At 44.6% G+C, this 63,413-nt stretch overlaps 2 protein-coding genes across 2 annotated transcripts; one reads left to right on the top strand and one right to left on the bottom strand.

The window, feature by feature from the left end:
- The first annotated feature begins 22,805 nt into the window (after positions 1 to 22,805).
- Positions 22,806 to 57,742, top strand: MAPK8IP3 (mitogen-activated protein kinase 8 interacting protein 3). Its single transcript, XM_009872949.1, has 25 exons — positions 22,806 to 23,037; positions 25,611 to 25,713; positions 28,309 to 28,427; positions 35,884 to 35,941; positions 36,928 to 37,080; positions 38,544 to 38,625; positions 40,382 to 40,533; positions 41,130 to 41,186; positions 41,655 to 41,825; positions 43,448 to 43,574; positions 44,422 to 44,517; positions 45,772 to 45,933; positions 46,899 to 47,064; positions 47,528 to 47,713; positions 48,243 to 48,429; positions 49,208 to 49,330; positions 49,589 to 49,669; positions 50,174 to 50,241; positions 51,655 to 51,803; positions 52,666 to 52,837; positions 52,948 to 53,061; positions 54,233 to 54,271; positions 56,113 to 56,292; positions 56,558 to 56,701; positions 57,261 to 57,742. The coding sequence occupies exons 1-25, from the start codon at positions 22,806 to 22,808 to the stop codon at positions 57,383 to 57,385; spliced, it is 3,246 nt and encodes a 1,081-aa protein (XP_009871251.1). The 3' UTR covers positions 57,386 to 57,742.
- A 4,655-nt stretch (positions 57,743 to 62,397) lies between these two features.
- Positions 62,398 to 63,406, bottom strand: MRPS34 (mitochondrial ribosomal protein S34; the record flags this gene model as incomplete). The annotated part of the gene is made up of 2 exons (XM_009872950.1): positions 62,398 to 62,675; positions 63,310 to 63,406. Coding segments are annotated over 2 exons (375 nt in total), but the record flags the coding sequence as incomplete, so codon positions are not given.
- Positions 63,407 to 63,413: the final 7 nt, after the last annotated feature.

Below are 63,413 nucleotides of genomic sequence, written 5' to 3'. Positions count from 1 at the left end.
CAACTAGATCAGGCAACACATGGGGACTATCCATCGTTATCCGTGCTCTGTTTCTGTTCAGCATTTAGAAACAGTGCATCAGTGTCTTCTGTCTCCCTGAATGGAGGCTCATGCTAAGCTGTGCAGGAAGCAAAACCATAACTTCAGTAGTGCAATGTCACACATGAGAAAAATTAGAAAGAAAAGACAGGGAGGCAGGAGTTTGGATAGTGGTTGTTGGGTGCTCTCCACTGCTGCACTGGTAGGATGATGATCTCTGTGATTTGGGAGATTAACATCTACACTCCTGAAATAAGGAGAGTTATCTTAAACTTGTATTTACCATGTAATTTTACTGAGAATGCCTCTGTCGAAGTGTCCTTCTTTCAGAGCACAGTGTGTTGTGGAAGCAGCTTGTGAAGCAGGAGGTCTGTGTGTGTCACAATGTGATGGGTGTCCAGCAACCACTCAGCCGGTTGTTTTAATCCTTGTGTGGTCTATTATTATATGTTTATGCACACACATAAAAAGTAATATTAGTATTAAATACGTGTGTAACTATAGTGTGTAGAGTTAGAGTGCTCGGGACTGTCTTGGTTTAAGTTGAGTTAATCTAGGCTTGATCCTTACGGATTTCGTACTGCATGGTAATTCTTGCACCAACTCTGTAACTGTTTTGCCTCTAGCATTCTTAGAAAGACACCCACTCTTAATTAAAACCTTGGGACAGTGGCAGTAGAAGGGACTTCCTGAGTCAGCATGTCCAGTCCCTTGGTATTGCAGGCGATTGAGTTATATAATCAATTTCATAAATTTATCAAGTTTTGTCTTAAAAGTGTTAGTTAAATCTTCTGTCTCTGCTCTTACCTTCTTCTAAATTGCAGTGGAGTTGGGGGTTTTATTCATGGCCTGGTTTTACCACTTTGTTCTTGTGCTGGCATTGTTTTTTACTATTATAAGTTTTTGCTCTCTCAAATATTTATATCTTTGCTGTATTAGTGGAAACTGGTCCAGTCCTATCTTGGTCTCTCTTTGGTAGGTGTTGGAGCCAAGCTCTCTGTTCCTTCACCAAAGAAGGCGAATGAGCTGGCCCGTGCCACACGTCCTGCTGGCGTGGAGGTGCCCCTGTGTCACCTGGCCAGCCCAGTCTTGTTTTACAGATTCCCTCAGTCCCCTCTTCCGTGAGGAACACTTGGCCACATCTGGTCCTCTCCATCCTTCTCACCCCAGCAGAAATAGCTGTCCCTGTGCGTGCGCCCTTGCACTGACGTGCTGTTCAGTGCTGATATCGCTCTGGTCTTCAGCATCATTCAGTTCTTCCCCTGTTGATTCTCTTGAGCACTGACGGCACCTCCCGCTCTTGCATCTTCTGCAGGACTTCACAGTTGCGCCTGCTTTCTCATTGGCCACGCTTGCCGACGGCCGTACGGGAGAAGGCTGTTCTCAGGGCAGTTTTGAGGAGAACTGCACCAGCAGCCCATCCCCTCTTTGTGTCCCCCTTTGCTCCAGTCTGTCTTCCGTCCCAAGTAAGGGTGTCGTTAGTTCTGCTGGGAGGGGCAGGCGGCAAGACGGGCGAAAGCTGCACCTCGGGCTGAGCTGGAGCAAGATCGAGGGTGAAGGAGAGTCCCCTCTGCCTCTCCTGGCTGTGCTGTGGGACCAGGCCCAGTTCACAGAGTGTCTTGAGAGGAGAGGGTTCTTCCTTTGAAAAAAGACTCAAGTCCTTTGGAATAAGAATATGGGAGATAGTAATCTTTGCATAAATCAACAAAAATGACATTTATGTCATGGAAGGCATTCAAAGACCAATCTGTGACTATGGAGTATCTAGCAGATAAAAGGTTTCTTTCTGACTTCTTGAAGATAGCAACAGGAATGAAAATCTATATCTTCAAGCTCTGCAAATGTAAAGGAAATGTTGTTTTACTATTTCAGGAGTGCATTTGTCTTTGAAGAGGATAACAAAGATTCAGACACAGGGCATAGCTCAGAGCATCTTTCTGTCACGAAACTACACTATGTGTCCTTTGGGATTAATAAATTCTAAAAATGAAGTTAAAAGTACAGTTAAAATGGCTTATAATGTGTCAGAAAAAACGGGAAGGAGGAGGAAATAGTTGTTTGCTTTTACGATGTTTTGGCCACTCTACTAATAAATGGCTTTGTTCGCTGTCAGCTTTATTTGAGATCAGAGACCTCAGCCAAGGAAGGCTGATACTTATTTTTCCATATTGGATGCTTATTTATCTGTAAGCATCTTCCTGTGCATCAGTGTTAACGTTTCTTAAGTATTCAGTACTGAACTATTAATATAATCATGCATTTGTAGACCTCCCTAGTCCCAAGGCTGATGCATAACAAACGTACTGTGAATATGATTTGAACTTCAGGCCAGGTTTGGCAGCGAGTATGTGTGAGTTTTTATATCACAGCTGTCGCAGCTGTGATTGCGTAATTGCCAAACACACCAGCAACGGGGACCCCACACAGAGCAGGACAAGAGACAGGGGAGAACACGGCTGAGATTTGCTGAGTTTGTGGTAAGTGAAGGATAAGGTTTTGAAGAAGCATGTAATTAGAGACGGTAAATGAATTGTCTGTGAGTTCTAAAAAATGTGGTGTAGTGTGGTTTTACAACGTTGATTCCTTCATTTTGCAGTTGCAGCTGAACTTCATTCCAGCTTGCACACTGCTGTTCCAGTCTTACAAAACTAATACTTTGAGAGAGCGCCTTCTTGTTTGTGGTAACTAAGATCCTTCTAAAATGGAGAAGATATGGGCAATTACTAGAATTCACACTTACTGATTGTGTGTTTTCTTGTGGCACAGTTGTCTCTTTTATGTGGATTAGGGATGTGCTGCGGTTTCGCTGCATGCTGGTGCTGCTGGGAAGCATCCAGGTTGCAGGGGAATCCAGGGTTCGCTCGTCAGGTGCTGCAGCTCGGATTGTCCGGGCTCACCCGGGGAAGGGTCTTCTGAAGGCAAGCACCTTCCGTGAGAAAAGGTGAACGTTGCTCAGAGCACCCTCAAATCCATGGGTCTGACATGTTGGGGCGTTGCAGAGCAAGATGAGTGATTATCAGGTGAAATGCAAGGAGCAGTGGTTGGACTCAATGATCTTAAAGGTATTTTCCCACCCAAATGATCCTGTGTCCCCTTTTATGTGTTAGTGGAACTCTGCTGCCAGGGAGCCAGAACGTTTCTGAAATCTGTGTTGTGTTAGATACAGCACGTTGGAAGTTCAAGTGTGGTTTATTGCTGTGTCTGGGCTGATGGCCATATTTTTCTGTTTGCGTGAGGGTGTGTTTCAGCTGTTGAGACCAGTGAGGGAGAGCGGCTTTAAATATTTTCGAAACCTGTCACCAAATATGTCTCTACTGCCTCTCTCCTTGACTCCCCAATGGAGTCAAGTTAATACTGATGTAAGGTAGGTAAGACTCAATTCCTCAATCTTCTGCTTCAACTTTGCTAAATAAATGACTTTACATAAAACACCTGTACGGATGAAAATCTGAACATCTATTCATAGTTAGAGATTTTTAACTAGTCGTTGACTTTTACACAGCTTTCTAATGCTCTTCTAAAAGGAGCTGCATCATCGTAGGCTGGCTCATGAAGTGGGAAGCAGAATTCCCTTGGTACCCACTATTGAGACGGAACTTGCTTTCCAAGCAAGCGTTTTGATGATGACCACTGTAATTCTGAGAAGTGGCTTAATTTGAGGATCTTTTTCAGCTTGTCAGAATGGAAAGATTTAACACCTTGTTCCTAAAGTACTGGTGCTGTTGGTATCTGCCATTGCCTGTGCAGGAGCTAGAGTGAGGAAGTGTGACTTGTTGATCTGTCCGATGCTTTGTGGTGGACGTCTGCTTCATCAGGAAGTCATCTCTGTTCCTGAAGCTGCTGTTGAGTGAAAAGGCTCCTGCTAAGAGAGCAGAACAAAGTCTTCTCCTTGACTGATGTGTAAAACTCAGCAGCAGTGGGCCTGGTAATGGGGCTGGGGACTTGAACAGGTCAGATTTAAATAACCAGGAGTTGGCCTTTTGCTTTGCCATGGCTTTCTAAGACAAAATACTATCAAGACAACTCCCTAAATTGCCAGCCTGATGAGGTGCTGCCCAGAAGCTGTGAGGCAGGTGCCCTGCTGGCACTGCCTCCCTCCTCGTGGAGCGAGATGACCTCCCCGGGGGGCACAAGCCCTCGCCCGCTTTGCCTGCAGACCTCCTTTTCCCAGCAAACGTTCTCTGCCAGGTGAGTGTCCCTCGTTTCTCCCTGCGACACCGTCTCCTGCTGCCAAAGGGACGCAGGGACAGTCTGAGGCCGAACCCCTGGTGCTCCCTTCGGTGTAGGATCGCCTCGCACGCACCGCCAGCCACCACAGATTAGGGGCCACGTAATGAGATTTCTGTGTATACGTGCATCTCTGGCGCTCTGCTTGATTTATCACTGATGTGATGTGATTATTCCTGATTATATGCTGCTATTTTTAGTCATTTTCTTCCTTTGCAAAAGGCAGTAAGGCAGGAAGCCGAGCCATCTGCATTGTACTGCTTCTTTTCATAGGAATGCTGATATTTTTGCCTTAAGATGATTTTATGGTAGATATTTTTCCTGCAAAGACTAGTGTATGAGCCATTGTTGTTTGTCATAATCCTGTGTTATTACAGACCCGTTATCCTGCTTGAAATCTGGGGATAGAGACAAGCAGAAAAAAAAAGTCCATGTGACTAATTTTTATGTATAGCAGTTTCATACCCAGTTTTCTTAGATCACTAAGGTGATTAACTAACTGTGACTATTCATATTTGGAAATTATTCTTTGAAAGCAAGCATAGAGGATCTGGGAAAAAATGATAAAAATGATAAAAGTCAGTAGAAATATTAACGCTGTGATGAGCCCTGCTATTGAGAACTGTTGGGAGTGTTTCTTCTTCTAGTGCACCCATCTACTTTGTCATAGTGGCATCCAAAAAAAATGTGAGTGCTTTTTCTTAACCATCAGTGTAATTACCTGGTCCTTTTCATTCGTGATTTCCAAATGTCTGTAGTGAACCTCCGTAAAGACGGAGTTGGGAGCTGTGAAATCGCTGAGGTGTGGGGCTGAACTGAGGTTTGTGCAGTGAAACCATCAGAAAAAATCTGTTGCAGCACCTGGCTCTGCAGATGAGAAACCCCTGGACATCAAGGGCAGCTCATAGCAGCAAGTTAAGCTGTGGTTCTTCACCAGCACTATAATTTTTTTTTTCTTGCCTCTTGGCAGCACTAAAGTGAAAGAAGGCAGTCAGCAAATTTGCATTTCAGTTTTTGAACTTAGTGCCCTGGGCATTTTTATTCATGGCAGAGTTTTTTGTAGTTAGTGTATCCCAGTTATTTCAAGATGTCGTCTGAAAAAGACTATGAGGCTATGCTGTTTGGTTTTGGTTTTTTGTTTTGGGGTTTTTTTTTGATAGGATTGGCTGTGCACAAACTTAGATGAAAACCACAGGAAACAGGAGTAAACCAGATGGATTCTTTTCCTATTGTAACTGCTTTTGGTACTCTTTGTAAATATTTCAGACAGAAAATGTTCAGAAGGGAAGATGAACTTCAAGTTATTGACCTCCCTGCCTTATAAATTTTTATTATTACAAATATTAAATTGATTATTAGCTATTAAATAGTTTATTATTAAAGTTGTTTTTAAAAAATTTAGGAGGTTTAAAAGGTCAATGCGTAATCTTTGTCATCTTCAAGTTAGTGAACATTCCCACAGCTTCGGCAGGGCCCGCGTACCGCGGTCGACGAGGCGCAGCGTGAGGAGCTCGCAGGGCACAGTGCCGCGGGCAGGGCTGCCACTGCTGCCTCCGTCTCTGGTGGCTGTCCTGCACAGGAGTGGGACAGTCGTACCTGAAGCGCTATTTTCCCTAAACTCCTGGCACAACTCAGTTGTGTTTGTGGATGTGCTCATCCTTCTGAGCAAGGTCACGTCAGTCTCTGCTGCTTTTAGCAGCTTTAGTAAGACTCTTCCTTGGATTCTCTATGAAATGTCTACTGCTGGCTTATTGAAAAAAAAAAATAAAGCCTGCCTGATGAGAGCTCACTTGTACCATGAAGGATGAGCGGTGGTGACAGCGCGTGCTAAGCCGTCTCCTCAATCAGGAGCGAGCTTTCCTCGGGGCTGGTACTTGCAGCTTGACCTCTCGTCCTCATCCTGCTGGCGCGGCTGCTTGCTCCTCTCTGGATCTGGGACTTTTCCTGCTCTCAGCCCTTCAGCCCTTCTGATGCACAGGGAGAAGCTCAGGTGAGGTGGCTTCTGATGCGGAAGCAGCTAAAATGTGCTTCAGACAGGGAGAGCACAGAGCCCTCGGGTCCCAGCCCACAAATGTCATTGTTCGATCTCTTCAGCAGACGGGCAGGATGTACTGCAATACATTTATCTGAAATGCTGTTCTTCCCTGAGAATACTTAAGGTAATATTAATTTTTAATACTGTTGTCTCCACGTCTCTTTCTTCTCTGAACGGTTAATTGATTTCTAGTTTTCTGTTCCTTTGATTGCTTTTCAGTTGCAAAATAGATAGGACTGAGAAAGGAGACTGAGCCATATTTGTAGAAGACTTAATCTTTCAATCAGTTTCCTCTGAGTTAAACCAAAACAGCAGTAGCAAATCCAGGAATCCTATTAAAGATGGCCTACATAGTGAGAATAAAATTCTTTTGCTTCCTAATTTACTCTCCAGAAATCTGTGAACGTTTTTTTTAAAGTCAATTAATTTTTACGGCTGTTAAAAACCTCATTGCTGCCTGGCCTGGGTGGCTTTTGGAGGGAGATGTGGGAGCAAGAGAACATCTTGAGCCAAGAGGGTGGTGGAGGCTGAGCCAGCACGATGGGGATTTAGCCCCTGGCTGTAATTAAAAGGGTTCGTCAATAGAGCTTTAGCCCAGAGTGGTTCCAGCAAAACCCTGTAAGGAAATGGAGATTATACCAAGAAAATAGCTCTTTTGTTGGTATAGCTTCGATCGGTCCTCCAAATGGAGCAAGTGAAACTGCTGCTTCTCTACGCCTGTTGCTCAGCGTAACTGTGCCAGTTTAGGATTTTTTTTTTTCCTGCTTGTTCTGAAATTACGTTGTTATTCTGGGTAACGTTTCAAGGATAAGTCTGAAAATTTACAAAGCAGGTTGCTTTGTAAATTACCCCAAATCTGTAAAACAGATTGCTAGGTGTTGGTGAGTGATTAAGGAATTTCAATGTTTGATTGATGTCTCTGAGAAAAAAATGCTTACTTAAAAATCTAAAAATTTTACATTCTTAAAATGTAATTAAAAAATAGATGTTTAGCCTCTGAGATGGCTCCTTTAGAGTGGAAGAAAGATACTGTTATTTCTCATATTTCTAGAAAATACTGCTGGAAAACAACCATAAGAGGGGAAATACCAACCCTCCCTCCATTGCAATAAATTTGGTCAGGAAGGAAAATAAAGTTAAAAGCCTGGTTAAAGATTAAAGGCACTGTAGAACGCTGAGTGCGGGAAAATGAGATGTGGCTAAAATGCATTTGATTGTTTCTATAAATATAGGTATGTAGGAATGAAAACTGACTCATTGTTCAGAGGAGCAGTTTTAAAAGTCTGCAGGAGTAGTAAATGATGATGGAGCCTTTGAGTTGTTTGCAGAGAGAAGATCCAGTTCAGGAACATGGTGGCTCCAGTGTCACTGTTGCCCGAAAAGTGGATTCATTGTCCAGTGTGCAGTAAGTCAATTCTCACACGCTCGGGAGAGATGGCGCTTATTTATTCAGGTTTGCACAATCCTGGGTGCTTGGTGGATTTCCACAAATCAAGCACTCCGGACACAAGTTTCTGCACTGTTTTTACACACAGAAAATTACAAGATGGTACACTCCCCGTTGCAGTGATTGGCTAGTAATTTACGTAAAATTGCAATATTCACTGACATCACTGTTCTGCCCATGCGCGTGCTCAGGCTCTTCACCTGGGCAAGGGTGTATTTTGTAGTGTTACAGTGAAGGCAATTCACTTGAGGATACCTAAAATTCCAGTTTTGCTGCCAAGTTGGCCTGTTCTTTGGAAACTTAATTGGCCTGTTCTTTTCACAGTCCATACGGTCCTTGGTAAAGTTATCTTGATTACTCTTAGTAAGTCTAATTTTCTAAATACAAAAACTCTTAACCTAGAAAATCTACTGGTGGGTTACATCACTGCTAATGTAAAAATAGTAGGAAACACGCGCAGGACTTAGGCTGAGAATGCGGTCAAATACTGTGCGTGTGGTTTCATGTGCGAAATGCCACAAAATAATCCTGCTGTGCATTTAAATGCGTTCTCTGCCGTGGGAATCTTACCCTGAAATGGTGTGCAGCAGGATCTGTCTCTTTTGGCGTACAATGAGGCTTTACTGAGTTAAATTAAAATCGCCATGCCCTCCTGAGTGGCACTGTTTGCAGAGAGCCGAGTACAGTGCAGGGTGAGAGAAGGCTTTTCTTCCCTGGCATTCACACTTGCACAAAGAGGAGATTGCAGCCAGCTGACGTGTTTCTGCTGGAGAACTTGTGAGAGAGCTCAACCTAAGAAGCATTTTGCAAACAAATGAGAGGAAGAAAGGCAGGGCTGGGAGCAGAGCACCTTTGTGAGCTCTTCATAGCCCCCAGTTACCTCCTGTGGGCTCCTCACGTTCTATAAACTCCTTAAAGGTAGATTAAATCCGTCTCAGCTTTATTTGCTGCTCGCTGTCTTCCTCTGCAGCTTCAGCGCTGCTCCAGTCCCCGGTCACATTCTTGCCTCTCAGCTCGTGGGTTTGGGTTTGGACTGGCTGGTGCAGATGTCTCTGTTTTAGCTTCCTTGGGTGTAACTGTTAAGGAGTAATGTCAGCAGGCTTGAATTTCTGGGCTCGTAAGGCCAGGATAGGACTTGTTCTGAAGCTAGTGAGATAACTTTAGTATCGTCTTTTTTTCCCCATCATTGTAAGCGTGGTGGTGCTGTGCTTTAGGCTTGGGTTGCTGTGGAGACGATATATGTGGTTAACAGATTTTTCCACAAGTTTGTGTCAGTGATGTCGCTAGAACCAGCTGAGTTTCACAAGTAGGGATTCTGGGTCGTTATTGCCTGTAGGTACGTGTTAGTGTTTTGTGCAGAAAACTCTTGTGATCAGGTATAGAACAACCCAGGCTTGTTTAAGTATACTTGGCGATTTGAAGGTGCTATTTGCTTTCCAGGGACCCTGTTTAGTTTAAATATTTCATGAAAGCAACTGTGACAACAGGTCTTATGGAGAGTAATGTGTAACATCAGTTCATTACCGTGGAGCTCAGCTGAATGTTTCACATTTTACTTTTCTTTGCTGTGCGTGCTAGCATCCAATACAGAGAATGACTAAAGCTCCAAGGTAAAAAGTGACATTTTACAGGAATAATAACCTGAAAGTAGGTATTTTTCTGTTGTGTTTGCACCGTGAAATGAGTATATCTGTAAAAAGCTTTCCTTCAGACCAGCGTTGTGTGCAGGAGCACGCGCTGCTGTGTGCACAGCTGCTGCTGTTGTTGCAGAGGAGAGTTAGCAAAAACGATCCCTTCTTTCCTTTCTTTGCCAAGAGCGGCTAGCCAAGCTTTTTCTTGCTAGGTATAAATCTGCTGTGAGAGTCTCCGCCACCGCCCCTTTTTCTCCTCCTTCCCTCAGCTCCCGTGTCCTACAGAGCGCTTCTGGGCTTTGCTGCTGGGGCAAGTCTCTGTCTTTGGGTGCAGGGGTTGCTCTTGGCTGCCCGGAGTTGTGGCTAAGTTCACAAACAGGCCTGTACATTTCTGCAAAGCTTACTCACCACCTGAATTATGGTGAAGCTTTCTGAAACTGTATAAATAGAATAAATGGTCTGAAGGTTTCTGACATATGTGTTTGTAAATATATGACCGTAGAGATAGAATTTGCCTTCTCTGGCATCAGATTAACAGGAAGCAAAGTTGATCCTGGCATGAGGAAGAGCAATGCTGCTGAAGATCATAAAGTTGCACTAGTTTACGTCATTCATGTTGAGCCATAGTTTATATATTAATTATACATTAAAGATGCTAATACTTCCTCATATAAAATAGCCTCTTCAGCTTGATTAAATGCTATTGTAGTAATTGCAGTACTTAAAAATTCTCATTTTCTGTTTTGTAAATTACATTATTTCAGTTTTTCTTTATTTAAAAGGAGAGGAAAAGTCATATAGGGCAAAAGCATTTTACATTTGTTCCTCATCTGTGGCTCCTTCTCTGCTTCTTCCCTATTCAGAAGTTTATAGAGTTTGAAGATGCACTGGAGCAGGAGAAGAAAGAACTACAAATCCAAGTGGAACACCTTGAATTTCAGACTCGACAGCTGGAGCTGAAGACCAAAAACTATGCAGATCAGAGTAAGCAAAATTGTACACCAGACACAGTTATTCACTTGGCTTTCCACACACATATACTGCTACTTTGAAAATATTTTTCATGCTTTGTGTTTATTTTAATGTAATTTACCCAGAGCCTGAAGTGTTTGGTTATCCCTTACTTTGGTATAAAATTCTGAGCCTCCTAAAGGATGGGATGTATCCACACTAACTTAGTAGAGGCTTCATTGCTTCATTTGAGTGGGATGTGCGCAGTCTCTCCAGATGTGACATTTAGCCATTGGTCAAGCTTTGGAACCTGGTTTCCAGTTTCTCCTTGTCCCTGAATAGAACCTCTAATTTTTTTTCCTACAAGCTAATGCATTTGTTTGTTTGATTGTTTATTTATTTTTACAAATAATACAGCATGTGCAGCTGTGTTTTGTTGGCAGAGGTTCCCCTCAAGTTTCATTGGTGTTTTGTCCAGTACCCCTGCTCCTCAGATAGCCAGAGGCACCCATCCCTATTGTGGAGGTTACTTCAAATTGTTGCCAGACTAGGACACTTACAGGGCACCAGGCTCCTCTGCTTCTGTGGTCCTGTTGCACTATTTGGTCTGTTTTGGGAGGATGTGGATTTGTAACGATGACTGGATCCCACAACATGCATCATTCTGTTTCTGTTTGTTTTCAGTAGGCATAAGTTAATTTTTAACAAAATAGGCTTTGAGATGTCTGGTTTCTTAGGCGAGCATGATGTGTGTTAACTGATGGTTGGAATCTTCTCTTGGTAGTTTCACGACTAGAGGAACGTGAATCAGAAATGAAGAAGGAGTATAATGCTCTACATCAACGTCACACAGAGGTAGGATGTCATCTCATTATTTCTAAATAAATAAACTCTTAGCCTGTTTGTAAAGGCGTACCAGAGAGTTCAGCTTTTCAATTCTCCAGGAGACATCTTACATTATTTTTGGATGTGCTCTTTCATGGCTCTTCTGTTATGGGATGAACTATAAGTCATTTTCAACACAATCTGCTGTCAGATTTTCTGTCAGATTAGTCCATTCACTTACATCTTCAGCTTAGAAAATGAGCAAAGACAAGGAGATGTACAAAAAGAAGAAAGGGAATTGGAAATGGATGCTGGAGAACTTCAAACAAAGGCAGAAAAGGAGTCTTTTCTTCTCCTCTGTTTGGCTCATGGATTTTTCTCTCCTCACAGATGATTCAGACCTATGTGGAACACATTGAGCGATCCAAGATACAGCAAGTTGGGGGAAATAATCAAACTGAGGGCAGTCTACCTGGGAGAAGGTAGGGCCAGAACATCTCCATTGAATGTGTGCCACCTGGGAGCTTACAAACTGAGGGCGCGCATTTGGGAGAGCGAAACGAGAAGCAGGATCTTTCCCTGTGGGCGTGGGTTGTAGCTGAAGCGTTGCCGTAATGGGTTGTGGGTGAGTTGTGGGGACATTTTTTAAGGCTTGATGAGGAGGAGCTTTTTGTGGTCCATTACAAAGCTTAGGCTTTGTCATGCTGCTGTTGATAAGGGGCCTCTGTTAAAACACATTTCCGTTCTCAGGTAGCATGTAGAAGGTTTATCTATAAAATGGACGGTGTCATCAAATGAAGTGTGTGCGTATGTGTGTGTGTCTTTGTTTGTGAGATAGCCAGCAAAACTGTACCAATTAAATTTATTAGCCATTATAGGTTTGGGGTTTTTTCCCCCTGTTCCTTCATGGGAAGCTTTCTGTAAGTCAGTCACCCGACAGCCTTACTTATGCCCAAGAAATTGATTTTCCTCCCTCCCCACTCCCCTGATATTCAGAGCACCAAACCAGTAAGAACTAGCCATTACTAGAAGGCAGCGGTAGGGAAGAAATTCAGTATATAAAAGAACTATTTGTCTTAGAAAAATTTAAAGCACCAAAGTTGCCGTTAAATCGATTTTGGTACAGATACGTCTGGTTTGAATTCATATGTGGGGAAACCAAATGCTTTCTCTCTGGTGATACTGTGTACCAGTAACATTGTCCATGAGGCGAGAAGTAGAAGTGGTGTTCCATAAATACTGGTTAGAGAGGTGATAGATCACATAACACATAATCTACTCAGATCAAGCATAATCTGTTAAAGCATTCACCCATCCAAAAGATTATTTCTGTGGCAAATTTTATGCGTGACTATTTGTGTTAATTGTCACATGATAATGAGATGATTAACACCATAGTGACCCTATCTAACCTGGGAAGTTTTAAACTAAGCCAGTGTTTTCCAGGGGAAGAATATTGATGGAGTAATATCCTGCAGGAGATTAAATATTTTTGTTCTCCTTGCCCGTCTTTTTTTTTTAAATCTTTTTAATTTCTTCTGGGCTTGAGGAATATTAACGTTTTACACACATACTGACCACAAGCCATGGGACCTGTTGGTCTGAAAAATAGACAGATAGTACCAGCTGCACAGGAATACTCGGAAAAGAGTGCCTGTTTGGTGTGTCTTCCCTTGTCTCTTACAAATACATCTGACTGATCTTGATTAGTATCTGTGAGCTTCACTGGTCAGTATCAACAAGCTTCACTCAAAACCCAAATATTTAGAAAGCATTAGGCTAAGAGAAGGAGCAGGGATGACATGTCAGGCTGTACACAAAGGGCAGCATGCGCAAAAACATGGAGATGAGAATAGCGGGAAGACAAATAAATGGAAAGCCATGACGGTTTCAGCAGTATCACCTGGCCTCTTTCTTTTAAAGGGTGGTTCTATATGCACCTGCCAAATCTGGATTGGACTGCATGGTAGAAATTGATTTTAACGAGATTTTCCTTCCCTAACTTTCAAATAAGCTTGTGGCTTTATGTTACCATTTCATGGAACATGCACAGTGGAAAGTGTCACTGGTTGTATCTGCAAGACTGCCATTCTCTGGGAAGAAGGGCAAAGTTATCATCAAGAATTGCTTCTTCATATTAGAGAAATTAGTCTTTTACCCTTTTAAGTGTGGCATATTGCTAGTCTTCTTGGAGAGAGAAAGCCCCTGACGGAGCTGTGATCTGAGTTTGTAGGAACCACCAGTGAGAAACGGGACTTCTTCCTTCATTTGAAGCTTTGGGCTGTTGGTGTGTGTGCGTAGCTGTGTTTGTACATGCTTGTGCACAAGCACTTGGGTTGGGTGTGAGGGTCCGTGTCCCTGCCTAGCTGGGTGGTCGTGAGCACTGGTGTTTGCGTATCTTGGTGCGCTGGTGTGCACCGTGCAGGGGGCGACACAGGTAGAATTCCTCATGGCCTGTTGCACAAATTTGAACGTGTTCATTAATTTTCATCTGTGGATGTGCTTGGGTGTGTTAGACTGCATAGGGGTGCATATTTGCATCAGACCGTAAGTACACCGAGAGTGTTTGCCTGTCACTTGGGAGACGTTTGTGCAAGAACTGTTTGGGGGGGAGGTTGTGTCTCCTGCCATCCAAGAGGGGCAGCGGGTACGGCGCACATTCCACGCGGTGTGGATTACAGTGCATGTCTGTGGTAGGGCTGCATGTTGTTTGCATGACCTTTGCTCTCTAATGGTTGTTTTTTTTGTCTCGCTTTTTGTGCGATTGCTGCTCTGTTTTGGCTGTTATGTTTGTCACTGCAGTCATCGCCAGTCATGGAGGAAAAGGTAAATCCTATTGCTGCATCTTAACTTTGTTAATCCTGGTTTTGGAGGTTGCTGTTGAGCAGTGACAGTGTGATGCTGTGAATGTACTGTACTGGCATGTTTGCCCTCTTTGTCTACTGGCACCTGTGTTGGACCTGCTCATTTGAGTGAGGCAGAGGAGGCAGCAAGCTGCTGGGATAACGTATCAGGGAGAAGATGCAAAAGTTACATCCCAAAGCAGCATCAGCCCCCTGAGATTGCATATTTGCACTTCATATCCCAGAATGTTGGAAAGAGTCATCTTTTCTCCTTTATTTTGCTACGGAGTGCAAGACATATGTATTTTCTGAGCTGGACGGAAAAATGCGTGTTGCTGTTAGTGACTCCTCAAAGTCACTTCTGACTTTGGGCTGGGCAGTAAGTTCTGCGCCTGGAGCCTGCAAAAAGTGATTCTTGTCTTTAAATGCTGACAAACAAATCGTGGAGTTTTCATGTTGCAAACCTTTATTGAGGAGTTTGCTGTTGCCTTGTAATGCAAGGTGGAACTAACCAAATGTTAAAGAGTCACCCTGTCCTGGAAAGAATTGGTGTGTGATGGTTACTCCAGCACTCAAAATTGAGATGAGCCCCGAGGATACTCTGAATTTCTTTGAAGACTGGTAGTTGGCCCCTGAACTGCAAAGCTGAAGTTAGCTCTTCTGCAGTGTTTGCTCTTTACCCTTCCCTGGGAGGTTCAGAAAGGGCTGGGAGGTGTTTGCAGAGAAACTCAGCAAGGAAGTTTCTTAACAATCTGCATCAAAATCCTTTCCTGAAGATCCCACAGCTTCTGATGCTACAGAGACTTTGTACCTGTGTTCTCTGTTTAGCTGGGACGGTGAAGTTTTTGCGTTCCCTTTGCATTCAGTGAGGTGCTGTATCTCTTTGGCATGTTGAATGTGCATGTGGTTGTACACGGATGTAGAAATAAGCTATGGGTTCCCAAAAGAAGCCTGATAGGGATTACCTAAAGAAGAATAATTTTGTGTCTTAGTGCACATTTGGAATGGCTTGTATTTCTCAGTGCTGCCTGTGAGTTGTATCAGGCCACCCCAGCATAGGCACAAAAGCATTTATATTATAGCATGTTGTTTGATATTCTGACTGCACCACTTGTTTTGCAAGGAATGTTTTGCAGTTATAGGAAATTTTTTCTGGCTATGTACACCTGTGAAACATGACTTCCTTAGGGCCATCCTTCTAACCTGAAAGAGAGGAAAGATACGAAACTAATCATTAAAATAGCTCAAAAAGTGACCTGTTTTTTTCCCCCTCCCTGTAAAGGATGATTCATTTGAAGTAGACTCTTTGGGACTCTTAAGTTATTTCTTTAACTGTAAATCAAGAAATTTTCCCTCTTTGTGGCATAAAGTTCCAATTTCTAGTTTTGAATCTCTTCAGAATCTCTTACACATAACTTTGCACACATAACTTTGTGGTGCTTAAGTCAGTACAGTGCCGGAGTGATGATTTTGTATTAGGGGAAAAGTTTCCCTAGTGTGTTATTTAGAAACTTTAAATACAGCTGTTAAAATCTTTCAGGGTCTTGGAATGATAGCAATAGAAAAAAGAGAGGTCAATGTGGGAAGATAGACAGAGGTGCATGCCCTTTGGCATCATGACTTGCCAGGAGCGGGTGTAAATGACAGTCATAAATCAATATTTAGGCAAACAGCAGTGAAATGTTTTTTATAAACAATCAGCAGTTGTTAATATTTAAAAGTAACAAGCACCAAGATGCCTTTTGAGTGGGAAAGCTACAAGGAAGCTGGTAATCCCTATCCTGTACGGATGTGTTTTTGAATCTGTTCAGGGATGACTGCAACTTCTCTATGAAAGAAAGGAAGGCTAATCAGGTTATGTCGGTGATCTGTGCTCCTCTAAAATCCAGTTACGTGCTGCCTTTTAAGAGGGTTTGTCTAGGAAACTTACACTTATGAGTCTTTAGGATCTTCAGGAGAGGATTTTAATGTGGCTTCTAAGGAAAAGTGCGACCCAGATCTCCTTGCTGGGCCACACTGCCCCTCCTGCCTGTCCAGGGTCGGCCGCAGCGAGGGGTTATTCCTCAGCACAGCGACACTGACACAGCGGTCAGTGCTGGGATTTGGAAAATTGGGCCTTTTGTTTTTCTCCACACACATTGTTTCCTCTGCCAGACACTCCACCTCCTTCCTTCATAAACGAGCTGATCTGTGCACTACCTGTCTCCTGTGTCAGAGTGTTTGCACGTGTCCCGGGAGGCCCTAGGCCCTGCTGCAGTTGTTTTGCCCACGGTCACAGACAAGGTTGTGATGGTTGCGTAGCCTGGTCATGAGACCAGTGCCAATGACCATGAAAGGAGGGCACAGAAAAGGCCTGCTGTTACTACTGCTGGTGTACGGATGGCAGACTTCATCACCCTGCACCAGTAATGGGAAGCCCTGTACAGCAGTAGCTGAAGTACCATCACCAGCCCCCTGTGGGTGCGTGTCACAGCTTAGTTCAGCCCTGCAGGGACGCTGGAGTCCAGCGAGCACAGGCTGCTGGGGGTGTCCCCGAAACGGATGTGTGCTCTGTCCCTGTGGGCCTGCCGGTTTCAGCATGCTGCTGCAGCCTTTGCCACCTCCACTGCTTGCTCTAGATTTTCTCCCTCTGGAACACAGTCTCGAAACCAGTGCCAGCTTTTATGTTCAGAGTCAAACCCACAGCTAGCTAGTCACCTGCAATTGCCAGAGAGAAGAGGATGAAGAGAACACAATTACAGACAGTGGGCAATGTCAGTGATGCATTCATTTATACTGTTGTTTAATTTCTGAATCTTTAGTGCATTATTGAGTGCATATGGAGAAAGGATCAGAGAGTGCTTGCTTGATATTAGAGGTGATCCAAAACCTTCCGATTGCTGCTGTTGGAGCTAACCAAATTTGCAGTGGAACATGCAGAACTACCGTGTAGATGACTCTCACTTAAAGCCTTTTTCCCAATCCAGTGATGATGTCTCTGGTATCTGTGGGAGCTTTTTTTTTTTGCTGTGAGAGTTGTTTGTTGTGGCTTATTTTCCCACAGTACCTTTACTTCTCAGAAGATGCACCAACTTAAATTGGCTGATGGTTCCCTGCTCTTTTGCATTCCCCCAAAATGTTTCATACTGGAGGAGAAGTCAGGCATGCCTATTGTGGTTACTTGACCCCCTCTTAGAGCCTTCCCAGCAAGCAGCATGGATGGCTCTAGCGGCAGGCACCATGGGTCTGAGTAGACAGAACCGTGGAAGCGTGGGAGCTGGGAGTCCGTACAGCTGCTCCCTGAGGGGAAGGAGTGCAATTCAATTTCTGCTGATTCCTGTTTCACATAAGCTACTGTGCTGTTTCTTTCCTGTAAGAATTTTATAAAATGGCTAACAGATTTCCCTCTCTCTGTTTCTCTATTTAGCAGGAAGGAACGTCCTAACTCTCTGAATGTCTTCCCCCTCGCCGATGGCATGGTACGTGGGCAGATAGGGGCCAAGATCATCCCAACACTGGACCACTGGCACCTGAGTGACCTCGGCCAGCTGCAGTCCAACTCCAGCTACAAGGTTTTACAGACCATCACGGAACAAGGGTTTCCCACTCTCCCACTGTCAACAGCATCCCACGTTTTCATTAAGATGGAGACCAGTCTGTGTCCATAACCCTTTGCAGCCTCCCCCTGCTATGCGTCTGCTCCCTTGGTAGCTGTGCTGTGGGAGGAGATTCTTCTGCAGATCTGGCATATGGTGCGGGAGGGACTTGACACAGCTCCTCATGTTTCTTGTCTCAGTGATAATCTCCTTTACTTGGCTGGCCCCAAGTTGAGAAGAATGTGTGGGGAGGCAGTTAGAGATTTAGGGAAGATAAATCCGTCACTTCTTTATAGCTTATTTAGGAAAGGAAGTGGTGGAACCTGTCCTCTCTCCACCTTGATAAGTGCAGCACTTTTGCACCTCAGCTGGGACCAGGCAGTGGGTTGCATTCGCTCTCTAGCGTTTGTCCTTTTTAACTGATCACTGTTCTCACATTCCTGTCTTCAGTGAAAAGGTTTCCTAATCTTCTCTGGATGCCCAAATCTTGCACTGTACTTCAAGATCTTCAGTTCCTCACGTATCCTGTCATTGCTCTACACTTTGTCTACCTTCAATACACTTGTCATCTTCAATGTGCTGCCTTCTGCCCTGGGGCTTGCCAAAAAGCTCAGCACTGCAGCTGCGCTGAAGCAGCTGTGCGGTTCTGCCTGTTGCTTGTGCTGCGCTGCTCTGCCATGCGGAGTCTTTTCTGAGCCCAGGTGCTGTACTCTTGGCCGACAGCTCACCACGATTGTTTACAGTTTAAACTACATGTGGTGACCCACATTTCCCATGAGTTCTACTTCTAGACTTCTCAAAGTCTTTGTGCTTAGGATCCCACCAAATTCTTCTCCTCGAATGATGTTCCACAGATTCCTGGTGACAGGCCTCAGAGCCGGTGATGCATCTACCCAGCACAGCTTACACTATGTCCACCAGTATCTCATGGAGCTTCTGGTCTACTTGAAAAGCATCTGATAAATTTACTTTCTCTCTGCCTGGAATTTGTAGAACATCAGATGTTTTATATGTCACATCTGTGGGCTGGTCTCATTTTAAAAATTGGAAATTGCTAACCATTTAAAATTCATTAACTTAGTAAAGATGAAGAGGAGGGAAAAAATCCAAAGGATGTACAAGTTGCACACATTCCATATGTTTCCAGGTTACCCGAATGGTGCTTTGGCTTGAGGGACTCTGCAGGAGCAGCCTCCTTGATGATGCATATCTTAAGAAATTTAGACAAATTCAAAATCTATGCAGAAAGCCATGCCGCAACTTCCCTTTTTTAACATTACCTTCATAAAGTAGCCAGGCCTAGCACAGCACAATCTTTAGTGCTTCATCAGCCCTGTGCCATCACGGAAGTTGGAAATTCAAAAGCAAGATCTTTGATGAGGGTGGAGACTATTCTTGGAAGCCAACCCTTGCTGTCGTGTTAGAGGCAGGAAGTCTGGGAAACGGAGCAACTTGCAGGATGCCAGTCGGGTCCTACAGTCATTTCGGGAGAGCTTTGCCTGGCATTGGGGAATAGCAAGGCCACAGTGCAGTAACATAATTACGGATGGTGTGGATGGAGATAGAGCATGAATGCTGTGCCAACACAACACAGCTGAAATGCTCGGAGACCGACCCACTTCTGGTTCTGGAACCAGTTTATTCCTGGTGATCTCCAGACGGTGTTGCAGACTGTGGGGTGGATATGCCCTCGAGCTTTCTCATGTTCAAGTGTGTGTGGCAGAGGTTCGTTTTTAGAGAAGAGTTGGGAGGTTAGATCCATCTTCCACAGGCTTGCTAAGGTGTAATTCTTGAAGTGATACTATTACAGAACTTTTGAATGAAGTTGAGTGGATCTCACTGATAACCCTCAGCGCCTACATTGCAGGAGAGTGCAACAGGAACCCAGATAATATGGAAGCTTTGATATCCAAGTGCAGGTAATGGAGAGCTACTGACTAGATCTTGTAGTGTTTTTTTGGTGGTGTCAGGCAAAAAAAATATGTTTCTGGTTACAAGAAAGCTTTGTGCCAAAGTAGTAGTGTGCTCCTCCCAACGTATCTGACAGGTCATGCTGGGATTTGTGTTGGTGCTTGTTAGGGAAGCTCCGAAGCAGGATGCTGGGTTTAAGGAGGCTAGTTCGTAGGGTGCAGTTAGAGAGCTTGAGCTGTGGAAGACTTGGATGGGGTAGTGTCTTGCAGAGTATGTAGCAAACCTATGAGTAATTAATGGATGAGATTGACTGACTTACTAGATTTGCAATTTGGAACAGAGATTTTCCTCCTGCAAGCTTCTTGCACACTCTCTGACTGGAATGCTGTGTCTTAACTATTTTGCATGACTGAAATCTCAGCAGTACTGCTCATGCACTCCTCGCCTCTTCTTCAGCAGCTCTGATATTTCGCTGACATCAGCTGCACACACATGACTCACCTTCCCAGTATGTATATCCTGACTCTTCTGGCTAGTTTTCCTTCTTCATGGGGCCATACTATAGTTATATTTTAAGTGTCCTTGGGTACTTATTACTGCTATTTTCTGTTTTTTTAGTAGCTGTCATTATTTTATTTTTACATTCAGTTGTATTTTTATTTTATACAATGTTTTGGAGATGAAAGTCCTTAACATTTTTGTTTTTATGTACTATGCTTTCAGTGTTATAACCATACAATTGTGGCTTCTCATGGTGACATATGACTGCTATGAATGTTGGGCCTTTGCAATGCATTTTGGAGGTCACTACTACACATTTGATGTTTAGGAGGTTGACAGGTATGGCTGTAGGTAAGTGTTGATTGTGGAGAGTATTTTTTGGGTGAGCTATGGGTTATGGAGAATGCCTCCTACACTGTAGAGGAGAGCTCTACACTTAGTGGAATATTTAGCATTAACGGAGCGCTTGGGACAGTAGAAAGAAGATACCTGCAAAGATTAATAGAACTTCTGGACTGTGAAGAGGAGTGCCTTGGTAGAATTTACATTTGGGAGGAATTTCTCCAGTGCAGGCTGGTAGGTTGATAACGTACATTTTGTAGGTAAAGATAAAACACAGTTGTATAACCAAATAGTAAATGAAAGACCAGGGTAGTTACTCGCTGGTGTGTTCTGGGCGAGCGGTAGATTATTTCAATAAACAAGAAGTTACAGGGTACCTCTGATGCAAATATCACCCTACAGACATGATGATACAGGGTTTCTGAATGACATCAGGTTCCTGAGAACAAGGAGTGACATGTGGACCCATCTGGGTGTCTCCTTCATGGTGCTAAGACCCCCATGGGCTTTGGTTATGCTTACAGACTTACAGTAGGTACAAGAACATCTCTGAATCCTTTCACCCAACAGAAGTTTTGTTTGGGGAAAGAAGTTTCACAGTTACGCTTTACTTGATACTCTTTGACCCTTTGTACATGAGAAAGTACAGCGGGGAAACTGCAGGTGAAGTACTAGAAGGCTTCCTGGTTCATATTTGTTCTCAAAAATCTGGTTTGATTTTTTTTTCTTTGCATATTAGGAAAGCAGCTCCTGAAACAGGAGTATGATGCAGAGCTGGGAAGTGTGGTTTTCACATGTAGCAGCCCAAGTGAAAAGGCCCAATCTCAGTCTTGATGCTAAAATCAACAAATGTGCAGGGAGTGCACATTTGTGCAGTCCATGTGGGAATTTGGGTGCTGTTTGGACCGAGAGTGCAGAAACTATATGCAAAATGTGGATTGTCTTTAATGGTAACACAATTTCAAAAAACCCCTTGGTTTCCAATGAAAATGCACAGATGCAATGTAAAACCTGTGACTTCCAGTCAGTGCAGTGTACAACAGGGTATTTTAAGATAAGCATGCAGAGGCCAGTCTAATTAAAGGAAGATCTTAGTAAGATTCCAGATTTTTAAAGTAATATGGCTGCAAAGGGTTAAGTCACCATTTTTTTCAGTCTTCTCTCTCATTCCATTTTGAATATTTTGTCATGTTGTGAAATTATTATTAGAACAAGAGAACGAGACTTCCAAATTAGTGAACTGAAACGACGTCACAGCTCCAAGGTTGGGAGGCTCAGAGCAGCCCCTGAGCAGAATCAGGGTCTTTCTAGTACTTGCACAGGAGAGGAGAGGCAAGTAGTAACAGTTAAAGCTGGGTCTAGGTGTGCAGATGCTGAATGTCACTGCACCCAACTGCAACTCAGTGTCACGTACAGCTGTGAACATGGATGTTGATATCTCCCTGCAGGCAGTAATTAGAGTGGGCTGCTGTGAAGAGTGGGGAGATCTCATTTGGGTCTGGGAGTGGTCACAGCATTGGTCAAGATGTTAACTGGCTGACTGTGAGGCAGTGATGCTTTAATTGACAATCAAGGCTCACAGTAAAAAATCCTGACGGAGCCTTGAAAGCCTCCTGTGTGTTTCAAGAGGTAGTATTACAAGAAATGGGGCTGTAATGTCTGTAAAACTGAGAGCCATTTGTGCACAATTCACACTGGGAATCCATCTCCTACATTAATTTGTCAGCTTCTGACTTTTGAATTCTTGGGTCTTGTCATCTTGTCATTTGAAAGTAGGAAGACCACACCTGTTCCTACTGTGTTGTCAAGCTGGACCCATGCTTGGCTAGCGTCTGCATAAGGTGGTGTGGGAACAAAGGTCTCGCGCTGGCGAAGTCAGACCATCCCAGCTTGGTATCCGCTTTGCTTCTGCAGTTGAGTGTCAAAGCCACTTCGGTGTCCTCTCATCCAGGCTGTGTCGATGGCTTACACTAATGGCATCGTCCAAGACCTCTAAGAGGCCACTTCATATCCTTCCCAAGTGGTGTCCGTGTTGCCTTCCAGTCTTGGGAAATGCTGGCCTGGCTTAGCACAAGTGCCAAAGCCCCTCAGCTTCCACTGTAGTCAGTGTGAACTGCAGGTGCTTTTCACTTATGATAAGGCCACCTTTCCCGAGCTGCGTGATGAAGAGATCACATACTGATGTGACTTGTGAAGAGCAGTGTTTAGTGATAAAGGAGGAAGGCTGTCGGTCCCTTCACAGGTGGGATTTGCTTGCTGAGTTCAGCATGAGAACTCGCTGCTTCGTTGTGGTTGCAGTGCCGAGTGTCAGCAGCAAGCGCTGGACGTGCAGCTGGTGCAGCGAGCAAGACTCATGCTCCATAATGCTTTAAGGCAACCATACACCAACAAGTGGGAGATTAATTGAAATGTATAGCTATACTTTTCCCTTTTTGTTCTTCCCCCACCCTGGAATTGCCGTAGTGCCCCCAAGATGAAATGTCCGAATCTGGGCAGTCCTCAGCAGCTGCCACGCCGAGCACCACTGGAACCAAGTCCAACACTCCCACGTCGTCTGTGCCCTCTGCTGCCGTCACACCCTTGAACGAGAGCATCCAGCCCATCGGTGAATACAATGGCACAACCAAGAGCAATAAAAGGGCACGAGAAAAGCGGAACAGCCGGAACATGGAAGTCCAGGTCACACAGGAGATGAGGAATGTCAGCATAGGTATGGATGGCGGAGCTGGGGGGCTTGCTCATTAGAGTAATTGACACCCCAGTGCTTGTGCCCCTCTGTTCCAGGCAGAGAGGCTGGGAGGCCGAGGGATATTAAGCTTCCAAAGTACATAATTTGAGGTAGCCTTATTTAGAAAGACACGTGAGCAAGACAGAGCTAATTGGATTCTAGTTTTCTGGGTAGCAAATTTTTAAAATGTCAGTAATATGAATAGTTAGATACAGGTTGGGAGTAGGTTATGGGGTTCAGCCCCCTGCAGTTGCGTTCATCCATGTTGTGGAACCTCTTTCATGAACCGTTAAATCCCATCTGAGTCTAACTGAGCTTTTGGAAAGCTCTTTCTGGACCTCATCAATATGATAGCTAAAAGCTTCCATCTATTTTTCTCTCTGAATTTATCTGTAAAGTATTTTATATCCAGTTGTTCATATGCCAGATTTGCCTCTCAGGTTAAATAATTATTTGTGTTTATCCCACATCCTGATGTGTTTAAAAATAGCAAATACATCCAGCTATTTTTCTCAGATAAATAAGCAGTTCTTCTTTAGTCTATTTCTCATACAAGAAACTCCTGAAATCTTTGGAAGTTACAGTTGGTTTATTTTTCACTTACAGAGTCCATTAGTAATTTGAATTCATGATGTCTTGACCTAAGCCTTTAGGTACCAGGCTGTTTAAATTAAAAAAAAAAAAAGTGTTGTAACATGATAAAACCCCTTTATGTGCTTTTTAATATGGCTTTGCCGGTATAGTGCCTGAATAACTCCCAGCCTATATTGGGTATTTCAGTCTCAGAAATGAGAAGTGGTCTGTTTTACAGGTCATGAACTTGTATAAACAGCCACTGTAAAACTAGCTGAAGATCGTAAAGAGAACCTGTGCAGGAGCAGAGATGAGCATAGGTCTCCAGGGTTAGCATCTGAGCCAGATGATCATCTTTTTCCTAAGTAATACAGAGGAAATTCCTCTACTGACATTCACAAGCTGTTTCCTAACAAATTAAGACTGTAAACCAACGTGTAACTTCTTTTGTTGTAGCATTTGAATGAGAATTGACATTCTGTCAGGGGCACACAGATGCCAATCTGCCAGAAACTAGTGTAGTTCTCTACGGAAGCATATGGCTTCTGCAGAGCCAGTTGCTAAACTGGGATCTTTTCGATGATCCGGGCCAAAGCAAGTCAATATAAGCGTTGGTATCAGACAAATTGAGCACAGATTTCAGGAGTTTAAATGCCCTATAAATACTTAGGAGTTGTTTTTATAACTGCTGCTTTACAAGCTCGTTTGCCATTGACAGCTTTCTTGGGTTCACGTATGCTCTATTCTACATGTGTGTAGCTATGAAGTCATTGTGCATGTGAGAGCTTCTGTTTTCTTGGTGGAAGTATCATATTGTGGAATCTGCTCGAGGCAGATAGTTGGATCTTTCCTATGCACTCCGCGTATTCAGCCTTTCAGCTATTTCTCACGTGTAATGCGAAATCAGATCTCCACACCGAGGAGAAACACAGATACTTTGAATTTTAATTATGTATTTTATGCATCTATAATTAAAATGACTGTCAGTGAGCACATGCCTTAGAGCTGAACTACCGAAAAAAAGATACTCAAAGGTATTTGCAGAAAAGCTTCTCAGAGTGAAAAAATAAAGGAAGCCTCTGTTTCTGTGAGCTTGAGAACCACTGGTGTATGGATGCCTACTCTGGCAACACAGACGCATCATGCTTTGTCTTCAAACATGGCATTTGTTGCTGGCTGGTGCACAGTGCCAGCCAGAAGAATAAAATCAGCGCTCAAGTTGTCATGGACTTTGTATATTTGGCTACTGAGGCAGTTTGGAGAGGTCAAAAATTTCACATCTGACATCGTTGGGGGACTAATGTAGTTTACAAATGAGATCTTTAATCCTTCAAGAATTTCTTGTATGAACAGACTCTGTGTTCGCATTGCTCATTTAGAATAGGTGCGAATCTGAGCTTTTGAAAAGTTTGGTATCCAATAAATGTGGCTTTACAGGAGAAGGAAATTCCTTGTTCTTTACATACTGGCTTCAGCCTGGAGATTATACAGGAACGAGAGCAGAATTCAAGTATCAGTTTTTAAGTGAAATTTCACTGCACTGGCTATCTAAGCAGACTTCAGAATTTGTATTGAAAAATTATTTCTGTTAAAACTAAGTAGTGTCAATTTGTAACTAGAGGAATCTCTACAGAAAATCACTGGTTTGTCTTTGATTTCATCTAAAGCTGCATGGTGATTGAAGAGTTTTTACTGACAGATAAAAAGTTCGTTTGGAATTTATTTTAATGGATGAAGTATATTTGTTTATCACATTTTAATGAGGATTCAGGCCAGTGACCATGGTGACAGTCTGTGCTCTGGAATTGTGAGGGCACCTTCCCAGCACTGGTGCATTTGTGACTCTAGACGATCAGGCATTTTTTCTTCCTGTTTTAAGATTTTGAACAGTTTTGGAGCCTTGATGTTCAAAGTTGTCCCTTCAAGGAACACCATCCTCTGAAAGTCCTGATCCTATAGATCATATGTATTGTCTCACCTAGGAATGGGCAGCAGTGATGAGTGGTCCGATGTTCAGGACATCATAGACTCTACTCCAGAGCTGGATATGTGTCAGGACCCCCGCCTGGAACGCACTGGTAACAGGTACTGAGTGTGACTTTTCACTGTGTGCTCTTTTGCTTGGTTTTATGAGGAGTGAGGAATGGGCACTGTGGCTCACGCTGACTTCGAGATGCAGCCGTTTGAGAAAGTCCATATGTTCCACCTAGTGGGAATATGAGAGGTCCTGACCTTCTCTTTTGTTCTCCAGAGAAGGCAAACGTCTGTTGGTAAGATGCAGAAGGATCTGCCAATGACCCAGAACTGAGCTTGTTTGCCTTTCTGGATCAGGGAGGACAGAGAGATGGAATCACAGAAGGTTTTAAGACAGGCAAAGAGAGCATGCTTTAACCTATAAGGAAGAGGGAAAAGGTGGATTTGTCTAATAGGAGATCAGTTCTGAATTCAGTTTTAAAACCTCAAGGTTTCTTCAGTTTTAATTTTTTCAAGTGTTTAAAGAGCAGGAGCAGGGCTGCTCCGTGATACAGGAAAAGCAGGAGCAACCGCAGCAATCCGAGTCCCACGGATTCTGAGCGTAGAGGGCAGAGCACTGATAATGAGCTCCATCAGCAGCCCAAGACAAGGCAAGGGGCTGAATGAGGTGCCAGTCCTACCCGTGAGCAGCAGGAGACAGGGCTGAAGACCGGTACACCTGCAGTGTAGCTCAGAGAGGGACTGAAGGCAGAGGCCTGAAGTTAAAGGGAGCTATTGGACCAGTGGGTGGATGTGGGTTCCAGGTGAGGACCTGTCAGTGCACTCGTGACCTCAACAGAATTAGCAGACTTTAACTGAACTACTCTGCAGCTCTGGTTCCTCTCCATCAGCCCTTTTGTGCTAAATAGGAGGCTCCCTAAAGGCTATTAATTTTGGCACATATTTCTGTGAGGCATGTCTAGAGTTACTAGTCTACACACCTTGATTCATTTTTACCAAGTTCGGGTGTGTAATTTTACAGGATTCATTATTTTTGCCCTTGTCCAGTGGGTAATTTGGCACTGCACCAGCAAGTGTAACCCCTTAGTTCTTACAGTTATGCAGAAGATGATGAAGGTAAGGCAAGATTTCCTCACAGCCTGAATCTGGACTGAGCATCCTCACTGAGAAGATTGAAGAGCAGCAATAACAGATGCATTGCTTGACTGCAAAGCCACATACAGTTAAACTCCCTTTGGAATATGTAGGATGCTTGGACATCATTTAGGGTCAGGTGCAAGAGGAATCTAGGTACCTGGATCCCCTCTGTGTGAGGTAGACAAAAGTGACTGATGAGATCAGATCAAAAATTGGTCAAACCCAAGGAAAAGAAGGGAACAGAGAGGGTTACTGCTCTGGGAGTTGTTCAGGCAGTGATCTCTTGATCCAGGTAGTGAGACTGAAAGCTGCACGAGACACAAGCCAACGTGAGCTGCTGAACAATATGTTTGCTGTTTTAAAAGCAGAATGCTCTTGAGATATACACAGCTTCTGAAAGTTGCCTGCTGAAGAGGTAGGTTCAAGCTGAATTAGATCTTCAGGTCAGACACTGAGTGCTGGTTGCTTCTTGTCACTTGTGCCATCCGTTAGACTGTGAACTGATTAATTCTGGTGCAGTCACGACACCCATTTGTAACTCATCAGTGCGCTCAGATGTCTGGGTAGCTGTAATTTTCCTGTAATTGAAAAAAACTCACTTTTTTTCATTTATCTCTGCAATGTGCTGTAACTCTTGTATCAGAGGCAGCTACTGCACCCCATTTATAACCTCCAGGCCTTATCACTGGGACTTAATTTATGTAGGAATGAAACCCCACAACCTGAGATAAATATCTGGTTGTACTGACCTTTCCCTTAGACTGACGGAAAAATTTTGCACAGCCTCTCTCTCTTCATGCTGGTTGATTCCCCTCATACAAGGCAGGATGCTTAAAAGTGTTTATAACCCCTTAAAGGCCGTTTTTTAGAGTAGGCAACTACAATCCCAGAGGTTTCCTCACCTCATTGAACAACTATTTTCTCTTTTGAGTCATGAGACTGTCAAGAAATGTAAGAAGATTCTTGATGGTACCACAGATGCTAAGAGGTGCAAATATACTCCCGTATGATACCATTAGAAAGCATCAGCTTGCTTTTACCTTTAATGAAATGGATTTTGCTGATGTGTGAAGAAGAATTTTGGAGCATAGACTCACCCAAAGAAGAAACTAGCCCTTCAGCCTGATTTCACTTACTGGTTGGCGAAGAAAAGAAGGCTGTTGGTGTTTTCAACATTTGAGCCCTTCTCTGATCTTAGGGCTCTCTAAGGTTGCTGTCTAAACTGACAGGAGTGTGGGAATCCTCGCAGAGTCTGAAAAGTCAGAGCTGTGAGCTTCTGCAAAGTGAGATTTTTCTATCAAGTAGTGACTAGTCATTAACCGTCAGGACTTGGAAGGAAATCAGCTGGGCAAGCTTTGAGGTTGTGCATGATAGGTGCTTGTCCTTGATATGGAGAATAAAACGTGCTTTTTTCTTATACTCAGTGTTCCCCGAATCAAGCCCTGGTGAGCAGGTGGGGTTTTGATTGCAACGGTCTGGGATGCTCAGTATTTGGAAAAGTTCTGTCTTAAATGTTGCTAAGTAACAAGTCCTTGGTTCTTGTTTTGTTTTTTTTTTCTTTCAAAACAGCCCAACACAGGGGATTGTGAACAAAGCGTTTGGTATCAACACAGACTCTCTCTATCATGAACTTTCCACGGCAGGGTCTGAAGTTATCGGAGATGTTGATGAAGGAGCAGATCTGCTAGGTAAAAACCTGTTTAAGAACCATTCTGTTTTCTCTGGTACAATGAAAACTATATTAAGCTTCTCGAAGCACTTGAAATTACATTTTTCTGTTTTTTTTTTTCCCAAAACTTGGATGTTTAGGTTATAAAATAATGGCATGGAAATTGAGACATTAAGTGACTGAAATGCGTACTTGCAGTACAGTAATGCTTACTGAGAAAATAACATAAACTGCTGAGTAACTTGTATTTGGGTTGTCTTCGTGTGCATAAGTAATTTTTCTGTGGGATTCTCCCACACAAACACTTCGAAGACGAAATTTGCTTCTTCTGCTTCCTCCCCCAAATTCCCTTTCCCAGTAATTTTCCGCACTAGCAATTTCACTTGGAATAAAGAGTCTGTCTGAAATTTGCAAGGAAGTAACTCTTCCTGAAGTTTAAATGATATGGAAATATTATGGTCTGTTTTGCAGTTTTAACTCTTCTACAGTCAGTCTAAGAAATGTAGTAGTTCACTTTTTTATGCTGATTTTGAAGGAGCTTGTAATACTGAAGTCTGGTCGTATTCTACAGTCCTAACTAGGGCCTTGATGCAGTCAGAGAAGCAGCTTTGGTTCCAGCAGCAGTCCAAGCCCTTGCCTTACTTTTTGGTGTTGGACTCTTGAGTGTCTAGACCTTAATTTGTGACAGAATTTAAGCAAGTTCTTAAATCTTGCGGACTGTTTTCCTGAATCAGGACAATGTGAGTGGTCTTTGAATATTCCAGCAACACAAGCAGCTGACAAAGTTTATAACTGTGTAACTCACTTTCCATTCTGCTGCTTGATTTAAGGAGCTTTAGGAGATGTGAGGGCTCCAACAAGACACCTTTTATGCATTTAGCAGCAAGAGATCTGATCTGAAAGTGTACACTTCCTTTCTGGTGATTACTGATATAAGAGCTGCTTATGGATAATCTTCCAGGTTTGGTTCTGCATATACATCCAGAAGAGGATGAGCTCAATCACATCACAGGTTTGCAGCAACTCACCTTTGCAGGAATTAAATTAGAAAGATTCTTGTATCAGCTTCGAATATGAGTCTTGTATCAGGACCCTCTAAAAGGGTATGTTTGTTCAGAGAGGATAGATTTTACCTTATTTGCCGTGAAGATGTGGACTGAAGACTGGGAAGGAGGTTAAGACAATACTTCTTCTTTTATGTAAAACAAAACATCTGTGAAATTGTTACTGTTATAGGCAACAGCATGACTGGAGTATAAGAACAAGATCGAGACTATGGTCAGAATGCTTGCAATACCTTTTTGACATGGATAGGTTTGTGAATTTTTTTAGAAGCCCGGTGCTACCCGTGCAACACGCAAGAGAGTTTTCACATGTGGATTGATGACTGTTGTCTGAACTGTTAAAACATTTATTGTTTCACCTCCAACTTGAAACTGCCAGAAGAAAAAAAATCTGCAGAAGATTCAGGCTGAACGCACAGGCTTTCTGACTGTAATTCAAGCCAACATGTGCAGATACTTGGAAAATGAAGAATGTAGAAGGAAAAGCATTTTCCTTCTTTTCAGGTTTTGAGATTTTCAGATTTGAGAATCACCTGAATGTTAGCAGTCATTGCAGAAGAGCTGGAACTTCTGCTTAAAGTGAATCGTAGAATCCTATAATAGTTTGAGTTGGAAGGGACCTTAAAGATTATCTAGCTCCAACCCTCCTGCCATGGGCAGGGACACCTCCCACTAGACCAGGTTGCTAAGAGCCCCATCCAGCCTGGCCTGGAACACTTTCAGGGATGAGGCATCCACAGCTTCTCTGGGCAACCTGTGCCAATGTCTCACCACCCTCATAGAAAAGAACTTCCTCCTAACATCTGATGTAAATCTACTCTGCTCCAGTTTAAAACCACTGCCCCTTGTCCTATCACCACACGCCCTTGCAAGCAATCCCTCCCCAGCTCTCCTGCAGCCCCTTCAGCTACTGGAAGGTCGTTGCGAGGTCTCCCCAGAGCTTTCCCTTCTCCAGGCTGAACAGCCCCAACTCCCTCAGCCTGTCCTTGTAGGGAGACTTTGTTGAGCAGTGCCCATGTCAGTGTGACTTAGAAAGACCACACAGCGTGGCATATGAAGAGTACATTTCTGTACTGGGACAATTTTCTGGTTTGAGCAGAGCAGCAAAATTTGCAGAATAGGAAGGCTTCTCCTGGTTGCTTTTCAAACCTGGGAGATGGGCTGTGATGAAATCAAGTATTTCTGGGAGTTTTCTGTGAGAAAGGTTGGTCTAATCAACCCTTTTATTGAGTTCTGGCTACTGACTCTGTGTAAAAGTGTTCTTCGTCCCAACAAATCTATAAGTATTCAAAGTTCTGCCTTTTTGTTAAATAAATTATTCTGTCTTCCTGCTGTACCTTTGAACCTGAAGAGCCATGGAGGAAATTGTGCTTTATGGATGTGATCTAAGAAACAAGATCCACAAACAGAAAGAATTCTTTCTCTCTCTGGGTCATATATGGAATTCAGTTCTCTCTCTAAATCAGAATAATGAAGTTTGTCCCATGTAAGTGTAATTTGAATACTTCCTCTAGTCTCTCTCAGAACTCGGCCATCAGTCTTCAAAGGATTGGACTTGGTTTCCTGAAGAAGTAGAAATCTCATTAAAGAGGACTTTAAAATACAAGGATTTTACAGAAATTACACTTGAGCAGTAGCTGGCAGGCAAATCTGTCTCCTGAATGGAAAATCTCACTCATTCCTTCTGGCTATCTGCAAAGCATCCAGCATCTCTTGGTACAAATTTGACACTTGGTACAAAATTGACACAGTTTTTGGAATATAAAAGAATAAAATTTGTGGTTTTCCTCCCCGCATCTAATACTGCTTCGCATACATGAGTTCGTATAGGAAGTGTTCTGGAGAAAATATGAGCTGAGAACAGTTACTTACTAGTGGTAAATGTAGACCAAATTCCCTTCTTTCTCATGGCAGCCTTAGGAGCACTACTTAGCTGTTTTCCTGTGTCTTCACTTGTTATTTGCAGTTTCTTACCTCCCCATCCTAGGTGGGCTCCCCCTTCTCCCATCTCCCCTTCCTGCTCTTCCCTATTGCAAGTTTTGGGTTTCCCAACTGTGTTTGCTTTGGAGATTAAAACCTAGCTTCAAATAACAGGTTTTATTTTTGCAGCGAAGACAGAAATTCAGATGTATTAGCAGTAAGTTTATGTATAGTTCTTTGTACTGCGGTTGGAATGGGATTATCAAACTGAGTCCCAATACTGCAGTGCGGAAGAGAAAAAAAAAGTCTCTAAATGCAACTAACTGTCTTTTCCAAGATGAAACATCGCTGGATCTAGTTGCTAAAATCACAAGGGAAGGGGAAATGAAAAGGTAGTGGGAACTAGTTGTGCTATGTTTAGTGGTACATGGCTTAATAAAGAGAAAATAAAGAGAATATGAAGGTTTATGCTGTGCAGGACGCTGTGATTACCTGAGATGCACGTCTGGAAAGCTGGGGGTACTGAGGCATGTGGTTGCAGTTGTACCACAGGTTACCTTCCCTTGATTTTTTTTTTTAATGTCCTCTATGTAGAGTCATGCCATCTACAGTCATGGCAGGTCCTGTCCTTACTATTTCATGCCTTTTGACATTGAAATGGCTGAATCATTGTTAATTTTTTTTGAACAAAATTTTTATTTTGTTAGTTTCAGTCACTGATTGATCCTTTTTTCACTTCCTTTTTTTCCCTTGTCTCTCTGTGCTTCGCTGGACATGGCCCATAGGGGAGTTCTCAGGTGTGTATCTCCTCTGCTCAGTTTCTTTTCTTGTTGCTTTTTTCCTTGTTGAGGTCGAATGACGTGGTATACACGTGTGATACTCCCCTGCTCTTGTCCAAACACGGTTGGCTTTGCAGACTTCTCCCACCTTCCTCTTGCTTGGTTGCCTTGCACCGGCGGGTCACTGGGCGGCAGGACGTCCCCGCTCTGCGCTCACGAGCCTGCTGCGTTTCAGCAAGCTTTTCTTGTCTGGCTTTATGCAGGTTTGCTCCACTGTGTTACACTGGCCTGTCACTCAGGGTCTTGGGCCTCCAAGTGCCTTTTTTTTGTGGTTTTTTTTTTCAACTCCTGTCAGGACAGGTGATGTGCTTGGAGCAGAGCTCAGGTGGGCCGAGGACTGAGTTAGGTTCCCACCGTCAGTGAGCCACGCTGTGGGATACCCCTCGTGTGCATGATGGCCACTTTGGGATAGCTCGTGCATACTGTCCCTCTTCTGGAATACCTGTAGTGACGTTAAAGACATAGATTTAGAGTGGCAAGGCCTCTGTCTGTCATGGAAGCTTTGCCTTTCTGACAGGAGCTCAAGTGATAGCTCCATCTCTTCTTTCGGCAAAGGAGACTCACTGCCTCAGAGCCATGCTCCGTCGGCAGAAGGTTTGCACCTTTCCGTAATACGCACCCAGGCCCTGATGCAATTCCAGATGAAGTCAAGGGGATCTCTCTTGATATCAGTGCAAATTGGCTGAAACTTTCCCTGTAGTAAAGGTGACTTACGCAGACACGATGCTGCGCGGCGATGAGCTCTGCCACCTTCCTTTGCCCAGCACCTCTTGGTGTTGGCTCTGTGAGGTTGCAAAAGAAAGGAATGGCATCATCCTTTCTTTTAGTTCAAACCATTTTTACTGTAAGCTACTTGTTTGTTGTCCTTTCTCAAAAAGCCTCCCGCTGAAGCCGAGCTGGAGTTTGTCGCAGCATGAGGGTGAATTTGGGCCTGTGTGAAAAGGCCGGATGAGAACTTTGATATCCACACCCACACTCCCCTTTTTGTTTTTCCTCCTGCCCCTGTCCTTCCCTCACTCTGTTCATCGTGTCTGTTGAACTGCCTTTGTTGTGGGGATGGGAAACCCAAAGACGTGTGGCCAGGGAAGTGATGAATCATAGAATCATGAAGACGCAAGGAGCAGGTGAGCTCGTCTCGAGCTTGTCCTCACACCCCGGTGTGAGTCCCCACTAGGCCAGGCTGCAGCAGAGCCGGGTGTGGGTTAGTCACGACTGAGCGTCGCAGACACTGGCATCGCACGCGGACGTACACATGCTGATGAGCTGCTCTGTTTGCTGTTTACAGACTGGTACTTAATGGCTGCTTTTTTTTCTCTTCCTTTCTTTCCCTTTGTCCCCATCTCTTTCTGTTCCCTTTCTCGTATGGGATGGCTCTCATAGTACGGGATGATTTCTTTGGTAAGGCGAAGGCCTTTTTTCTTTTTTCCTTTTTTTTCTTTTCTTACCTTTTTTTTTTCCAGTGTGCATTTTTTTCTAGATTTCTTTCATTCGCTCAACATCCCTCCATTTGTCTTGCATTACCTTGGTTTGGGTTTTTTGTGATGGTGGTATCACCTCGCCAAGAAGCAGGACACAGCTGGTCAGTAGCAGTGGTTTGAGGATTCTCCTCTGTTTCTTGTAGCCAATGATCCACTTTGATGCTTCACACTCTTTGTGTGGCTGTGGCAGGTGGGCAGTGTAGGATGGGCTCCGTGCCACAAAGAGGGGAAGAGATCTCCTTTTAGTCATGTGGGCTTTTTGTGTTGGTTTTTTTTTCCCCCATGAGCAGGGCTTTGCCATTACAGCCTGCATAAGGTTGTCTCATAGTGTTTGTTCCGTGACACTGGGACGCTTCAGCCTTTATTGCAGGACAAGCCCTTCAGACCTTTTGATAGTTAAACATTGGGCTGTCACTGTGTCACACACAAATAAAGCAGAAGCAGTGGTGAGGATAGTGGTAAGCTGGGACACTGTGTAGCTTTTAGTTCTGGCATGATAGCTCACCCTTTTCACTGGAGTTCATTTCTCTCCCAAAAAGAGCCACGGAGAGAGATAGATGACTCATGAATGGGAAGGAAAAGGATTTAGTCCAAAAAAGATGGGGATGAACTCTTTCCCTTGATGTCCCTCAGGACCTGTAATGTCCTTGTGCCATTTTAATGCCTTACTGGCTAAATACTTACTTGATCATTTGTAGAACCACTAAAGAGGAGCAAGAAAATAATTTAATAAACGTATGACTTGCTGGTTTTCCAGTCAATATATGGCAGGCCATAAAAGAAAGAAATATAGGTCATTCACCTTACCAAACCAAAAATGCACTTCAGTTTACACTGCAGTTAGTGTCTCCCACTTTTTCTGCAATATTCTTTGACGCAACATCCAAAACCACATTGCCTGAAACATCAAAGTGATTAATTATCTGTCTACTAGTTTTTCAAAAGTTATTTGAAAATGCTGCTTCTTACTCATTCTTGCTGGGTATTTGCTTTTGCCATCATAAATTCATCCCATTTAACTGTGGGAAGAGGATCTGTATGTTGGACTGTTGTGATGTGTTTTCACTTCCTGTATGCTACCATGTTTCTCTAACTTCCATTTACTTCAAGTTTGTGTTGTTTTTATTTTATTGCAAATATTAATTAATCAGCAACTAATGGACTGTGAAAACTGTTGATGTCTTTGCTGTAAAGGAAGAGGTTGTGAGACTTCTTCGTGCTCTGGGACCTGTGGTGAGGAGTGAGCTGCAGCTCTCAGCGCTGTCCCCTGACTGGCAGAGGCCTCCTTGCCTTTAGTTCTCAGGTGGCCTCTATTCCTCACTATAAGACAGAAGCTGACCCTGGCAGCCACCGTCAGGAATCAATCCAGATGTGCTTTTTGTTCCTAAATTCCTTTCTGTTTGATTTCATGAAGTGTTGAATTCAACCTTCACTCTTAGCCCCAGATTTTTCAAAGTGCTTGCAACCCAATCTGCAATATTGCAGTGTGTCTGATGTAGATGTTTTCTTGAGTGTAGGTCTTAAGTGAGGAGACCAAGACTTCAGATCTTGAGTATCTGTGAGAAAACTGTTAAAGGTAGATAAAGCAATGGACGATTTAAAGTCCTGTTAAAGTTGCCCTGGTGGAAGGCCGATAATGGGATGCCTTTCCATGTGCATGATGAAACTGGTCACAGCATGATCCCAAATTTCTACTGAGAAAATTTGGCTTAGACTAAGAAAGAAAGAAAATCACTGATGTGCGGATCTGGCCAGCGATTTGGACAGTGTCCTGATGTCCTCTGTGAAACCCTCATGAACTTATACCTTCTTTTTGCACAAGTAATGATAAAAAAGGGTTGCAGTAGCTCATGGCTGAGCCAGAAGTTACTCACCTGACCTCCCCTAATTGGCCTTAGTGAAGCTCTCCTCTCTGTCCCTTTTGGGGGAGTCTGTGAAAGTTGAGATAAGAAGCTAGGTCTGCGTTTGGGCTCTTTACAGAAGGACACACGGGTGTCTTTCTTTGTGCTGCATGGTCTTTCAGCAAGGGGCACCCCACTCTCCACAGCAAGACACAGAAGCCTAGGGAGGCGTAACACAAATGATTTCTCCTCCTCGAGCATGAGTCAGGCAGTGCCACACAAGCTTCATATTCCTAGGAGAGCAGATGAAAACTGCCTGGCCTTTCTTTTCAGGAATGGGCAAAGAAGTGGGGAATCTGCTGTTGGAGAACTCGCAGCTACTGGAGACCAAGTAAGGAAGTGTTGCGTGCTCTGAACTGCCTCCCTAGCTGTACAGGGGATGTCATCTTGAAGTAGGTCTTGGCTAGAACTCCTGCCTCACAGGGGTTTACTCATTTATCTAACAGGTTCTCTTGAATACTTGTTGTTCTTTCAATTGTAGAAGAGGAGTTGCTCTTCTGAGCGACTTTCCTAACTGTTTCCTTTCTGCAGGTGCTTGGATGAAGTCTCTGTGCATGTGCTGGTAGGGTCTGATCCTAACTGAAATCCATGACCAGCTTTTAAGTAATTTCAGTGGGAATCTAGATATGTGTCTGTGAGGATATTGCTCTTTATATGGTTTTATTTGCCATGTTTGTTATTTGAAAATAAAATTTTCTTACTATCAAGAAGAGTTTTCAAAGATTTAATGGTTGATAAAGGAGAAGCAGACAATGGAATAAGCTTACTTTTTGAGAAAAGCTGGCAAACCAGATACTAAAGCTAAGCAGCAAGGAAGAGGGTGGCAGAGTACTCCCAGGGGAGAGCTGGAGAACTTACAATGACAGGAAGCTGCTGATTTTAAAGATTTTAAGATATTTCAGAGCTGCTTGGAAATGCTTATTTGCAATTATCTGCAACTACAGATAACAGCAGTTCTGAAAGGTGTGTTTCAAATCTTCATTCTGTGAAAAATAACTTTGAACCTTATGCAGGTGATAGGTCACCCTACACCTGCTTCCTGCAGTATTCTGCCACCTTCTTAAGGAGATGTTGGTCTGTCAGTCAGAATACAGGACTGAACCAACCTCATCCTGACAAATTACAGTGATTTCTGTGTTCTTCTGCAACTCCTTCTTGCCAAAATATACTTTCTCCTGAGTTATAGCTGGACAGAATTGGCTAAATACCCTCATTTCAGCTGCCCTTGTAGTCCATGCAACTTTAATTTCAGATTTCTCTTATGGACAGCTGCTGGTTTGGGGCATTTTTGCTTATTGTTCCTTTCACACCTTTAAGAAATGCTTTGAACGTTGTGAAGAATGATTTGATTGCCAAGGTGGACCAGCTGTCTGGAGAGCAAGAAGTGCTGAAGGGAGAGCTTGAAGCAACAAAGCAGGCCAAAGCCAAAATGGAAACCAGAGTCAAGGAGCTAGAGGAGGAGCTGAAAAGGTGAGTGATTCACAGCGTGCCATGGGGAGCTGGGAGGACATGAGTGATAAACCCATCTCCTTTGTTAGTTTTACCCTGTTTCCCTCACGGATTTGAGCACTGGAATTCCAAAGTACCTTACAGAGCACTTCAAGGCTGATGGTAGGTCGTCGAGTGAAGTGTGAAGAGTGAAGTGTTCAGAGTTTCAATTTGCAGGGCTTTTTTAGGGAAAAAATAAACTCGAAAAATGCAGATTTCAAAACCAATTGAAGGAAACTGTCAAGCACGTGATCCTTGCAGCAGCCAAGACAGCTCTGAGAGGAGTAAATGCCCATTCATTTAATGAAAGAGCTAATACAGATTCCCACAAACAATATTTGAATGCCAGTACTGTTAATTGTTTCATTGTTTATGTTAAGAATGAGAAGAAGAGAGAGAAGAGATTTTAAAGTCCTATGTAAGTAGGATTTGGAGAGATCCCACTTCTTAATTTCGGGTCAAATTAGAGAAACCGAATCAGGGTCAAATTAGAGAAACCTGACAGGGCTTGTGATGATTTCACATCCATGAAACTAAAAATTCCCCTTGGGGCTCAAAGAAATGGAATTACATTTTGACTGTCTGTATGTTGTCCTGTAATATCTCAGTTCAGAGGACAGTGTTTATTTTGCAGCTGGAATCTGGAAGGTTGCCTCTGTGATCTGAGGGCAGAATCACCCAAGAATAACACAGACTGATCTCTTGGTTTTTTGAAATATCTGAAATGAAAATAGTCTCACAAGCAGTGGAGATAGGTCTGATTTTTTAAAGTGCCTTTTTGAGACTCTCATACTATACATAATGTATGTAATACACTATGTAGCAGGGATGTGGACTTCTAACTGGCAAGTGTACCTTTTTAGGAGATGGATTTTTTTCCTGCAGTGTCTTTGCTGTTGATAAAAGTGCTTGTAATTCAGATGGGGGTGCACAGCTGCAGCTCAGTATGGAGTTTAAAGAAATTAAAAGCACTCAGATAAATAAGTATTTTATTAACACGGATTTGGTGTTCTTTTCTTTAGCATTATGGCAAACTCTCCTGCACATTTGAGGCTTTTTTTGCTGCATTGAAAACAGAAGCAGCCCAGAAGAAGAACTTAAGCCAACGTTTTCACTGCTGATCATGGCTAAGATAGATTTGAACATAGATTATGATTGTGAAATAGAAATTGGCTGGACTGTTCCAGTGGTCAGTGTTTTGGTCCTTGCATCAAATGTTCCAAAGAAATGGGGTGATGTTGGTGAAGCTGTTAGAGGAACATGCTACAAGAAAGAGGGAAAAATATCACAGAAGCATCTCCTTATTCACGCACTTCTCGCAGTTTGAAAATGTTTCCTTGTAATGCATGCAGACAGACCTTCCATAGATGGTTGTCCTCCCAAAACGTCTCAGGGCCAGCCATGGTGTCTCTTGCTGGTTTGATGCCTTTCTTCCTGTTTCCTAGGGTGAAATCTGAAGCGATTGTTGCCCGACGAGAACCCAAAGAGGAGGTGGAGGATGTAAGCAGCTATCTCTGTACAGAATTGGTATATTACATTACTAAAATGCCTGCGGGGAAAGGGGGTTTATATACTGACTCTATTATTACTCCTGATCTGCCTTTGTTAACAATGAGGGCAAAGCTGGTGAATTGTGGATTGTTTCTGATGAGCGTTGCTAATAGACAGGTGTCCTGAAATTACCTCTTCGTATGACTTTCAAGCCATAGTTCTGGCAAGATGTGCAGCCAACACCGTGGCAGTGCCATGCAGGATGTTGTTTTGGCAGAACGATGCTAAGGCAGTGCCCTGCTCAGCACCTTTCCGTTCTATCTGGTTCTCCCTCGTTTTGAATTACAGTCTAGTGTGCAGTGTGGTTTCCCTCAGGTTCTTGTGACAGTCAGGCTTCTCCAGAAGAGCTTGTCTCCACACTGGCTGTGAAGCTGTAAGCCTTGAGGATGTTGTACGGTGAAATCTAGGTTATACAGCCAGCTTTGCCGCAGCGACTGCCGCCTTTTGTTAGTTCTGTAATCTTGGTCTTGCGATATTGTTTTTCTCGTTATTTCTTTTTCATAAGCCAGTACTGCCTGTTACAGGGTGCAGGCAGAGAAGGCTCATAGACTGTTCCTCCGTGACAGCTCTTTAAATTGTTTTGGCTGAGGTAGGGGCTTTTCTACAAAGACCCAACTGTCGCCAAAAAAAAAGGCAAACCAAAGAGATTTTGCTTGTCAAAGTCACTCTGCTAGGACAGGGCATTAGATACACTTATTTTTAGTATTACTGTGTTCTTACTTTATAAAATAGTTATTGGAGCAGATTCAATTCTAGTCCAGTTCTCTTGACTTAACTGAGGTGAACTTGAGTATGTTGAAGATGTAGGTAGATAGGAAAATTTTCAAGTTGTGCTTGTGTAATGTTGAAGATGGCTGGATTTCTTTAAAGCTGAACTGACAGGAGACCTATCTTTTTAATTTAAAAAAAAAGTTTATAAATTTCTTTTTCATTTATACTCTTCTTTGTTTTGACTAGTTGCACAGGTTTATGCCAAGTCCAGGGAGGCTGGAGGGGGACTTGGTTTATTTGTGCTATTCCAGCTCTCAGCAGTACTCACCAGCCAGGCTGAGCTTGGGAATTGCCACAATCTAGGCACAACTCAGTACTGCTTCCTAGTAATTAATTTCCCAAATCCTTTATGATTTCTTTTTTTGGCAGATATTTTCTCCAGCTGAGCCATGTTCTCATTTTCAGCTTCCCAAGAGAGACAAACAAAATCTCATTTCTGTTGCCTGCTAACCCAAAGCCGCATGTGCCCTCATCGAAAGGCCAAATTCCATCACGAAAGAGGAAAAGGCCTTTCTTTAGTTTCTTGTGCCCTGCACCGTTACCAGTGTGTACTAACGGAACGCCTCCTTCCTTGTCCACTTGATGACATGACATGGTGCTTCCTGCTGCTTGTGACTGGGTTTGCTAATGAATTAAAACTTCGGTTTCCAAACTACTGGACCAATGGACTGCTGTCAATTCTCAGAATTCCTTGCAGACTGTCAAAGTACTTTGCTGGCAACAGTCCTTGGATGGGGTTTTCAGTTTGGTGGTGGTTCTAATTCTAATTTCTGTGGGTTTGCAAAACACCCCAGAGGTCCATGGGCAATAGTTTGGAGCTCGTTTGTCTAGAATTAGCACCTCATACAGGGAAATCAAGGGCTAATCAAGCAGAACAGGAGGAGAACTAACAATATGTCTGTCTGGCTCCTGATTTGCCCTGTACTAACATCAGTCCCCTTCCATCTTTTGTTGGCTGAAGCAGTGCTCCTCCCCCCTGCAGGACAACATTCCTATAGCTCAGCGCCGCCGCTTCACCCGCGTGGAAATGGCCCGGGTTCTGATGGAGCGCAATCAATACAAAGAGAGGTTGATGGAGCTCCAGGAGGCTGTCAGGTGGACAGAGATGATCAGGTGAGACTCGGTGTTGGTGAACGTTGCTATTTAGGACAAAACCTGCCCGTGTTTGACCTTGTGGTCAATGGAACCCTTACCAGTATATGAGTTGAGATGTCCTGAAAGTTCTGTAAACTGTAGATCCTTCTCTCCTAATATCTAAGTCTTTCACTCTTATTCCTGAAGTTGGGCTCCATATCTGGAGTTACCATCATTATTTGGAGACACTAAGCAGTTGTTTATCTTGCTTGTTTCTTTTATGCTAATTGAGTTGGAAAAAGCTGTAGGGAGGAGGGTTGCTTCCAGTTAATGAATTCTAAAGGCTATGGCTGGAAGTGAATATAATGCTGGGGTTTGTAGTTACCAGGCTAGTAGCGCTACACCGAGTTGATAAAACTTCAAATTGAACCCACTTACTTGCACTTCATGTCAGCGTTGAAACATAAAGTGGTTGGGTGTGCTTACATAAGACTGGTGCATGTCACTTCCTTTGTTGTGTTTTGAAACTTGTTAGTATGAATTCTGAATTTTGACATGTCTTCCTTGATGGAAATGGCATGCTGATTGGCAGAAACTTGTATAAATTAACTTGCTGCTGCTGCGTTTGTCCTTAGAGCTTCCCGTGAGCACCCATCCGTCCAGGAGAAGAAGAAATCCACCATTTGGCAGTTGTAAGTTCTTTGGGGGTTTGTGTAAGATTAAAAAAAGGAGAAGTGTTGCCATTTCTAGTTTAGACAGCAACTTCATAGACTCTGTCATTAATGAAATGTCAACTAAAAGTGTTGTTAGCTGAGCCCTTTTACCTTCAAAGGTTTACTTATGAAATAGAAATCAGATATGAACATTTGCATTGATTCTGTTTTGCAAGCTGAAAAAGATCACAAGGATCCTGGAATGAAAACATACATGCACTCACAATCAGTTTTAATAAAGGGCTGTTTTCAGGAAGCATTTGTTTCTCAAAGCTAAAAACACTTTATGTCAATCAAATTGAGGGCTTAGCTCTAAGATCGAAGTAGGGTAGTTTTCATGACGGGCTCGCAGCCCCTGGTTGCGTACCCCTTGATTCCCCTGTTGTGAATCTGTGGTGGTGTGTTGTCTCCTCAGACCCTTACTTGTTGGCCTTTTACTGTCCCTAGCTTCAGCCGTCTGTTCAGCTCTTCCTCGAGTCCCCCACCAGCAAAGAGGACCTACCCATCTGTGAACATCCACTACAAGTCTCCAACCACAGCAGGGTTCAGCCAGCGTCGCAGTCACACCATGTGCCAGATCTCCTCTGGCAGCCGCACCCTGGAGTTCTTCCCTGACGAGTGAGTTGCGTGCTGTGTGCCAAGCCACGTGCCCCTGCAGCTCTCCCAAGTAGCACCTTTTCTTAAAGCAAGCTGGTTTCTGCTTTTAAAAAAGCCTGTGTGGTGTTAATGTGTTTGTCTCTTGTGGTTTATCTCCCTGAGGTTGCACTCGGCAGTGAGCACTTGGATGGGCTCAGCAAACGTTGTGCTCCCAAACGTGTTGCTGCTGCGGCTTTCTAGGCTGTGATGGTTCGTCTCAGCAGAGACCACCATAGACTTGGGCAGGCCTCAGCCCTGGTTGTGGACTCATTTGCAGACTGCGTGATGGAATGAAATAGGGCTTTTGTGGTGAAGTGGGATGGCAGCACTGGGACAGCGGGCTGGAATGTCTTGCCCAACCCTGTTGACAGGGAGTTCAAGTGAAGACAGAAGTTCTCGCAGCAGCATGTTTAGGTTCCAGTGTTCGGTTTTAATCTTAACCATGCCAAGGAAAAGCCTCTAGGTGCTGTTACTGCAGTCTTCTCCCTATTCTTTATGTCTCTGACATGAGGGGAGAAAACTTTTCTGCGCTTTACTTGACTTGGAAATGCATTCTAGCACGACAAAGGTGTGCAGCTCCGCATGCGGTACGTTGTTGTGGAAGGGCTTTGGAGAATGCGATGGTAAAATATTGTGACTTTGGCAATGAGAAGGATTTATTGGAAGGGTGCTCAGTCAGAAGAGAGATTGTCTTTAGAAAGGTAAATTTGCATTTTATAGATACCCGTTGCCTTTATTCTGTCCTTTTAATTTGATTACAATATCATAGTCATTGTGTGGTGTCTGAGAGCTTTTCAGCAGCGCTTTAAAGAATGTGACTAACCGCTGTCAGAAGCTGTTTGTTCGCTCATCCTCCCCGGGGGAGGAAGCATGTGCAGGGAAGTGCTTTGTTTTAGCAGGGGGTTGTTTTTGTTTTAAATATATACATGTCATTATGTGTAGGGGGTTTTGTTTTGGACTGGATTTTTTGCTGATGTTGTTTGGACTGTGGAATGATACTTCAAAAACCTATTAAGAGGTGGAACCGATACTCAAACAGCCTTTGTTTATATTAAAATGTATCTTAAAAGCTCACGGATCAATTTTTCTTTTAACCTTTGCCTGCAGAAAGCTGCGGTTATTCTGCTGAAACCAGCAGTTTCAATAGCAGTTAGTGCATATTTTCCTTGTCAGCAGAGAAAGCTTTAAAATGAACAGAAAAATAAATAGTTGACGATAATGAAGCAAGGAAGAACTCAAAATGCCTTCCTGATGGAAACATTAGATTGATAAATTGTAACAGCTAAGCAAAAATTGGCTTAATCTCTAGATTCATAGGTCTTACAGAAGGTTGAGTCGCTGTTTCTAAAGGGCTCTTGGAGCACTGAAGTGGAGATGACAATGATTTGGCCTGCCACATGGTTCAGGTGACAGGGAATTACAGGTTAGGGATGCCTGTGTCTGCTTCTTCACAGAATTTTTTCTCTCTCCAATTTCCTGCATATGTTTTCAGAGATGGATTTGATTTGCTTTGTATTTCCTCCTGCTCTGGCAAAGCTCCCTCAACCTTTGGCTTCTGTTTTTAACCACAGACTGAGAAGTAACGTTGCTGCTTCTCTCCTCAGTGACTGCACGTCCTCGGCACGTCGTGAGCAGAAACGGGAGCAGTACCGCCAGGTCCGGGAGCACGTGCGGAATGATGACGGGCGGTTGCAGGCCTGTGGCTGGAGCCTTCCTGCCAAGTACAAGCAGGTAGGGACTGCTCTTCGGGCAGGCTGAGGGGAAATCGTCCCTCACAGTGAAACCAGTGAAGACCTGACTCTCTCACTGGTAACCTTTTTGCCTTAGTCCTTCAGGATTTCGAGGCCTCGTGCATGTTTTATTTGTACAGTGATTGTAGGCACAGATCAAATTAACGTTTTCTCTGTCTCCACCAAAGCTGATGGAAGGGGCGTTCCTCTTCGTGAAGGTGTTGAAAGAACCTACCCAAAACCAAGAGTAATTAACCTTCTTTTTCCAGAGCCCAGTACTTGTTTTCATTTCTTTTGTTACTGTAATTAGGCTTGAGCATTAGATAGTGCATTTATACTGTTGAGAACTTTACCAGTTGTTTAGTACAAAAATCAAATGCAGTGCAGTTTGCTCACACTTCTCCCCAGCAGTAACACAAAATCAAATGCAATCAGCCTGATTTGTGGCCTATGACTCATTGAACTGGTCAAAGACCACCTAAAAGAAAGGAGTCCTGCAGTGTGGCTTGAAAGTGGAGGAGTTTTAGGCCATGATGGAAGGGAATGTCAGTATTCTGACTTCTTTACAGGGAGTGTCTGTCAGCAACCCATTCTCTGTCGTCAGCAGTGCAGCGTGTAGCCTCTGTTCACCATAACTGGGGCAGCGTGTGATGGTGAGAGAGGCAGGCTCTCGGGTGGGCTGCTCCCACCTCTGTAGGGACTCTCTGTACAAGATGTGAGATGGAGCCTCAGCAGCCCTCATCTCTGAGGCTAGTAAGTTGGGTTCGGCTGTATTGGTTACCTCTCTCATGCCATAGCCTGCTGTTCACAGCTCTGCACTATCGTTTTTGTCTTCTCTTGCCCCACAGCTGAGTCCCAACGGTGGTCAGGAAGACACTCGCATGAAAAACGTCCCTGTGCCTGTATATTGTCGCCCGCTAGTAGAGAAGGACCCAACCATGAAGGTATGTTGTCTCTGCGTATCATTGCATTCCAGAAAGGGGACATGGAATAAGCAAAGAGATTTGGTTGCTAAATGAGCGCTTTTTACAACAATCTGTATTTTTTATGCATTATATATTTCAAATTCTATCTGCCACTTCCCGTTTTTTGAAAGGTAGTTTCTTATGTACATGGGGAAGAGTACTTCTCCATAAAGACATAATTCTCAGCTGCTTCTGGTTGCCAGATCACATGCGTCTGTCTTGCATCTTACACTTCTTTGAGACAACTCTTATATTAGCAACATTATATGCTTATAAGGCTTTTGCTAAGGCTCATTTGGGTATTATACAAAACGTTTGTCTCTCTGCAAGTAGCACATTTATCTACTATAAGTAGTTGTTTTGAAATAGGTAGTTTGTCAATAAGTTCATTCAGAGTTGATTTTTAGATGACGTTCTGATGTTTAGGTTGTAACTTATGCTGTTGGTTGTTGCTACAAGATTGGCGTGGTCTTTGGACAATATGGTGTTCAGCACCTTTCCTGTATGATCTTGGATAATTCCGATATTTATTTCTGTATTCTTGTTCCCAGGACTAAAAAAAGTAGCTCATGGGAAATTTGCTAAATTTGATTTCAGAAAATATGCAGCATGCTTATTGCACTCTGTACTTCTTACGTAGGAAGCTAAAACAGCAGATTTTTATTTTTTTTTTAAAAAAACCACTTTATTTTTTGTTGTCTTAGTTCTTTAAATAACTTTCTAAGATCAGACAAACACTGCTTTTTGGGCAAAGGAGTGCGAGGAAGCAGGAGAGTGGGGTGGGAGGGGCGACTAGGGGACAGGAGAGCACTTGGCTGTGTCCTCAGCCAAGTCATCAGAGGCAATTTTAGTTAAGTGGTCACACTTATTGTACCTCAGGCTGGTAACATCTGCTGTGTCCTGCTTGCTTTGCTAAAACAACTTAGGAACCCCAGAGTCAGAAACAGGGACTGGGGTTTCAGAAGCCCGTTTTCAGTTATGCACCTGATTTATTACCTTTATTTTCTTGAAGTCTTTTGGTCAATGTTTTGAGCTAGGTTACGGAGAACCTTTATCTTACTTCTATCAAATATGACCGTGTCTTCTGGTAGAATTCAGCAAGGTTTGTTGTTTCCAAATAAATATTTCAGGTGTTTGACATGTGTCCAAGGTTCTCCACAAAGGTGCCTGAATTTAGAGAGACCCTGGAGTCTCCAGAATTCTTAGTTTAAGATTCTTGTTTCTGTTACTTAGCTGTGGTGTGCAGCTGGAGTCAATCTCACAGGATGGAGACCTTTGGAGCAGGAGTCTGGGAATGGGCAGAAACTGGATCCTGGACGCGACCCACTCACCTGTGATCGGGAAGTGGAAGGCGAGAACAACAAAAGTAACCATACATCTCCTGAAAAGAAAAAGGTCAGAAAAGAAAATGGATTAACTTTTTTCCCATTCCATCCCTGACATGCCCCTTCTCGCAATACTTTGTGCTGTCCTATATAATGCACTAACTTGTATTTCTGAGGCATCATCTTGTGTGGTAGGGTTGTAGTGTTCTGGCCTTTCAGTTTCCTCTCTGTGTCATTTGAGATAAGTCATCTAGGATAAAATTTTCCAGCTTCTGCTTTTGAAACATTTGGAATTCTGCTTTTGAAACATTGGAAATTCTGCTTTTGAAACATTGGGGATTCTGAAAAAAAATCCTAATAACAAGTGTAATTAAGTGCTTGATGAAATTGCTAGGAAGATTGTGGAGTCCTTGCCACTGTAAATTAATAAAAATAATAATTCAGGCAAAGCGTTGTTAAAAAGAACACAGATGTCGCAGGGTCCGTGAGTCCCATTTGGTTCAGAAGTTGAAGTTCTTGAGATTTGTTCCAGCTTTGTTTATTAAGTCTTAAGTGTTTGGTGTTCTTTTTTAAGAACCAAGCTGTAATTTGCAGATAATATTGCAATGTTTTATCCTTTCTGGTTTGTGGCATTTTTTTTCCCCAAAGCTGTCTTACGCTGCTGCTCTACAGTTTTCTGAGATCAGCATGCTTAAGCTGGTAGGTTGAGTGCATCCCAGCTCCGTGGCATTTGCATCTTGAGTGAGTGTTCAGTAGTGATGCATTAGCCAGACATTTCAGAAGAGGAATTAATAGCCAGATTCCTCTTGTCCTGAGAAGCCAGACAGGCTCTTTGGCCAGCGTTCCAAATACTGGTGCAGCAACTTGAACGAAATTGGCATAGCTCGTATTGTTTATTTACATCAGCTGGGAAGAGACTTGGCTCTTTGGAGCCGGCATCGTGGTCTTTGCATGTGCAGATGTTGCCAAGCGCCAGTGTGCTCCCTCTGACCCGAGAGGAGCACTGATTCTGCCCCTGTGTTTGCTCTCCTGAAGGCAAAGGAGCTCCATGAAATGGATGCTACATCCAGTCGTGTCTGGATCCTCACCAGTACGCTGTCGACAAGTAAAGTTGTAATTATTGATGCCAATCAGCCTGGAACAGTGGTGGACCAGTTCACAGTTTGCAATGCTCATGTGCTCTGCATCTCCAGCATCCCTGGTAAGTGGGGCCCAGGTGCTGGCTGGGATCTGCATGGGGTCACCTGCTCCACAGAGGAGTCATAAATGTAGCGTCCTCCCTTCAGAACTCACCCTTGGACCCTGCTGCGTTCTGTAGTTGTCCCTCAAAACCATAACTCAGATCTTGCCTTCTTGTAGGACCTTTCTGTGGAGATCCTTCACTGTTGAACGTGTAGTAAGTGGGTCCTTTGGCATGCAAAGGATGGTTCTTTGGAGCAAGAGTGAACCTTGCCTGGGTTTGGGAAGGTTCTGTAACTGGCCTGGATGTCGATGCTTGGGGTGAGGGGATTTGCTGTGATGTTGACCGATGCTGTCGTGCCTCCCCAGGGTAGCAAACTCTGAGATTCAGCATCTTCCATCCGTATGGTTACCTCAGGGTACTGCGACATTTAAATTAGCACCGACAGCTAGATTTATGGGAGAATCTGTTCTTTGCCCTTCAGCGGCCAGTGAGAGTGATTATCCTCCAGGCGAGATCTTTCTGGAGGGAGATGTAAATCCTGAAGAGTCGTCTGGAACAGATGGTGTCTTGGCAGGAATCACTCTGGTGGGCTGTGCGACCCGCTGCAATGTGCCACGAAGTAACTGTTCCTCGCGTGGTGACACACCTGTGCTGGACAAGGGACAGAGTGAGTTTGGGGACATAAAACTTAATGGCAGTCCAGTTATAGCTGGTCCCATGTGAGCTTACGGTCTTACAGCTCCATCCTCCTGTCCCTGAGTTAACTACTTCAGAGGCCTCAAGAAATTTCTGAATTTCTCCTTTTCTCTCTGAGTGATCCACATCGTGCAACCTGGTTGTGGGGGTCAGAGAGCAAAGTATTTTGCACAAGCAATTTGTTTGCCCTGCCACAATTACTTCTGCTCTCATTGCTTTCTCCTCTGAACTGTGTCTTCTCGTGAAGTCAGTTAAGCCCATGTGAAAACCATTATGATGCCCTTGTTAAGTCCATACTGCACTGGCAGCCCTGAAAAACTTCTGCTGTTTTGGTAGTCACTCAAAATAGCCTCTGTTCCCCGTCCAAGCAGAAAACAGTGCATGAGCTGTGAATTTGAATTTGGCAAGGAAGGATAAACTACAAAATTGACAGCCTACTATCTGTGTAGCTCTTAGCAACTCATTCTCCAGTCCATCTCATGCTGTTCTTTGTCTTTTAGGTGAGGTGGCTGCTGTCTGCAATGGGAAGATCAACCAGTCCCAGTCTACTGAAGAGGCAACAGAAGCTACGGAGGTCCCAGAGAATGGTACAGGCGAGGCAGAGCCTGCTCAGGCCCGGCCCGGGCCCCTCACGGAGCACGTGTTCACAGACCCCGTCCCTGCACAGGCACCTCTTAGGCAGAACGGGTAGGCAGTCTGGGGCCTAAGTGCCAGTTCCCTTAGTTAGCAGCTCTGTTTTCTTAAGCTTTTTGATAAGGCAGCCAGCCTGATCTTCTGATAAAGTGTTAAACTTTTTTTCAATTTCGTGCCCAAATAGTATTATAGATGGGATGATGTGGAGAGAAAGCAATGAAATGAAAATAAACGTGGCTCAGCCTGCAGCAGACTGTGTCAGCTGTTTTAAGTGCAAATATTTGATCTCTGTATGAGTTTAGAACTGCCATTAAGACAGGTCTTCCAAAGGACATGTGTACTTAATGTTCTTACTGAAGGAGCTTATTGATTCCTCTGTAAAAATGATGTTTGATTTACTCTAGTAGTGCTGAAAAGGTAACGGAGAAAGCATATTCACCACCCAAAAAATTCTTAAGACAAATGAGTCTGATGTGATGGCCTGAGGAGCAAGGTGGAAGTCTTGGGTAGACTAAATCACAAAGCTGTTCTAAATTGCTTCTGTTGAAGTTGGAAATGAACAGGGAAAATATTGTTTATATAATACTACTGCCAAACACTAAGTTAAGTTTTACAGATTTGAAGTACTTGCTACTTGTGTTGGTGGGAAAAAAAGGAAATTTTGCAAATTACAGATTCAGGAGCCGAGCAGTTAAAAAACACTGAAGAGAAGGAAGCGAGTCGTGTGTACAAGGGCCCTCATCTGCTTGTGAATGCCAGACTGGGAGCACAGATGGGCGTTCTGTGTGTAGCTGCGACTGAAGCCTCTAATAATGTTCCTTTGCCTCTTCAGGGAAAATGGGCAGCTGAAGACGGAGTCAAGCACAACACTGCCAGATCAGGAGTCGAACGGGGACGCTGCTGGGACTTGCACCAGCGCTGCCCCCACCATGTGGCTAGGGGCACAGAATGGCTGGTAGGTTCCCCTTGGCCTGGCAGATCTCTGTAACCTCTGCTCTCTGGGTTCCACTTTCCTTGTCCTCACACCTTGCTCTGGAGAAGGTTTTCATTGCCCATTGTTGTTCCAGGCCCTCAGCTCACCATAGGCACAGGGATTTAACCTCACTTTCTTACCTAACCTCCACCTTCGCTACCAGAAGAAAAGACTCAAGCCCAATCGGGCTGAGGGTGTGGGGCCTTGCTGCTAATCTCCTTGATTTGTCCTTTCTCGCAGGCTTTATGTGCACTCAGCTGTATCAAACTGGAAGAAGTGTCTGCACTCGATAAAGCTGAAGGACTCCGTGCTGAGTCTAGTGTAAGTGTGCATGCCAAGGGATGCTGAAGCAGAAGGTCCAGTGCCTAAACTGTGTCTTAGATGGGGGTCGCAGCTCTTTGTCAGTCAGCTTTTTCTTTGCTCTTCTAAGTACATTGTTTCTGAGGAAAGTTTCCCAAGGTTTTGGTTATTGGAAACCCTCATACCAAGCCATTTTCCTGCTCAACTGCATAATAAGGTAGTAAATAAGATTAACAGTATCGGGAGGAAATGAAGGGGGAGAAAAAAAAGAAAAATTCCACTAGTGTGTGAATTAGGTGAAATTTGTAGCGTGAAGGAGAAGTTAACGACAACAGGAACTTTATGGATGATTTTACTACGGTGAAGGTAAGAGGTGTGACCCTCAGCCCTCGCAGGGTGTTCCTGCAAGTTCCTGAATGGGTGTTGTAGCGATGGTGCCTGTGGATGTCAAAAGGGATTTGTTAGTCCCTTGCTTCTTACAGCAGTAAGGGACTTTTGTAAATGCTTACTTTTCTGTGATTTCAGGCATGTGAAAGGGAGGGTCCTTGTTGCTCTGGCGGATGGAACACTAGCCATATTCCACCGGGGAGAAGGTGAGAATCAGTGTAATAAGTGCAAGCCAAACTTGGCCGAAAGTGTAGCAGTGGATTAAATGCTATTCTGAGTTGAGAAGGAAGGGTTATGGATTGCCAGAGTACAGACATGTGGTTAAAACGCTTAGGTATTACACACATGTAATCCGTTTCTTAAAACATACTTTAACACCATTTCCTGAGCTTTTCTGAATGAAACCACGTGTGTGCGTTCTGTGTAGCATGTGCGGAGTAAGTGCAGCGCTTATAGGAATACATATGCTGTGCAGTTTTTTGAGGTGTGCTCGGGAAGTTTACTGCATTTGGGCCAGATTGGTGTTACTGTGTGCTCACAAATCCGCTGTAACAGGGCATGGACAGGGAGCTCCACTCAGCTCGGGCTGTGCCTGAGCAGATCGTCTTTGCAATTGCAAATAGGCCCACTGCTTCCCGGAGGAGCTGGTCTCTGGGTAAGTAGTGGGACTGATCCCCACAAACACAGCAGGCAGAGCTGGCGTTCTCTGGGAGTCCCAAACAAATGGTCATTTTTTTGTTGTGAGAAAGAGGTAGCTGAGTAATCTGATGTGCCTTAATGCTGTTGCTTCAAGATATTTTTGAACGCTTTATTTCTTTTTCTTTTCACTGTTGTAGGGTTTATTTCCTTATGGACTTGAGCAGTTCCTGAGCTGTGTTCATACCTGAAAGCACATGGGCATTTGCTAACTGTGACTAGCGTTTGCATGTTAAGAACTAAATTAGTCATTGAGTGGCAGTTTATCCAGCAAGCTGAAACATAGAGATTTCTGGGTTTGTGCAGTCTAAATTTGGATTCAGGCTTTGTCATGAGTTCAGGCCTGACTGTTGACACATAAAAATTGTTCCCATCAGAAACATGCTGAAGCTTCATGATGTAGAGAGCACCTGTCTGTGAAAGACACGCTGTCTGCCTGGGTAGTTAGAAAATAAGCATGAGAGGAGGGAGATTGGTTCCTTATCCTGGCTTTGGCAGATCGGGGAAAACTTTGTTTTCTCTCTGTGATAAGAGGAAGCCTCGCCTCAAGGACCTGCACAGTCCATTTCCTTTCAAATTTCTACATAGTCTTGGTAGGCTGTCTTTCTTCTTCACCTACTGTTTTTGTTGTACGTGTTAGAGAAGCCTATTCACTTTGTTACACTAAAAGGATGTTTAAATAAGCCTGATTCAGAGAGCTTTCAGCCCACCAGTCTAAACTTTATTGTCATGTGCTTTGTAAGTATAAGGCTGTGCCCAAAGTAGTATTGTTGATTCGTGGGAAGGTCACAGACATAAGCAAAATGAGCATTTGAGTATTAGCTAAGCCTGTGTGCTTAGACAGACCTGGAAAGGCAGATGATTCTCTTGTATACTGACATGTCGTGATGGATACAGCTTTCCACACTTGTTTTTCACCTTAGATGGTCAGTGGGATCTCAGTAATTACCACCTAATGGACCTCGGTCACACTCACCATTCCATCCGCTGCATGGCTGTTGTGTATGATAGAGTCTGGTGTGGCTACAAGAACAAAATCCATGTCATCCAACCTAAGACAATGCAGATTGAGGTAAGAAAGCAAGTATGTGTGTATGCCTGCACATGCTTCTGTTATATTTATTCTTCTGGCTGTTTTCTGCTGCAGCGTATGGAAACGCAGAACCTTTGCGTTGTTTTTGCTGACTGTAAAACCCAAACTGTCAATGTGGGTCATGTTATGACCTAGTCTGCCGGGGGGTTATTTATTCCTTCCTCCTTTTGCAAAGCTTAAATCTTTAGACAAGTCTAAATTGAGCACTCTCTTTGCCTTTACTAGTGAGTCTAGGAGGCCATGCAGCGTACAAATGTACGTATGTGCTTTACAGCTACTCTTCAGATATTGTCTGAGACTTCTCTGTCTGTAAATGTTGTGGCACAGAGGAAGAGAACGGTTAGCAAGTCTCAGTGAACCCACTTAGGGATTTGCCTAAGAAAAAAATCACGTTGAGAGCCTTTTGGTTGAAATTCAACACAGTGGTGTTGATGCAAATGCATTTGACAGTGCTTGGAGTAATTCTCATCAAAGGGAGAAGTGCTGAATCTGAAGTTCACATCAGCGAGCCCGGGCAATTTGATCTTTAGAATTTATACTGGAATTGCGTGTTTTCCTTTTCTACCACGCACATTGAAGCTTCTTGGTTTCTCAGTGTTCTTGCTCCTGAAGTGGTCTGCGAAGACAGTAATCCCTGCAGAGCTGCTATACAACTCATCATTTCAAGCGAGGAATTTTTCAAGTAGTGTAAGGAGCTTCAGAGGTCAGCTGGCATTAACACATTTTCTGCAATAGCTTTGAAACCAAAACAAGTGATGTTAGTTGTGGAAAATGGAGTATATATGTAGAGAATTGCAAACCTTTGGTGAACTCACGTTGGTCCACCTCTTTGACGTTTCAGAAGTCCTTTGACGCCCACCCTCGTCGGGAGAGTCAGGTGCGACAGCTGGCCTGGATTGGAGATGGAGTATGGGTTTCCATCCGCCTGGACTCCACTCTGAGGCTTTACCATGCCCACAGCCATCAACACCTGCAAGACGTCGACATTGAGCCTTACGTCAGCAAGATGCTAGGTGAGGCAGTAGAGACAGTCAGTAACTGATCTCAGAGAGAAATCACGAGTCATTAGCAGGCCTTGCCCAAAGTCATAACTCACTCTCCAATTCTTACGCACGCTTACCAGGCACTGGAAAGCTGGGATTCTCGTTCGTGCGGATTACAGCTCTGCTCATCGCTGGCAACCGCCTCTGGGTAGGCACAGGGAACGGAGTCGTCATCTCCATTCCATTGACTGAGAGTAAGTGACATTTATCTCCAACAGAGATACTTCTGTGCCCCTCTCCCAAAGAGAGAATGCTTTTGTGTGTTCCTTGATCAATGTGGTGTATGGTTCTGGCAGGCAAATGCTTTCTGGACATTGCTCTGAACCTGACACGCTTTTGGTCATAGCAGTGTTCAGAGAGGAAAAACCCTGACTATGAGTAATCCTGAACTTGGTTTAACTCTTCCTTACTAAGGAATTCAGTGTTCAGTTGAATGGATTTAACCTGTTTAAAACCAAATAGGTATTTGTCCCTTTCAGTTCAGTTGAAGCCATTTCCTTCCTGGGGCACCAATGACATCTCGAACATCCATACAGTCTTCCTTTTTGAGTGTCACCTTGACAGAGCAGACTGTTGTGAATTGATTCTGTAGCTGCTGGAAAGCAGGAGAAACAGAGCTTTGGGAATTGTAGTAAGTCTCCAAAAGGAGGCCATGGGATGAGAAGTCACCAGGAAGATCTCCCTGGAAATTTTGTTTTGGTGTAGACACCTAAATGGCTGGTTGCAGTTGCTTTCAACAGAAGGCAGCCCAAATGAACATTTTCTGACCACTGCTAGCAGGAAATCTGAGAAGCAAAGGGATCTTGTATAAGAGAAGCAAACCTGTGTAATCATCGTGGAAATAAAGGCCGAGATGGTCTCCTCTGAGGCTGGAGGAGCTGGATGTGCCTGGGCCTGACACCAGGAAGCCAGTGACACAGTGACACAGCCAGTGTCTTTGCACATGCAATCTTGGTCTCATTTCTGAATCCCTTTTTTAAACTCTGCTCTTTCTTGGGGCTGCTGTCCTGATTCTGAGTTAAGCCTGTTCTCTGCTGTAAACCAGTTGCATTTTCTTTTGGTGTTTCTATAAAAATGTGGCAAGCAGTAAGGTCTTGCTGGAAACTTTAGCAGTGGATCCTTCTGTCTGTGGTCCCTCTCCTACCTCTGATATTACATTTATCCTTGTTAAGATAGGAGCAAAGTGAGCAAGAACAGAGATGCTATAAACTGATCTGCACCTGTAGCTCCTGTTGCAGTTTCTCTAGGTTTTATACATTTTTGTTGCTCCTCAAATTTTCTCCCAGTAACTGCCTTTTTCTTCTCTCCCGTCCTGCCTGTCTCTTCCTGTGCCCCTCTGTGATCCCACTCCCCGCCTGTACCTAGCCGTAGTCCTCCACCGAGGCCAACTCCTTGGGCTCCGGGGTAAGTCCATTGCCTCCTTCCTCCAGCTTTCACTCCTTTTGCACCCATTCACCTTCGCAGTCACTTTCCCACCCTTCCATCCTGCCATTCATCTCTCTATCCGTTTTTCCTTATCATTTTTCTATTTTTAAGTTGCATCTGAGAAAAGCAACCAGAGACAGTAACATAAATAGCCTCATTTCCTGTGGCTAAAACCATTTTCATCCATCTCATCAGGAATCACTTGTTGATTTTTTTTTTTTTTGGTGTCCAGACTACTTGATTCTTCATCAGTCATTACGGTAGGCCAGATTTGAGACTGTAAAAGTTCATTCCGTCAGGTCGTTCCGGGAAGCAGGAGCAGACTTTTTCCGAGGTCTTCCTTGGTCATCCTTGGTTTTCTAAGGATGCTTCTCTCATCAGTTCCGATGGCAGTAGGTGCTGTGGCACCTGCCAGCTGCAGGTAGTCAGCCAAGACTTTTAACCAGGGGGGACTTCATTACGAAGTGTTGGGGTTTGTACCAGTTAAGGGAAGGTCTGAGTTCAAATTTATGCTTACCTTAGCCTTTCCAGGGTCAGAAAGGAGTACTTCTTTCTCACTGTAAGACATTTCTGTGGCTGTCCAGAAGTATGACCAACATATGTCTCCTCCTTTTAAACCATCTGATAGAGGCTGCAGAAGCAGACAGAGACTGAGTGAAAAGAAGTGCTTGTACCAGCCCTGTCTGTCAGTCAGCCAAGCATATCCAGTTGTAGCTGCTCACAGCAAACAAAGCACAAAGGTGCACAGAGCCTGTGCCTTCGGGAATCTGCCTCCCCACACGCTGATTCTCGTTCTTCCATCCAAATATTTGTTCTTGTCTCACTGTCCCAGCTTGAGCGTGATAGGTAAAAGTCTCCTTTGTCCAAGTCACTTGATAATTGAATTCCAGCCCAAGCCAAAATACAGAACTATAGATAACGAAGCAAGCAATTCAGTTCTCTTGTAGGAAGTGAAAGTTGTCTGGCATTAGCACTGGTTTTGTTTTACTGATGTGGGTGCATGCGGAAGGAAAGGATCTCCCATCCTGATCTCTGAACACTGGTCTCTGTTCCTTGGTGAGTGGAGCCTGGACATGAACGTGCTGGCCCCTGAGCACACCTTGAAATCCTTGGAAGCTGTGGACAGTGAATATCTTTCTGATGTTAATTGCTTGAGTAGCTGATCTTCTGGCGTCATGGCTAAATCAAAGACTAAGGAAGGACCTCACTCCACTGCTGTGACATTTACTTGGCTGAGAGGCCTTCAACAGACCCAGAGGCTGCTTTCAGCAGCCTCTGTGCTCACGGCTTGGCCTGGGCAAAGGACTTGGCGTGGAAAATGAGCAACTTGACCATTCCCGAAAATAGCAGTAATTCTCCTTCAGAAGCACTTACTGTCTCCTGGGTACAGTGGATGCTTTTGGATACCCTACCAGGTACAAAAGACCAGGTTGATCCTAGGACTGTAGGTCATTTCTGGAGGCTGGACAGGATTGCTTCTGGTGAAGAGACCTTCACCGGGACACCTCAGAGACCTTATCTGGCTTTCCCTAGGGTCACTCTTGCCTAGCACCTCCAGGGTTGGGTGCCTCATTAGTAGCGAAATACTAGATTGAATGAGAAAATGCAGTTTGTTATCATGAGTGGATTGTTATCAGCCTAAGAGAGGGGGACTGTGTTAGTCTAGCGTGATCTCCTCCATCACATCCTTTACACGAGGCCTTTAAAGTGACGTGCGCCTTTAAAGGTTTTCTGCCATGGCTCACATGTTTCCTCTTTGAGTCCTTCTGTAAATGGGACTCAAAGCCATCGCTGACAATATTCCTCCTCCCTGTCCTCAGCCAACAAGACCTCACCAACCTCTGGAGAGGGCAGTCGTTCTGGCGGAGTCATCCATGTGTATGGTGACGACAACAGTGACAAATCTGCCAGCAGTTTCATTCCCTACTGCTCCATGGCTCAGGCACAGCTCTGTTTCCACGGCCACCGTGATGCTGTCAAGTTCTTCGTCTCTGTGCCTGGTAAGGATGAGCACAGCCCTTCCTTGTGAGGGCCTTGTCCCACTGTCCCTTCTGCGGCAGGTGCTTGAGCTGATCTGCAGCCGCTGCCTGTGCTATTTCTAGCACTTGCAGATCACTGTGGCTCAGACATCAGGTAGTTTAAATTGCAGTGACTTCCAGATTTCGCCATCGGAAGGAATTGGCCTGCCCAGTTGTGCGTGTGCCCACGTGTTAACTGCAGGGGGGGTCGCGCAGAGGCCCTGACAGCACCTCTGTCCTCTCCCAGGCAATGTCCTAGCAACGCTGAACGGGAGTGTGTTGGACAGCCCTTCAGAGAACCCCAGCACAGCAGCCACAGAGACTGAGGGGCAGAAGCTGAAGAACGTCCTGGTGCTGAGCGGAGGGGAAGGGTACATCGATTTCCGGATCGGTGAGTGCCTCTGCTGGGACACATCTGGAACAGGTTGTGGAGGTTGTGCAGGTTGTGGAGAGAGGGATCACTGCGGTGGGGAGTGAAATCTGAAAAGCGCTGCTCTCTCTTCCTTCTGCTTCTGGCTGTGAGCGCAGGTAGCAAGTGGTTTCCTCACACAGCACAAGGCTGCCAACCTCTGCCCCTGCGTGTGCCTGCAGTGCCACACGGCCTGCGTTAATGGCCCTGGAAAGAATAAAACCATCTGTCCCAGTGGCTCTGACCATCGCTGCCCCGCTGTGGTCATCTGTGCTGCTCGAGCATGCTCAGTGTTGCAAATGTTGGTTTTCCCAGTGTTCCCAACTGCTGGAGGTGGTTTGTTCCATCCGTACAGTCCTGCTTCAGTAAAGCACCGTGTTGCTATAAATGTTCTCCAGGCATAAAGGAAGGTCTTAGCTCATGCTGCGTGTTGTCAGACTGCGAGACTGTAGCAGAGATATTAGCCTCTTCAGAAGTATTCCAGAACAGCGCAGTTTGAGATCTTCTTGCCTTTTTTCACTCATCTCTTTTCTCTCCTCAGGGGATGGAGAAGATGATGAGACAGAGGAGAATGCAGGAGATGCCACGCAGGTGAAGCCAGTACTTTCCAAGGCCGAAAAAAAAAGCCACATTATTGTGTGGCAGGTATCGTATATCCCTGAGTGAGAATCTCTCCTTTCCCACCAATGTAAGTGTCCCTCCTCCTGCCTGAATGCCAAGATGTACATACAGAACGCCTGCATTATACCTACTGCTGGAAAACGACCCCAGACAACTGCAACGGCTCCTGCCTCGGACTGTGACCCCCTTCTAACCTCTGAACTTGCAGCTTTCATCTTGGGCCCGTGCGCTTTCTGCGTGGTTGGATTATTGTTCTGCTCTAGAGCTGGCATCTACAAGGAGAGACATGGCAGCGCATTGACGAAGTGAAGCTTGGAGCTAGAACTGTGCAAAGCCTTTGCCCAGTGCTCGGGGGTTGGCAGCTGGATGGGTGGTGGCTCGGGTTCTCTGGCAGGTTGCCTCACTCCCACCTGCATGAGAAGAAGTATGTCCCCTTGGCGTCCCCCGCCAAAGCAGTGATGGTGAATCACAACTTCTACAGCACCCTGGCAGAAATCTTTTCTAGTTCACCAGTCGACTCTCCACCTTATCCACCCTAAGCACAGAATAATGTCCCACGGGCTGAGAGCAGCCAGATCCGAGGAGCCTTCACCAGAAAGGATTGTCAGGGTTTGAGGCAGCACTTCTGCTGTTTGGCTGGAGAAGGCAGCAGTGCCATTCCTGTGGGGAACTTGCTCTCCGTACCTGCAGATAGAATATCGCCCTCCTCTGCTGCTGCTGTCATCTCAGCAGTCGTGTGCTGGGTGACTCTGTGTGTGTCCGGAGAGGGTTGTCTCGTAGCCTCAGATGGGAGACGGGTGTTTGATTGTGGAGGCTGTAGGGCCTTGGGAAACTGTGTTAGCAAAGAGGTACTGGAACGTTGCTCTTTAAGAACAGAAAAGGCAGCAATACTTTTAACTCCCCCATCCAAAAATGCCAGGCAGAGGAGAACTCTTGAATTCTTTCTGAAAGGTTCAGGAGGAAGCTCTCTCTGCGTAGCATTTGTTGTCTAATCTTTAAAGCACAGGTGAGGGCAGATGATGCTGGTCTGCTGTGAATTCTGCATTACCACACTGAGATGACCTTGCCTCAAAAGGCTTTGTCCCCATCCCATGAGCTGCTGGAAGGAGATGGCTCTTTTCCTTCATGCTGTGGCTGTTGGTTAGGCAAGACTGTGTAGCTGCAGTCAAGGTTTAGAAAGGCTGTGTCTTGCCTGAGGTCATACAAAAAAGGAATTGAGGGCCGACCTCTTGTACCAAACACCACGAGCACTGACTTAGTTACTAACTAGTTTGACAAGAACTGACAACCTCCAAGAGAAATTGTGATGGCCCTCCTCCTGTAAGCTGCGCTGGGGGATTGCAAATGGGTGTCCTGCTTACAAAGAGAAGCAGCAAAAAATGGGGCCAGGAAGAGTGGTTTTGAGCTCAAGATGCAGAACGTGGCAGCTCCAGATGTGGAGACAGTGGTTTGTCCTCCCTTTCTGACAGTGGAAACAGTCCTGTCTCCACAAGGACAAGTCCCGTTTCCTTTGAACGTACCCTCGTGGGTGTGCAGGACTAGAGCAAGTAGCAGTTGTTAGCCATGAATTTGGAAGGTCGTGATGATCATCTTGTTTCTTTTCTGAAGCTGTGCAGCACTCTGGGGTTCACAGGGATTCTGGGGATGTCCTTGTGGTGGTATGAGGACATCTCGGGGAAGCCTCCATCTTCTGGGTAGGACACAGCTGTGTCCTGTGCTTGTCACCACAGACCAGGCTGCCCCCAAGGCTTGTGGGCTAAGGCTACTCGTGCTGCACGGATGCAGTATCCCCAGGGGAAGCTCAAATGTGTGGCATATGTCCTGATGAATCAGCACTGAAATGTTTTTTAGATCCACAGTTCCCCTGCAAAGAGGCAGGAGGACATCTCAGGAGAAAGGAGTGGAGCCACAGTGGTGCCCACGCTGCCCGTGAGCAGCGCTGGTGACACCCACACCCCTCTTGACCAAGGTGGGAAACCAGCTGGACGGTGTCCTGCAGCCATTGTGTACCGGGCTCTGCAGCTGCCACCTGCATGCGGGGGTACCTTTCCCCAGGGACATTTCACCAGGGCACTGCTGTCGATGCCAGGCTTCTCGTTCGCTTTCCCAGGCTTTCTGCTAGGAAGAGCTGTTTGGATCACAGCACAAGAGTGCGTTAAAGTTACCAAGGAAATTGACATTTAGACCACAGATTCCACAGACCTGTAATAGCTCATCAGCTAGGGCCAGGTTAACTTCATAATTTGGGTTAATTGAAGGGGAGGGGGAAAAAAAGCACTATTAGACCCAGTACCTTAGTTCTGTCGGCTCTTGCGTAGGAAAATACAGAGTTGCAACGTTCTTACCTCTTACTGTTTGTTCTGTATCTGGTTTTAGCAGTCGAAGTGACAGTACTCAGTCTCCTGTCACCCACTGGGCCCTGGCAACATAAGGAAACCGGTCTCGGGCCTCTGCCAACAGGTTCCTTTCCAGCTCAGTGCATGTTTTCCTCCAAGAGAAGCACATGTCCAAGAGGGGCAGCTACAGATAAGTAGAACCAGCCTCTGCGGTCAGATCCTGTGGGCATTCGGTGGCTGCTGGGCAGCAAGGTGAGAACTGACTGGCTTCAACACACTTCCCTGTCATATCTCCACTGTGATGTATGTAAAGTATCTTGTACGTTACAAAAGGATTTTAAAAAGTGTCTTAAGGCCTGTAAACTCCGCTGTTTGGTCTGAAGATGGCATTCTGTAAAGAGACCGCTGTATGAGTATGTTCCCATGCTTTGTCCCCTCTGCTATCAAAACAATGAACCATATCTGTTCTGTATGTAATAAATGTGTTAACATCAGCAAGTGTGGGGCATCTTCTTTCTATAAAAGCACTGGGATTTCTGCTCAGTCTTTAGTAACAGCAAGACACACACAAGGGTGGCGAGGGCAGCTTGAGTGACCATAGAGCAGTTCAGTGGCAAGAAGTGTGGATTGCTCACTAGGTCAGAGCAGAAGGGGCTGGTCCTGCAAGCCACAGTGCAACAGTGCACAGTGCTTCTCCCAGTGTCAGAAATAACATGTGGAAAAGACAGGTTCAGCGGCTGGCTGGCTGCAGCTGTCCTCATAGTGTCCCCTTCGGGTGAGCTGCCAGGGTTAACACATCAGGCTGAGCTTTCAACACTCAATTTGCCAATGTTGTGCCCTGTCATACAGGGTGGTGCTTCACAAGGTCATACAGGGAACCAGTGACATTCAGCACTGCAGGAAGCGAGTTGTCCTCAGGCCCAGAAGTACTTAGACACATTCATACTTATTTTGTAGAGCTTTACTAACTCAAGGGCTGTACTACATGGCAATAATAGATAAAGCCACCTTATTACATCCGAAGCGGCTTCTGCCCTGAGCAGGAGTCCCAAAGGTGAGTCACCTCCATGACCGGCACTTGCACTGCAGTCCTGTGCAGGCCAGCATGAAGTACCGCAGGCTCCAGGGTTAACAGAAGAATCTCAGCGATGCAGCTTGGAAACGGCGCTGGGACCTATCCCACACCCCTGGGGCTGCACCCTCTGATAGGGCCAGGAGCAGTTTGAGCAAGGACCGGTGTGAAGCGCAGCCAGCACCAGCCCAGCAACTCACAGCGAAGGCTGTGGAGACCAGAGAAGCTGTTTTGCTGCAGCTGCAGCAAGAAGTCTCAGCTTCAAACTGCTTGTGCCTAGCACCACTCTGCATTTCCCTCCTCTGGACTCTCCTGTTGCTTCTGAAGCCAGCGTGCCAGCCCTGGCCCGGGCCCATCCATGCTCCTGCCACAACAGAGGTACTAGAGCCCAGCTCTTGCCAGCCTGTGCATCTTGTCATAGGAGCAGCTTTTAACTCATGAGAAAAACCTTCCCCTCTTATCCCAGAGGAACCTCTGGGGAGGAACCCCATGGAAGCCCGGGCAGCCATTGTCGCTCCGTTCCCTTCTCCCCAATGACAACCTTTTCCCTGGTGGCTTGTCCCATCCTGGCCTGCCATGCACAACAGGAAAGGCAGAGTCCAGGTGGTGCTTTCTCTCAGTAAATCCCTTCAGGCTACTTGTGACCCGAGTAGGCTGCAGCAAGCAGAACAGCACCTCCTGACTACCAGCTATGGCAGGCAAAAGAACTAAACAGAGGCTTCTGGAGGGTTCCAGACCAGAACAGCTCTTGTGTCTCCTCCACCCACACCCACACCCAGCCCTCCAACAGCTCCTGACACAGCAGCAGAAGCCACAACCACCCCAAGAGGAAATGAAATGCTATGATCTGCACTAAAGAAGTTGCATTTTTGTTACGTTCACCACAAGGTGCTGCACTGGAACAGGTGGTATGCTGTGTTTGGCTTCAAACAGTAAAAGCCAATCCCGGATACTTTGCATTGCCAGAATTACAATGATTTCTCCTGTCTCCCGACAGCCATCTGTGGGAATAAGAGGCAGATACCTTTGGATGAGCCAGGCTGTGTTCCTCCCGTGTTGTTCATTGCCACCATCTGTATGTAACCCAGCTGATGCTGCAGTGGTTAAAAGGAATCCAGTGCCATTCCTGTATTTCGCAAGCTAGTGACTCTGCATTTGGACCTCATAAGGATCTCCAGGCACTGAAAAAAAAAAAAGCTACGTTTTCTTAGAACTGTGCTGCAGAAATCAGAAAACTTTTATTTTCATTAGTAGACATGTTTGTACACAGCTCTGTGAGATAATGCAATATTCTCAGTCATTTTTCTGTGATTTACGTAGGAGTCAAACTACCTGAAAAACATTCTTGAAAACCTAATTTTTCAGGCTGTAAAGAAAACTGTGCTCCCAAGAATTGTAGCTGGACAACAGGAGCTATGCATTCAGAGACTATACAGGGAACCAAGAAGGTTCCCCTGCTGACTGATACCAAAGTTATAGAAAAAAAAAATAATCTGAATGCATCTGCATGTGCATGACTGTACACGGCTGGGGAGAAAGGACACCCAGAGACACCACACTGCAGTGGACAAAGGGGGTCTTCTGTAAGACAATGTGCTTCTAACACACAGTGAGAGCACGCAAGCAGCTCAGGACACAGACACAAGTCTTCATACTGGTGTCCCTGCGGCTTTTTTCTCTGCGCTCTGAAGGGGAGAGGCCTTGAACTTCTGCACATCAATCATCGGCTCCTCTGTGATCGGTTTTCCCTCTTTCTGCCACTGTGCGAGGATCATGGCTCGGAGCAGAGGTGGGTATGGAAGGTACCGAATGGTCTCCTCTGGCACTGGGGTGAATTTCTTGAAGGCCTCCTCCTCATGCTTGGGCACCATACGCCAGTCGTGGTACATGACTTTGTCAATCTCTCTCACTTCTTTTTCGGTTTTGCCTGAGAAAAGATGATGAACACTAGCAGGCAACGCTATCAACAACCAACTCCCTCTGGGAAATGCAGCAAATAACAGCTCCTGGGTATCAAAAAATGCTACAACACGCAATAGTAAAGGAAGTTTTCAAAGGACAGTATCTTCCCCGCCATACTATGGGATCCCACTTCTGTCCTTGAAAATCAAAACAGAAACAGGCTGAAAGGACTACAAGCAAGTTGTTCCAGTCCCATGGTTGTCTCCCTTTTTTAATTTTAAATGTCCCTTCACCTCTCTCAGTTTCAGTTTCCACGGCTAAGGAACAAGAGTAATTTCACCCTATGCTAATGCAAGTTCCCTGAAAATTTTTTAATGTTTAAAAATACCCAACAACTTTAAAACCTTTGGATGAGCAATGTTTCAGAGTGACAACTATTCACCTAACGTAAAGCAGCGTTAAAAAGGGAAACGCACTCGCTCAACTTGGACCATTAATTTAAAATCCCAGTAACACGCGGTTACTGCCATCACTCCCCTTTTACTGACGGTTTTACCTGGAATACCCGCATGTGTTCACTCTGGGTTCTTCGCTCCCGCCTACAGCCGCCCCCCAAAACCTCCCAAGACCCCTGCGGGGGGAGAAGCCGTCCGTGTTACCTCTGAAGGTCAGGTAGCCCCAGGCTCGCCCGTGATCCATGTTCTGCAAAGAAAAGGAGCCCGGTGAGGGCAGGGGCAGGCCGGGGGGCGCCCGGGGGAGGGCC

The sequence above is a fragment of the Apaloderma vittatum genome, unplaced genomic scaffold (assembly GCF_000703405.1).
Source record: "Apaloderma vittatum isolate BGI_N311 unplaced genomic scaffold, ASM70340v1 scaffold5647, whole genome shotgun sequence".
In the NCBI taxonomy this organism is placed as follows: Eukaryota; Metazoa; Chordata; class Aves; order Trogoniformes; family Trogonidae; genus Apaloderma; species Apaloderma vittatum.
This window is presented reverse-complemented; position numbering and strand designations above follow the sequence as displayed.

Coding starts and splice junctions, on each gene's coding strand:
- MAPK8IP3 (XM_009872949.1), top strand. CDS start 22,806: ATGTCCGAATCTGGGCAGTCCTCAGCAGCTGCCACGCCGAGCACCACT. Junction 47,065..47,527: donor CTGCATCTCCAGCATCCCTG/GTAAGTGGGGCC, acceptor TTTGCCCTTCAG/CGGCCAGTGAGAGTGATTAT. Junction 48,430..49,207: donor GCACCTCTTAGGCAGAACGG/GTAGGCAGTCTG, acceptor TTGCCTCTTCAG/GGAAAATGGGCAGCTGAAGA.